The sequence below is a fragment of the Tachypleus tridentatus genome, chromosome 6 (assembly GCF_004210375.1).
Source record: "Tachypleus tridentatus isolate NWPU-2018 chromosome 6, ASM421037v1, whole genome shotgun sequence".
Classification (NCBI taxonomy): domain Eukaryota; kingdom Metazoa; phylum Arthropoda; class Merostomata; order Xiphosura; family Limulidae; genus Tachypleus; species Tachypleus tridentatus.
The window spans coordinates 9,133,698-9,205,786 of record NC_134830.1 but is presented as its reverse complement, the minus strand read 5'-3'; the positions used below and the strand labels follow the sequence as shown (position 1 = coordinate 9,205,786).

General features: G+C 33.2%; 4 protein-coding genes and 2 non-coding genes across 17 annotated transcripts in view; 2 read left to right on the top strand and 4 right to left on the bottom strand.

Annotated features, from left to right (window-relative positions):
* LOC143251910 (pancreatic alpha-amylase-like) overlaps positions 1–9,736 on the top strand; it is a 14,792-nt gene extending 5,056 nt beyond the window's left edge. Inside the window, exons 3-7 of the mRNA XM_076503265.1 lie at positions 1–130; positions 1,070–1,388; positions 3,650–4,028; positions 7,494–7,812; positions 9,614–9,736. The exon at positions 1–130 is cut by the window's left edge and continues 60 nt beyond it. Coding sequence (XP_076359380.1) covers positions 1–130; positions 1,070–1,388; positions 3,650–4,028; positions 7,494–7,812; positions 9,614–9,625 — 1,159 coding nt within the window. The 3' untranslated portion in view covers positions 9,626–9,736. The remainder of the gene's footprint in view (positions 131–1,069; positions 1,389–3,649; positions 4,029–7,493; positions 7,813–9,613) is intronic.
* A 7,899-nt stretch (positions 9,737–17,635) lies between these two features.
* LOC143251908 (uncharacterized) lies at positions 17,636–36,453 on the bottom strand. The gene is made up of 6 exons (XM_076503259.1): positions 36,003–36,453; positions 32,712–32,777; positions 31,168–31,253; positions 26,237–26,354; positions 22,813–22,871; positions 17,636–19,397 (listed from the first exon to the last, which is right to left on the bottom strand). Exons 1-6 carry the CDS (start codon positions 36,222–36,224, stop codon positions 19,292–19,294), a joined length of 657 nt encoding a protein of 218 aa, XP_076359374.1. The 5' UTR covers positions 36,225–36,453; the 3' UTR covers positions 17,636–19,291.
* A 6,429-nt stretch (positions 36,454–42,882) lies between these two features.
* LOC143251909 (serine/threonine-protein kinase PAK 2-like) lies at positions 42,883–53,850 on the top strand. 7 transcript variants are annotated; one of them, XM_076503260.1, is made up of 6 exons: positions 42,883–42,975; positions 43,063–43,249; positions 44,152–44,244; positions 46,637–46,833; positions 47,773–47,880; positions 53,601–53,850. In XM_076503260.1, the coding sequence occupies exons 4-6, from the start codon at positions 46,660–46,662 to the stop codon at positions 53,799–53,801; spliced, it is 483 nt and encodes a 160-aa protein (XP_076359375.1). In that variant the 5' UTR covers positions 42,883–42,975; positions 43,063–43,249; positions 44,152–44,244; positions 46,637–46,659; the 3' UTR covers positions 53,802–53,850. The 7 variants fall into 7 exon arrangements, 5 of the variants coding, with proteins under 5 accessions (XP_076359375.1, XP_076359376.1, XP_076359377.1 ...); XM_076503263.1 differs by lacking the exons at positions 42,883–42,975; positions 53,601–53,850 and adding an exon at positions 49,892–50,853 and having other exon boundaries at positions 42,998–43,249; XR_013028706.1 differs by lacking the exon at positions 42,883–42,975 and having other exon boundaries at positions 42,999–43,249; positions 47,777–47,880.
* Positions 53,851–58,742: 4,892 nt separating this feature from the next.
* LOC143251907 (glyceraldehyde-3-phosphate dehydrogenase-like) lies at positions 58,743–64,485 on the bottom strand. Of its 6 annotated transcripts, none has more exons than XM_076503257.1 (5): positions 63,235–64,485; positions 61,929–62,000; positions 60,844–60,940; positions 60,162–60,263; positions 58,743–59,418 (listed from the first exon to the last, which is right to left on the bottom strand). In XM_076503257.1, exons 2-4 carry the CDS (start codon positions 61,949–61,951, stop codon positions 60,162–60,164), a joined length of 222 nt encoding a protein of 73 aa, XP_076359372.1. In that variant the 5' UTR covers positions 61,952–62,000; positions 63,235–64,485; the 3' UTR covers positions 58,743–59,418. The 6 variants fall into 6 exon arrangements, 3 of the variants coding, with proteins under 3 accessions (XP_076359372.1, XP_076359371.1, XP_076359373.1); XM_076503256.1 differs by lacking the exon at positions 63,235–64,485 and adding an exon at positions 62,659–62,872; XM_076503258.1 differs by lacking the exon at positions 63,235–64,485 and adding an exon at positions 62,659–62,872 and having other exon boundaries at positions 60,200–60,263.
* Positions 64,486–66,520: 2,035 nt separating this feature from the next.
* On the bottom strand, positions 66,521–66,637 carry LOC143254697 (U5 spliceosomal RNA). Its single transcript, XR_013030343.1, has one exon. It is a non-coding gene; the product is annotated as a U5 spliceosomal RNA (small nuclear RNA).
* Positions 66,638–70,790: 4,153 nt separating this feature from the next.
* Positions 70,791–70,908, bottom strand: LOC143254690 (U5 spliceosomal RNA). The gene has a single exon (XR_013030337.1). It is a non-coding gene; the product is annotated as a U5 spliceosomal RNA (small nuclear RNA).
* Positions 70,909–72,089: the final 1,181 nt, after the last annotated feature.

The following is a 72,089-nucleotide window of genomic DNA, read 5'->3' as shown; positions in this document are numbered from 1 at the left end:
TGCCGGAAGCTACTTCGATCCTGGAGCACAGAAATATGATGGTGTACCATACAGCTACTTGGATTTTAACTCCAGGGAGAAATGTGGAACCAGAAGTGGAAACATCGAATCCTACTATGATGCGAATCAGGTGAAGACACAAAAAATGAAAAGTTTTATGGTTTAAAGCAATTTGATATATTTGGTAGCCACAAAGAGAATAAACTCGCCTTGTTCTCATTAGTACATTTTAGAGCTTTTAAAGCTAAAAGCTCAGGGTCCGATCCACGTAGTGGGATAGCCCAAATAACTTTTTCTGCAGGTTTGTGCTTGGTAATAGACACGTAAAAAAACCTTTACTTAAAAAATACCATGAGTTCCTGTGGCACAACAGTAAATCTACGGATTTATAACACTAAAAACGGGTTTCACTAGCTTTGGTGGACATAGCACAGATAGCTCATTGTGCAACTTCGTGCTTAACTTCAAAAACAACGACCAACAGCAATCCTTTACTTGTGTGCCCTTATTCACATGTTTAACATTTAGCTATTCTGTGATTATTTACCGGATCTTCAGTGCTGAAACACGTAACTAAGATTGGTGTATCCTTCCACAGCAAAGTAAATGTTTCTTTCATTAAATATTTTGGAATGTACGTGCGTTTAAAGTCTATAGGAAAGGTATTTTCAGTTACAAAATGCAAATAGTAACTGTTACCACCGTTTAATTACACTTACTGCCACTTGTAAGTTCTGTTGTCAAGGGAAACGGCACCACCAATCAGGTGTTTACACGTCACTCCCCATGATGAAAACGAAGAATTAAAAGTTTGAAATTTGTTGTTGCTGCCTTAATATTGTATCATATAATTGACGAGTGTTTGACTATGTGCTGTAAAGACAACTTTGTTGTTAACAATATATTGAAAATGTGAATATTTTAAACATGTTAATTTTTACATTAAAAATTCATTTCCGATAAGAATTTGCTATTGTTTAATGAATATGTCTATTAAAAAGAAAGTTAATGTGTTAGTATTAATATGGATTATGAGAAACGAAATAAACTTCCTGTGTTTTACACTCAGGTTAGAAACTGTAAGCTAGAGGGTCTGAATGATCTTGACCTCAGCAAGGGGTATGTTAGAGGTAAGATCATTGACTACATGAACAATCTCATCGACATAGGAGTAGCGGGGTTCCGAGTGGACGCTTCCAAACACATGTGGCCCGGAGACCTGCAGGCCATATTCAACAGCCTCAGGAACTTAAACACTAAATGGTTCAGAAGTAATACTAGACCGTTCATTGTGATGGAAGTTATCGATATGGGGGGAGAAGCTGTCAGTGCAAAAGAATACACACACCTGGGCCGAGTGACAGAGTTTCGCTACGGATTTAAATTGGGTAAGGAGGTTGTTTTTTTTTTTTTTCAGGGTGGTCCACACCTAGAAAGGTGCCATTTGATTTAGTAAATTCAAATTATGTGTTGTGTTGGTTTAAGAACTGATGAATGGGGCCATCTGCTGCGTTCACCGGGGAATATCGAACCCCGGATTTTAAAGTTGTAAGTCCATAAACTTAGTGTTGTCCCACCAAAGAACAATACGTCAAAGATCTCAGCCAAACGAGCCGTTTTTGCATATATATTTCTCTACAAGTGGGTTTTCTCGACATCACTGAAAACAAACTGTGCTCCGCATTTTAAAGTCGTGGTGACTGAATTTAAATTTGTAAGTGTCCAACTGAGTTTACACAATTAAGATGTCGAATTGCATGATACAAGTAATATTGTTTAATAATAATGATACAAGTAATATTGTTTAATAAAGCTCATTTATTTTCTTAATTATTATTTTTATTGCAACATTTCAGGTTTCCATTTTTTTGTACTACAAAACGTATGTTCCTTAGTGAACTTAACCAATAGTTTTAAACTGGGGTTTCGAAAGAGGTGAAATTCCATTTTATGACCCATTTTGAGATTCAAATCAGAAGATCAAAAGCTCTAATGGTTTGAATCCCCAAGGGGCGGAACACCATTTCAAACCTTTCCGCCTAAATATAGCTCCTATAATTTAATGTAAAACATTTATATTTGTGGTGTTTTATTCTCAGTAAGTTACAGTCAAGCAATCGGGTAGTAAACCAGAGGATAATGTAATTAAAATATTCATACAAAACATTTTATTTACAAGGTTCGAACGTTTCGGAATACATTAGTTCCATCTTCAGCGGAAGATGATAATTATGTTTATTAAGATAATTATTAACTGAAACTTTAATATCATAATCATTAGTTTATTTAATGTTCAGTTCCAACCAATTAATTATTAACTGAAACTTTAATATCATAATCATTATTTTATTTAATGTTCAGTTCCAACCAATTAAAAAAAAAACAACTTTTTATATAATAAAAAATTATACCCTCAAATTCAGCTCGGAATAATATACATTAAACTTTTTCCAATACCATGATCAACAACATAAACTTCTACGTTTACGGGTCGTGTATAAATATCTGTGTAATCATAGTAAGGTCATGAACACTGGCAAAACGAAACGTCACTTCAAAACTAGTCTATGAACATTTAGGAGTATCTAACAGGACCAGTCATTCACTACTTAAATACAGCCACTCATCCATTCTTTTACAACCACAAGTCACAATCATTACCAAAGGTTCTTCAGACCTTGTCCTGTGCATTAACTAAAGCTGACTCGTATCTAAAGACTCTTCTGTTCTCAACGACTCACAAAGTTCTTCAAATCTAAAACTGTTCTAAATTTTCACACTTAAACTCAACTGTTGTATAATAAAATAACACGTTTTGTTTTTTATCAGTTGTCTAAATCTTCGATATTGGACGTTTTTAATACAGATAATTAATTTTCCCGCAGAGCGCCACATAATAATCTAGTTTCATACTGCAATATAAATCTAACTGAATTAATCCACGTTATCAGTGCCGTTGTTATCACTTGAAATAAAAATGTATCTCAGAACGGCTGGTATGGGTATTGACACTTACTGATAAGCAGAGAATAACGTTTCGACCTTCATAGGTCATCATCAGATTAACCTAGGAAGGTCGAAACGTTGTCCTCTACTTATTGGCCCGACATGACCAGGTGGTTAATGCACTCGGCTCGTTTATCCGAGGGTTGCGGGTTCGAATCCCTGTCACACCAAACATGCTCGCCCTTTCAGCCGTGGGGGCGTTATAATGTTGCGGTCAACCCCACTATTCGTTGGTAAAAGAGTAGCCCAAGAGTTGGCGGTGGGTGGTGATGACTAGTTACCTTTCCTTTAGTTTTACACTGCTAAATTGGGGACGGCTAGCGCAGATAGCCCTCGAGTAGCTTTGCGCAAAATTAAAAAAACAAACAAGAAATTTCTGCTTATCAGTAAAAGTGTTAATGTGTGTGTGTGTTTTCTTTTAGCAAAGCCACATAGGGCTATCTGCTGTAAAAGTGTTAATACCCATACCAGCCGTTTTGAGATACAAAACAATTACAATAATAATTTCTCTAAAGACGTTGCTAATAAGAATCAACATTTGGTTAAATGACTGGTGAAACTTCTAAAAGGATCTTATTAGAAGTTAGAATTGTGATTCGTTTTTCATTATCTGACAAAATATTATTCCTTACAAATCACAAAGGAAATGTCATCAGGAAAAACGGTGGAGAAAAGATGCAATATTTGAAAAATTTCGGCCAATCATGGGGATTCGCGGAAGGAAATAACGCCCTTGTTTTTATTGACAACCATGACAACCAAAGGGGTCATGGTGCTGGCGGTTTTGGAGTCATTCTAACGCACTTTGAATCACGAATGTACAAGATGGCAACGGCTTTCATGTTGGCATGGCCATACGGTTTCCCTCGTTTGATGAGTAGTTACACTTGGCCAAGACAAATAGAAAATGGAAAGGACAAGAATGATTGGATTGGTCCTCCTTCTGACAGCAATTTCAACACCAAACCAGTCATCCGAAATGCCGATCTTACGTGTGGCAATGGTTGGGTCTGCGAACACAGGTATGTTATATAAACGATAGTTATTTATATATTGCTATTACCAACGTTATCACTTCGTGAAATATTTCTTTACTAGTTAAATTACCCGTGAAAATTCATGAGAAGAAAAAAAAACACCTCGATTCGATCGCAATATAAATAAAATTCCAAAAGCTTCTACTAGGAGGCTGCACTTTGAAAATTTTAAAAATCCAATCACTTGTACTTCTTTTGAATGGTCCCTTACACGCTCTTGTCACCGATTTTGATAATACGTAGATTATTGAGTTGTTATTTTTTCAAATCTCAATTTATATTGTTGTTTTGTTAGACTCTTTGCATACTAAAACCAACATTCAAGTAAATTAGTTTGGTGGCGTTTCAATTCCTCCCCTTCCTTAATAAACAACTCTTGTTTGAGGCACTCTCGTGGCCATTTTGTAAGGGTCAAGGCCGTGAATGCAAAATTTTAAGTCGTTTTGGTGAAATGTTGTGAGGAGTACAAAGATTAAATATAGATCCATAAGTTTGATTCTCTAGAACGTCAGCGGTAAGTTTAAGGACTTTAAAAAGTAAAACTCTAAGGTTCGATTCCTCATAGTAGACAGAACGCAAATAGACATTGTGCTAAACCAACACACACACATATCTTACTTTTACCATACAGCTTACTATAATCGAAGACAAAAATAAGATTTCCACACATCCAGAGTATACCAATAATATGTAAAATACATCACTTAATCACAATGGTATGTCTGCAGAATTACAACACTAGAAACCATGATGGGCACGGCATAGATAGCCCATTGTGTAGCTTTGTGCTAAACTATAAACGACCAAACTTAGACACAGATTACAATAAAGTAATTCGTCTGATATGGGTCGAAGTAACGTAAGAAAGTAATATTAAAGCCTGAAACTTATAAGCTCTTTGAAACTGGTTGTCTCATTCCAATTGAAGTTAATAACTGAAAACAATTGCTAAAGATGCATTACTTAAAAGTATTAATGATTTAAGTATTAAAAATTTCACGATATCAGAGTAACTTTTTTTTAAAGGCAGTAAATATCAAACAGCTATATTGAGTTTTAACAGCATCCTCATTACATAAGAACAAATACTAAATAAAATGCAATGACGTTCGTTAATAACAATTTCTGTTAATCAAGTCAAAGTTTGGCTCTTTTTAGTGTTCCTTTCTCCTCCCCCAGATCAGATTGATGATCTAATTAGTCAATATTCTGATAATTATGAATCTGGAGCGCATGTGCCGTATTAATAATATGCAAATTACTGATTTGTTTATATACTGTTCACTACGAATAGGGACCTTATATTGCCTACATAGGCTCCTCTTCACAAAATAAAAACCATGACGAGAAAACTGTAGAGTCGGCAAAACAGCATAAGAACCTAAAAATGCAAGGCGAACTATTTGCTTGTTTATTGTAAATCGCAAATCTGTGGCATTCCAACCGCAGGTTTTGAAACTCAGTTTTTAGTTTCATTAACCAACAGGCTTGTCGAGTATTTTACACAGGAAATGAGATCATTTATCCATGGTTTCTGTTAGTTCTTTGAAACGAATACCGTAGCAGGTAATAACATAAACTTGCTCAACATAGGCAATTATGAGCGGCCAAAGTACTTTGAATCAGAAGGAGCATATTCTACGAAGGGTTAGGGGATGTGTTTAGTTGTCAGCATTCTTATAAGATCAATTTAATTACCATTTATTATTATTATTTTTTAATGCGAAAGTGTTCTTCAAAGAATACGCCACTCCCGATCCAAAGTACTTCTGTCGCTCGTGACAGACTATGCTGAGTAAGTTTATGCTATTGCCTGCAACGATATCCATTTTAAAGAACTAACAAAATCCATGGATAAATTATCTCAATTTCTGTGTAAAATACTTGAGAAACCTCAACATTATTTAGTGGTATTAACTGTATTATTAGTCACACTTTACTTTAAAGATTTTCATGTGTGACTCGTACGTTAGGAGGGAATATATGACTAACAAAGCCTTAAAGACTAAATAATTATTTGGTACATAAATTATTTTAAAAATAAGTTTAAGAAAGCAGGTGACGTTCAATAATTTTAGGGTTAAGTGAACAGACGATAGTGTAGCTTATTTTCTTACCGTAAAAAACTAAGAATAAATAATAAGAACTGATACCAAAATTAATTTTTTTTTGTCAGGGAAATAATTTAATCATGCAAGAATGTTTAAATAAAGAAATTAGTGTCATACTTTTCTTTTATAAATAACTTTGACGTTGTAAAAGTATCGGGAGTTATTTTTAAACGATTTGTTTTTTGACAGAAATAACACGTCTTATCAGTGATGAAAGTTATCGGTTTTCAGGTCTTATAGTGCAGTAAATACTTAGTTTTCTATGCGAGTAGGTTAATTATTTGTTACATTGTTTTGGAATCTTATCCAGGATGTCTTTATTTTGATTTTATTTAAAAGGCTATTTTTTCTTCATTTTTTATTTACATCATTTGAGTTACTCATAATATTCCACACTCAAACTATCTATATAATTTTTAAGCCTGACGTCTTCTGGTGGCTCACAGACAAGTTAGATCTAATTACATTAAAATCGCGTGTAACGTTAGGGTTAACAACAAATTAATGTTGACCTTGTTTAGATAATATAACAAGTTAAGATTTCTCTTGAACTAAACTATTAAATCTTAGAATGTATATATATATTACAACAGGGATATCTTGTAAATCATTGAGATAAGGATTAGTAAAATAGCAACTGTATCCGCTGTATAGAATGAGGTAACTGAGGCTTTATATTAAACCATGAAATTGTTTGGAGGTGAAGATGCAGTGTCGTTAAGCTCAGAGCGTGCTTGAATATCCTTCTTCAAATATGTCACAGGTTAGTTTGTTTATTTGTGATATTCGCACAAAGCGACACTTGAGCCAGTTACGCTAGGCGTCTCAAACGTTAACCTAACATAAAGCAGGTAGTCAACAGCACACACCGCCAACGCTTACGCTACTCTACTTGAATAGTGGCTTTAACCGCCATTTTTAAACATATCCAATGGCAAAGACTGCATGGCACGCTCTTGTTTCAACAGAATTCGAACCTTCTGGACCTACAGTCTAGCACGCTAACCAATTGTCCACACCCACTTCACTTATAAGAGGAAGCGATGCTATTTCAGTTTATGTTCGGTCAGAGAAAACACAAATTTTATTTGATAAAAATAATATCACGAATCTGTAAAGTTTTCTGTAGTTTTAAATGCAATTACTACTTAATAACGAACCAGTACTATGGGTAGAAAAGTCGTATTTGCTATAATCAGAACTTGTTACTCTAAAAGTTGCTGTTATTGTACTTTTCAAACAAACAAAAATGTTGTTTTATGTACAATTAGATTGATATTTCTTACATCGCACGTTGGTGACCAGTATTGTTAAAGCGTATTTTAAATGTTGCCCTCAGATGGCGCCAAATGTACAACATGGTGAGGTTCAGAAATGTAGCTGGCTTGAGTAAGATGACAAACTGGTGGGATAATGGCGGAAATCAGATTGCATTTAGCCGAGAAAACAAGGGGTTCCTCGCTATCAACAATGAGGATTATACTCTAGACAAACAACTTCAAACTGGACTTCCTTCTGGTACTTACTGTGACGTCATAAGTGGTAACAAAGAAGGAGGTCAGTGTTCTGGACGCACCGTTACAGTAGATAATTATGGGAACGCCAAAATTTATATAGATAATAAATGGGAAGATCCCATGATTGCCATTCATATAGAGGTAAGTCAGAGTTCTCCTTTTCAAAGTCAACATACTTATTAACTTTTAATAAAAGTAAGCTACCTATACTGATTGAAACTAAAGGGTCATCTATAAATACAATAAATTAATTCTACATAAAGAAATGCACAAGAAAAACTAAAACTAAATTAAATTACAAAAATGCTTTGAATCATTAGTTGAATACCCTTACCCTCGATATATAATGCCAATAACGTTTCAAGAAATTCGGAAACCCTTACAGACTTAAACATAAGTTTAAAAGGCTTAATAAGAATTAATAATAACAAATAAAATTTTTGAAGGTATTTTAATAATTATAACTAAAAATATCCTTTAAAATCATATTAAAGCAAAATTATTTATGTTATTATTTGCCAAACAAAAATTACTCCTGGTCTCTCCTAAGATCCGTAAAGCTTATCACTACATGAAACCTAAATATAATTTGCCCTTAGACACTTATACTTGTGAATATAATACAGTCAATATATAATATATATATTTTATTTTGTTCTGTAGGAATTAAACTAAAACACGAAGAGCTATTATTAGGAACTTGTAACAAAAATAAATCATTTCTATATATTGAGGGAAAAAAGTAAAATAATGGTAAATAAGACATAATTTAATGAAGATGGCTCCATTTAAACTATTTAAAAATAATTAACGCTATGAATGAATACCACAAATAACAAAATACTTATTGACTAGATTAGAATTGAATAATTAGTTGGATACACCCATTGTTTTAAACCGTAATCCTAATAATATTTGGCAAAATTTAACCAGCTTAACTTTATGTTTATGCTGAATACATTCTTTAAATCAGCAATATTCCATAACCTTTGTAAGTGTAATAAGAAATTAAACATTATGATTACTAAAAATTAAACAGTCTTATAAGTTGTTGTTTTTTAAAAAACAAGGTACTGTTTTTAGATTATTGGGTTCTTTATCCATATAGCTACGGCATTTTTTACTTAGGAATTTTTTATAAGTCTGAGTGAAGAGAAAGGAGTATTTTTAAAAGTTATTATATACAAAATACATAAAAGTACTTAGATTGCATGTCACTTAGATTGAATACATAAAACATGAATATAATTGTAAATATTCGTGTATATACAATAGGAACAACTTTTTTTAATTTGTGTCCATTTCTTACACTTTTTGAGATGGAAACGCCTTTCAATTTATATATTAAAAAATTATATACCAAAAAAAGGGCTTAATTACTGAGAAATAAATGTAAGGATTAGAAAATTAACATGTTTGAACATAAACTCATATATTAAGAACTGAGTTTCAGCAATGTAAATATACCGAAAATTTGTGTACATTGAATAACTTAAAATGATTGTTTATTTCTTCCTCTCCTACAATATATCAGGGGAGGGAGAATGGGGTTAAAGGGCTACCCCAATATACTAAAACGTTTACAAGGTTCACTATCTTCTGATTCCTCTTTTTAAACAAACAGTTTACTTCCATTTAAACCACTTAAATTATTTCTACAAAAGAAAAAGTATATTTTTCTTTGAAAGAATACTTCCCTCCGTATCTCTAAAACATATATCACTAGTATTGAACCAATTATATAATTAGACAGATATTTGATTATTAAAATTCCTAGTAATAAGTAAAAACCATATTTTAGGATTTGTTTAGTTCCTTAGTAAAAACACTGAGTGTAGAAACTTCACTTACGTTTTAATAGCTATAATTTTTCACCATCGAATTAATGCTTGATTTATATATATTGTTTAATTTGAGGTTTATGTTTTACTTTGTTTTTCAGGCCAAGTTGTAAGAGATTCAATCACGAGAACTGAAACAAAGGAAACTAATTATTAAAAATTATGGTTGTACTAAAGAAAGAAATGTAAATATAAATAAAAATATGATAAAATCAATACTTAAAGAAAAACTACTTTTATTCCAAACGATGAACGTTTCAAACATTTTCACAGTTAATAATAAATTTATGAGCTAATCGGTATTATAAAAATCATAACAAGGCATTCAAACACCACATAATTATGTAAATATGTAGAAACATCCACGAAATTTCTATTATTTTCTGCAAAGTTTCATATTCTGACGTTACTTTCGCATAACCTAGTGGCCAATTTATTATAAAGTTAAATATGAAAAGTTTAATTGTAAGTATCGATTCCTTATATCCTTCTTCTATGTGGTGTGCTAAAAGTTTGTCATTTTCGATGTTTTTTTAGATATCCTTCTAAAATAAATTTAAAAAATTTCTTGAAATCTGATACACTTTATGTACACAAACTGTATCGGTAACAGATGTATTTTTTCAGCTTTGTACTTAATTCTAAACAAACAGTAATTGTGCATTCTTTTATTTTATTTTCATCTTAAAATACTTTTATTACAACATGAAGGTCAAGATTTGTATCCAACAGAACGTTGACCCCTTCAGAGGTCATGTCCAAGTATGATTATAATGCATCAAACGTTTCACGACGTTTCCTACAGTACTCAAATATTAGTGTACGTATTACATTGATTTAAATTTTAAGCGTTAGAACTATTATATAAATTCACAAAATAGTCAATTAAAAAAAGTTCAATAAATGCTACATTTTAAAATAATTAGAGAAATTAATACATTCATTATATACATTTTAGATGTACATGTATAAATAAGTCTATAACCATGAAGAAATCTCAACCATTCTCGAATAAATAAGATATAGCAGAAAATTGGTTTTATGTAGCATTTTCGGAAAAAATATGAAATTTGTGGTGGTGAAATAAATCAGTATTTTTTCTGGCTCTGGCAAACACAGCGAGGCAGTGCTGAATATAAAAATTGGGGTACGGGCGTTCTTTATACACTGCTGAGCAAAATCTCAAGGGCACTGAACATAAAGGAAATTATGCATTTTGCGTTGCTAGACTCAACCACTTATTTGAGTAGAGCTTCGAAAGATGAAAATAAGAAAAGGGAAAATAAACACTTTTTTAGCATTTAATAGAGAAAATGTGAACATTATGAAATTAGCCTAAATACTAGCTGGTCAAAAGTTTAAGACCATACTGAAACGAAGCGTTATTCGGTAAACACGTAACGAAAGTTATTCATTTGTGTTCAAGCATTAGCGTTGTCAACATCTTCAGCTGACGTCTCCTGTGTTACATTGGGTAAAAACATGGCAAAGGCTAGAAAGTTGACAGTTTGAATGTGCAGAATTATCGAGCTGCAAAAGCAAAGTCTCTCTGAACGAGCCATCGCTGGTGAGATTGGGCGTAGTAAAACTGCTGTTGCAAATTTCTTAAAAGACCTTGAGAGATACAAAACGAGAATTTCAACTGGTCGGCCCAAGAAAATTTCACTGGCGTTGAGCAGGAGGTTTCGACGGCTTGTCTGACAAGACACCAGCCGATCGTCGAACCAGATTAAGGCCCTTACGGACGCAGAATGCAGCTCAAGAACAATAAGACGGCATCTACGAAAGAAAGGCTTTAAAAACCGTAAACGTCTTCAAAGGCCACGTCTCCTTCCACATCACGAAACAGCTCGGTTAAACGTTGCTGAGAAGCACAAAACATCGGACGTAGAAAAGTAGAAGAAGGTTTTGTTCTCTGATGAGAAAAAATTTAACCTGGATGGTCCAGATGGCTTCCAACGTTAGTGGCACGATAAGGATATCCTACTGGAGACATTTTGTACACGACACAGTGGAGGAGGTTCCATCATATCTGGGGTGCTTTCTCTTTCCATGGAACAATGGAACTTCAGGTTATACAGGAATGTCATACACCAGCTGCCTACATTGGCATGTTGGAGAGAGCATCTTTATTGACTGAAGGCCCTCGCTTGTATGGAAATGACTGGATCTTTCAGTAGGACAACCATGCAATCTGCAATGCTCGCAGGACAAAGGACTGTTTCATGGCAAATAATGCGATTCTTTTGGACCATCCAACATGTTCGCCGGAACTGAACCTCATTGAAAATGTTTAGGGGTTGATGGCAAGGGAAGTCTATAGAAATGGACATCAATTCCAAACAGCGCATGATCTTCGTGAAGCCATCTTCAGCACTTGGAATAACATTCCAGCCAGCCTTCTGCAAACGCTTATATCGACCATACCAAAGCGAATGTTTGCAGTTATTTGCAATGATGGCCGTGCAACTCACTACTGAGACCTCTTGTTGGGCATTTCCTATCCTGTTTAGGACTTCTTTTTGGTATGGTTTTGACCTGTTAGTATTTAGGCTAATTTTATAGTCTTCACATTTTCCCTTTTTAATGCTAAACGTTTATTTTTACTTTCCCTTTTCATATTTTCATCTTTCGAAGCTCTACTCAAATAAGCGGTTGAGTTTAACAACGCAAAACGAATATTTCTTCTTTATGTTCATTGGCCTTAAGATTTTGATCAGCAGTGTATATGTGCTATAAATAAGCCATAGCTATGCTGTAACTATCCAATATCAAGGAAAATTAACTGTGCTGTGAACACGTCTCCATGTTAACTTAGTATTAGTAGCCCCAAAACAAACTAAATTTATATTATACCTTCCCATAAATATATTTAAAAATGTAAATAATTTGTAAAACAATCCGTGTATCATTGTTGCTGTTGTAAATAATTGAATTTGAACAAAACTCGCACCACAACAGAATTTTAGAAGTAAAACAGAATAAACAAAATTTTCAGTATTTTGGCTTGTTTCCCATAGTAATCAAAATATACTGTATTAAAATATTCAGCTTTTAATCAGATTGGTTCATTTGGTCATGTGACCTGGGAGGATCGGGTACACCTGGATCTCTACCTTTCTCCTCGATACCGATTTGGTTCTTGAGTGTTGGATGAAGCCTACACTAATTCTTCAGTAGAATGTTATCCGATAGCTAGGAAAAATAGTTCTTAAGTCATGCAGTTGCTACGTGTGCGTAACAATAGTACACACTAGTTAATAAAGATATTGTTGTTGGTTAAGTTCCGCGGTCTTTTCTGACTTGTACTAGGATTACAATAAGCCCTGAATTAGAGAAGTAGTTCATATTTGTTGGGATATTTCTTACTTTTTGATCTACAATAGTTTTTGTAAGAGTAATATTTAAAGTATTATTAAATTTGACACACTAAGCATACTAAATTCAGACAGTATAAATCGTGACCACATCTCCACTGTGAAATGGGCTGTTCTGAATAAGTGACGCAACTGCTTTGTCATTTCAGCTAAGTTTTTTGATTCGATTTCTACTACTCTCTACTTTCGTTCCGCTTCACCTGTTACACAAGTTTTATTAAAGAATGAATGCAACTGAAAATCCTCGCAGATGTTTTAATCATAATTAGTAAAATCTATTGGTGTTTTCTGCGTTTTAAAGGGAAAAAAAAAAGACGAAAAAGTCAGTCACCTTAAAATAATCTGCAAAACTGTTAAAGTGAGACATTTAAAATATACAAGATCTTCGAAAAGAAAGCCCATTACGAACTGAAAGTCCACTTTTACAGTGCCCCCAAGTGGTATGTCTGTGGACATGTACCACTAGAAACTAAACTTCGATACACGTGATGGGCAGATACAAACAAAATAACCCCTTGGGCAACTTTGGACTTAATAATAAACAACTTTTACCGGATCTGTCGGGACTCCATCAGGGACAGAGCTGGGTATGCAATTCACCTCTCAAAACTTAGTCAAATTGCACATCTACTTAATTAAAAAAAAATGTTTGAGGGCAGTCGATAATATAGAAGTTTTTAATTAAAGTTGTGTAGCTTCCGAGTATAATCTGGCAAACATAACAAATTGGGAATATAATGATTTTCTTTCAAACGACCATGTTTCACTCTGAAAACAGCAGTTCAGTATTTTGAAAAATATAGGTTTCATGTTTGTAAGAAACTAAGGTTAAAAACTGTTCCTCAAACATATTATATACAATGTTACTCACAGAAAATAACATGAATATTTAAAGTTATCATTTAAATATCCGTATGTTTTGTCCTTTAATCTTTTTGTATTTGTAAAAACAATTTGATTTATAAGAATGTTGGAGGGTCGCGGGTTCGCATCCCCGTCGCGCCAAACATGCTCGCCCTTTCAGCCGTGGGGGCGTTATAATGTTCGGTCAACCCACTATTCGTTGGTAAAAGAGTAGCCCAAGAGTTGGCGGTGGGTGGTCATGACTAGCTACCTTCCCTCTAGTCTTACACTGCTAAATTAGGGACGGCTAGCACAAAATAGCCCTCGAGTAGCTTTGTGCGAAATTCAAAAAAGCAAACAAACAATAAGAATGTAGGCAGATATTTCCTCTGAAAGAGGAACCTACTGTAAACACTATTTTCTGTTGATTTTTAAAAATAAGCAATTTTAAAATTCCAAGATCCAAAGTTTTAGTGATTAAAATGTATTTTGTAAAAATCTTTAGTAGTTTCAATTGAATTTAATTAGCTGCTATTTTATCAATTCACTGTAAGATGGCGCTTTATGTTTTGGGTATCATCCTACGAATTTGGATAAAACACTGGTCCCTTCTCTCATCCCCTGAAGAAAATCATGTTATTATGCTTAGGTCTCTAACTGATTATTTTGTAACAAACTTGACATTCATGAATAGCAAACCAACTTTCACTGAAGATCAACACGAGGGCACAAAAATAGACAACGTGCTCGATATGGTAAACCAATGGAAAAATGAGGAAATAAAAAATAAAGATAAAAAGGATTAAGGGCAGAAAAATGAACGACCCTGAAATTGAACAACAGAAACACTATTTATAGAAGAATTAAAAATAAGTGAGTGTAAGCAAGCTTGATAAAGCTACTGGAGATGTTTTGAATTTCGCGTAAAACTACTCGAGGGCTATCTGCGCTAGCCGTCCCTAACTTAGCAGTGTAAGGCAGCTAGTCATTATCACCCACCGCCAACTCCAGGACTACTCCTCTACCAACGAACAGTGGAATTGACTGTCATGGCTGAAAGGGCGAGCATGTTGGGCGCAACTGGGATTCGAACCCGCGACCGTCAGATTACGAGTCGAATGTCCTAACCCATCAGATTTATATTTTGGGTAAAACTTGACAAATGAAATTCCATTTATTGTAAAAAATTCAACTAATATTTTATTATAGAAAAAGTATTAAATCAAGACTTCAGTTATTAACAACATACCACAAGTACTCAACACGTGCAATGAGACAGAATAACTGACAATATACCACAAGTAGTCAACACGTGCAATGAGACAGAATAACTGACAACATACCACAAGTACTCAACACGTGCAATGAGACAGAATAATAAATGACAACATACTACAAGTACTCAACACGTGCAATGAGACAGAATAATAAATGACAACATACCACAAGTACTCAACACGTGCAATGAGACAGAATAACTGACAATATACCACAAGTACTCAACACGTGCAATGAGACAGAATAACTGACAATATACCACAAGTACTCAACACGTGCAATGAGACAGAATAACTGACAATATACCACAAGTACTCAACACGTGCAATGAGACAGAATAACTGACAACATACCACAAGTACTCAACACGTGCAATGAGACAGAATAACTGACAACATACCACAAGTACTCAACACGTGCAATGAGACAGAATAATAACTGACAATATACCACAAGTACTCAACACGTGCAATGAGACAGAATAATAACTGACAATATACCACAAGTACTCAACACGTGCAATGAGACAGAATAATAACTGACAATATACCACAAGTTACTCAACACGTGCAATGAGACAGAATAATAACTGACAATATACCACAAGTACTCAACACGTGCAATGAGACAGAATAATAACTGACAATATACCACAAGTACTCAACACGTGCAATGAGACAGAATAACTGACAATATACCACAAGTACTCAACACGTGCAATGAGACAGAATAATAACTGACAATATACCACAAGTACTCAACACGTGCAATGAGACAGAATAACTGACAATATACCACAAGTAGTCAACACGTGCAATGAGACAGAATAACTGACAACATACCACAAGTACTCAACACGTGCAATGAGACAGAATAATAAATGACAACATACTACAAGTACTCAACACGTGCAATGAGACAGAATAATAAATGACAACATACCACAAGTACTCAACACGTGCAATGAGACAGAATAACTGACAATATACCACAAGTACTCAACACGTGCAATGAGACAGAATAACTGACAATATACCACAAGTACTCAACACGTGCAATGAGACAGAATAACTGACAATATACCACAAGTACTCAACACGTGCAATGAGACAGAATAACTGACAACATACCACAAGTACTCAACACGTGCAATGAGACAGAATAACTGACAACATACCACAAGTACTCAACACGTGCAATGAGACAGAATAATAACTGACAATATACCACAAGTACTCAACACGTGCAATGAGACAGAATAATAACTGACAATATACCACAAGTACTCAACACGTGCAATGAGACAGAATAATAACTGACAATATACCACAAGTACTCAACACGTGCAATGAGACAGAATAATAACTGACAATATACCACAAGTACTCAACACGTGCAATGAGACAGAATAATAACTGACAATATACCACAAGTACTCAACACGTGCAATGAGACAGAATAATAACTGACAATATACCACAAGTACTCAACACGTGCAATGAGACAGAATAACTGACAATATACCACAAGTACTCAACACGTGCAATGAGACAGAATAATAACTGACAATATACCACAAGTACTCAACACGTGCAATGAGACAGAATAATAACTGACAATATACCACAAGTACTCAACACGTGCAATGAGACAGAATAATAACTGACAATATACCACAAGTACTCAACACGTGCAATGAGACAGAATAATAACTGACAATATACCACAAGTACTCAACACGTGCAAGAGACAGAATAATAACTGACAATATACCACAAGTACTCAACACGTGCAATGAGACAGAATAATAACTGACAATATACCACAAGTACTCAACACGTGCAATGAGACAGAATTATAACTGACAATATACCACAAGTACTCAACACGTACAATGAGACAGAATAATAACTGACAATATACCACAAGTACTCAACACGTACAATGAGACAGAAGAATAACTGAATATACCACAAGTACTCAACACGTGCAATGAGACAGAATAACTGACAATATACCACAAGTACTCAACACATGCAATGAGACAGAAGAATAACTGACAATATACCACAAGTACTCAACACGTGCAATGAGACAGAATAATAACTGACAATATACCACAAGTACTCAACACGTGCAATGAGACAGAATAATAACTGACAATATACCACAAGTACTCAACACGTGCAATGAGACAGAATAATAACTGACAATATACCACAAGTACTCAACATGTGCAATGAGACAGAAGAATAACTGACAATATACCACAAGTACTCAACACGTGCAATGAGACAGAAGAATAACTGACAATATATCACAAGTACTCAACACGTGCAATGAGACAGAATAATAACTGACAATATACCACAAGTACTCAACACGTGCAATGAGACAGAAGAATAACTGAAAACCTCAAAAAGTACTATAGTCGTGAAGTATCAAAAATGGATGATAATAAAGGATTTCCCGACTGCTGTTATGAAAAACAATCATAATTTCAATGCTATAAATTACACTTTTTGATTTTAGGGCAAACACAAAACATACAAGTAATGAAAGCTGAAAATGCCACGATTCTTATTTGATAAAAAAAAATAAAAAATATAAGCCTCAAACAGAAGATAATCATGATACGTTTTAATTCAGGAAACTGTCACAAATTTTACTTTCCAGAAGCATTAATATTCCAGACAACTGATCTTATCTATAAATGTTCATACTTTTGTTATGTACCCTCATGTAAAATATGTTTATACCTTATGATACACTCCTTTTAACCAATTTATTTTTTATTTCATAGGCTGTGAATCTTAAATATTAACATTTACGAAACATTGTTGATTATGTAGATATTACACTGTAAGGAAAATCAGTTATTTAATTGCTCATAAAAAGCTTTTAACCCATAAATAAAGCAACAACATTGTATATTTACATATCATACATACAGTACTTATATATAGTTAAGTGGAATACAAAGGCAGTGAAATAAAATGCGAGTAATAATTAATATTGAGATACTTTAGATCCAAACAAAGTGAAAAAAAACAACCTTCAACTGAAGTGACATACAACATAAGATTGAGGTAATGTTTCAGGAAAACATTTTTTTTTTAATATAATATTTGAAATGCATGATAAATTGATCACAATGGTATTTAATATATCAAGGAAGTGAGATATCACTGATATTGATTCAAACACATCTGTTGTTGAACCAATCATAATGTTAACAGAAACAAAGCAGTACCATTCTTGATGCATTAGAGGTGTCATGAGACAAAACAATAGCACAAAATAAAACCACACATAAACACATTTTCTAAAAACAGAATAATTAACCTAATGAAGACTCAGATTCTACATAAACCTTTAACTTCGTTGAAATATTGGATATCTTGGCTAAAAAACTAATAAACTAGAGTCAAGTGTGACGTATGTTTAACTTATATCAAAACAGCTAAAAACAGAGAGAGAGAAAACCTTTACAGATATCACTAACTTATGTTTACTATGGCCTTCACTCACTTAAAGTGTTGTTTTTTTTATGAACAGCTGTCAAAACCTTCAACAATATCAATGAGCTGAAGACAGAAGATTGAAACATTGAATGTATCAGGTAACTGATGCAAGAAGCTTATAAAACTATCTGTTTTGTAATTATCACAAGCATTTTTTATAAGAAAAACTGGGAGAAATTCACAATTATATTGGCTGAAAAGTTTACTACTGTTTTAATTAACCTCGAACTATAAGCACTATTTTTCAAGATATAAAACAGAGAAAATATGCAACAAGTCAGGTAAGAATTATATTCTGCTAGGCCAATTAAATCAAAATAATTTTCTATAGGAGTTTAGTAGCAAACATCATAGTTAGTTGGGAACAGCTGGGTGAACAAATCACAATATAAACAAAATACTATATATGCTAAAACCCTGTAATTCAAGAAATATATCTCAACTGTATAAATATGGGCTATCAAAAAATGACAAAAATGTGTACATCAAGTGAAAAATATCTGTTTTAAAACTAATCTTTTAGTTTGTTTTTAATGAAAAATGTCAGAAAACAAAAGGTATTTAAAATCTATTCATTATGCCACTAATGACCGAGTTAAAAGAAAGAACAGTAGATGTACAACATAAAATTCTATTGTACGTTTTTGAAGATAACTTGAAAATCAAAAATAGAAAAACAACATTGAAATGGTTAAACAATATGCAATATGTGTGGCTAAAGTCTTTCTGGCAATTTCTTTATTATTTAAAAAAAAAATTACACTGGTAAGGTTTTGTTGACCGTTTTAGTGACTGCAGTCGTAAAAATTTTTGAAAATAATCGAAGTCCCGTTTGTCCTCCAGGAATGTATCTAATTACATACCTAAAAAAAAAAAAATTGTTTAAGTGACAAAAATAGATGTACATCATTCAAACATGTCACAGTCTAATCTCTTATTACAAAAATGTAATTAAGATTGACAAAAAATCCATTTTTACTCTATTACATTATATCATCCTGACTAAAAGTCACACACATTTATTACGATAATACTTTAGAGAAGTGATAAACCAACAATATGCACTAATTTTGGGAAATAAGTTAATAAAACATTATGCAGGGTGTTCAGAAAGTCACTGTGCAGTTTTGTAGTCATATTTTATTCAGTCTATTTGAAGCCAGCAACTGATAGCGGTGTTTAGAAACAAAATAAGAAGGATCCAGGCCTGTATTGATGCCAGTGGGGGTCACTTTCAACATTGTTTATAATTGTCATTCATATTTACCTTCTGTATTCTATATTGAAACATGTCTGTTAATAAATATATCAGTGCACAGTGACTTTCCGAACACCCTGTAGAAAGGTGAAAAAAAGTTTAGGCTATGGAAGATGTATTTTAAATAATGAAATGTGAGACAACTTGCAGGTATTTACTTTATACACTAACAACTGATGGTGCCTAACACAGTGTAATATCAAGTAATTTGTATATTTTCTTGTTACTTTATTACTATGTTCCTATGCAAGGTCTCCATTAAGAAACATTGGACATATTAACTGCTACTATATATATATTTTTACTTTTCTTCTGTGATTGTAATGTATTAGAGGTTTTTTTAACCAATAATCATGGGCTTGCAAGCAGTTTGTACACATGTAATATGCCTATAAAACAGAATGAGCTAATTTCCTACCTGAAGTTTAGCAGTACCTTGGTTCTCCTTGTGTCTTATCCTATTGCTATTTAAAGCTCATTTAGATAATTAAATTAGAGTTGTCCAGAAAGAAACACAAATTTATTTCTCACACACTGGATAAAAGTCAACAGACTGTTTATTAATAACAGGTCAAAGCTGGACATTCTTATGTTAAAATGTTAAGTAACCGAGAAGTCTGGACAAAGCCAGGTTTAAAACAATTATTTGCTTACCCTAGCCTAACCTAATCCTTTAAAGTTGAGTTCTTATGTATGTAGGAAACTCTTTTTGTTTATTTCTATTACAAATGAAAAGTTACATCACATTTTATTTTATTCCTGATTTCCCTCTAAACTAATGATATAGATTTAAAAAAATCCCACCCTGTTCATTTCTTTACGTTTTCAGAATTTAAGATGTAGTGGCTGTGTACTTATTTCTTGGCTTAATGGAGAATGACATGGAAAACATGGAAGGTGAGAACACCATTTAATTTACTTACTCATTGGTTGGTATAAAACAACTAGTGTTTTAAGTTTCACCATTACACTGTTTATACACTAGACTGCAGTTTTCTAGCAACTGATGCAGTTAGGTTAAACAAATAACAGTTTTGTTCATACGTGTATTTCCATTGTAACACGATGTCCTGCTTTCACGTAACATTCATTGAACTAAACTTCAATCATGATTTAAAGTAGACAAAAAATGCTAAATGTATCAAATATATTTTAATAAATTATTGTTTATAATTTTTCATTGTAAAACATTACACATGAATAATTCATGAAAATGGACGTTTTTTTAAAAAATACAAATACAATTCTAATGTCAATTAATGTCCTTATTTAAAAACATCTCCTGAACTTTAGATGTTTTACAAAAGCAGCCCATAATCATGTTATGTAACAGTTCTCTTGGAACACATATTCCTTTTGGTTCTTGTCCATCCTATTCAACATTCCCACCAGTCTTTAATACAACTGAGTGGTGGATGGAAAGTGTCTTGCATAGTTACTACTTCTCTTCATTGCTGTTAAAAACATCTTTGGAGGTATTCTTCAAGTGATATAATGTACTAGTTGTTCTCTTCCAATATTCAATACCACACTTAAACATAAAATAAAGACACAGTTCTCTACACAAATTTCAATTCCACCAATCATTCCTGCCATTGACAATGAGCACATAACACCACACGAATGATACCAACATGAAGAGATTCTGAAATAAAGTACTGAAGGCAAAAAGGTCAAATGAAAAAAAGAAGAAAAAAAATCCCAGATTCAAAATGGTTTCAGTTCAACTGAATTTTGATTTTAATCAGTCATGCTACCACTAAACAAATGGATTTTAGGACCTGGCTTTGGTAGTCATTTTTTATCCTCTTGCACATGGTCCTGACATATGTCACTTTTATATTTTCAATTCTCTTACAGATTGGTTATAACATCGCACTTGCTTAACTGATATGATGGATAAAAAAAGTGCTACTTGCTCAAGAATGTTGAGAAACAATGTTTGTTTGAGAAACAATGTTTGTTTAGTAGTTGAAATCTAGTACAACTGGCCTGTAAGAAACCATACCCCATTTCTTTCTAAACATCCCTCATACACAACACAGAAACAAAGACATGTATACATTTGATAAAAATACAAAATAAAAACAGATATAGATAAAAGTAGAAAACAATACCAGTATGTGTATCTCCATGTTTATCTCAACACATTATTTAATAAATTAAGTATAAATAAGATTAAACATTAAAAAAGCTGCCAAGGAGCAGTCACAGTGCCCCAAATTCGCACATCCTAAGATAAATGTGGCTTTGAAACATAATTGCTTGTGACCCACTGGTGTGTCACACAGCCCAGAAGTAAATATCGGTCGTGACCCAGTGCCAGAGCACATGGCAGCTCACGTTATCACTACTTTCATGTGCTTATAGATCATATAAAAGCCAAGAATTATACAGACTGGTGTTGTTATGATTTAGCTCTTTGCACATGGAAATATAACATGCTAACTCAAATTAAAATAAAATTTCATGAAGATAACTCCATAACTGATGTTACATTTGATTCAATGTTTCACAGTACTATAAATATAAGTTTTACTTGAAATGTAAGTTTAGCTGTAGTACATGCATACAATGAAATAAATGGTAGCTAAATGCAACACTCAGCCGAAAACTAACCTTAACGTCATAAAGTTGTATTCTTGAATGAGTCACGAAGAATGCAATCATAAAAATATTTAGTTTGCTATAACTTTTTAGTGAAACATTTTGTTGTTTAAAACACTTTTAGATTCCAAGTCTTAAAAATATAATGACTTTAAGCCTTGAAAACATTAATAGTTTTTTTAGCATAGACACGTATAAAACACTAGTGTCTTGTTAATTGTATCCACAGGTGAAACTTGAAAATGAAGAGTTGTGCTGTTACGGTTTAGTTCTTAACATATTCTTAATATATCGTGTAAACTATAACTAAAATAAATCATATTGAAGACATACATACATATATTTTAAATAAGAGATGAGTTATTTATTTAGGTCACACACATAGCATGAGAACTGAGAATAAACCAACATACCAGATCAGCGTTAAAACTTGACATATTGCACAAACTGCAGTTGGAATAGTGCTTTTTACCTATAGCAAAAAACAAATCAATCCACCTTATTTTCATATACATTTAAAACAGATAAACAACATTAATCAATAACACTGTTCATTAGATTTCTAAACATATGATGTAAAATCTAGGCTTTACCAACAATGAATGGTACAAAAACTCTAATTTAATGAAAGTAACCCCACCTACAAAACTGTCATTTTTTTCCTTCTTCAAAGATTACAATATTATTTAAGATGTTCCACACAGCTCAATGAACTGAGTAATGTAGTTACTAACTACCAAAAATTATCAACTTTACTGAATGTGGTCACATGTCTTTAGTTCGAGAGTTACCCGTCTGTAAAGTTTGTGTTTTTATGAACATGAATATTTTGTACAAACTGGAATATGCAACTTCAGGTAAATCAGGTCCAACCAATATCTGCTGTGGTCTGCTTAGTGTACAAGTCACTAGGGTAAGGATTTTGGGAAGTAATCACAGACAGACAACCAGCTATGATTTTGTTGTGCTACCAGTAAAGGATTACAATAATAATGTTGGTTATGCTCTGAACATTGAAGGTGGAACCAACTTGTATATCTAAATAAATATAAAAATCATTCAATATATGCATGCTTAGAAGCATAGTGTACTTTACAAAATACTTGTATTCAAACTTTTTTTTTTATCTGTGAACCATCTGAATCTTTTATCATGCAATTTATCTCAACAGAAAAGCTTAATATATCTGTACTGACACTGCCTAGGCCCATTGTACCAGACTCATAACCATTTGTACTTGTTACAGTTTACATACTAGTAACTTCTAATATATTAAGTGTAACTTCACAATGTTTGGACGACTTTTAGTAAACATCACAAGGCTTTCACACACGCAAAATCAGATTTTTTTAATGAAGTATTTTTTTTATCAATATTTGTTCGTGAAATTGTCAATTATTTTATAACTAGTATGAGAGCAAAGCGATTTTCATTCTGAGATTAAAAATACTTTTCTTTGTCTCAAGAATCTCACTTGAATAATCTCTAGAAACTCTTAAACATGAGGTGTTAAAGTACATACCCTGAGAGTTAACTGTTAAACATATCCCATAAATTTTCTGTGTTTATTTTCCTTTCAACATCTAAAGTTAAACCCACTGTAACTAAAGCTGACATTATGGACTATCTCATTATACATTTTAGCCTATCGCTGAACATGACCCCCATAATTCAACACCCTCAAGAGCAAGAAGACACGTGCAAAGCAGTAAAGTGTCATCCATACACGCCCTTGCTCCAAGAACACAATACTGGACTAAGCGGCTTATGTTTCCTACAACACAAAAGAAACTTCCAAAAGGTAATAAAATTGCAATTAGAAGGTGTGAAAACATTATATGGTTCAAAGTTGCCCTATCCAATAAATATTGTACGTTCTAAGCTTCACTGATCCATTTACATCACAGGTGTTTCAGCACTACTGTTCATCTATTTGATGTCTGTCGAATTTTGCAGCATATGTGTATGGTGTTATTTGGGCACATACTTATAAAGTTTACTTCCCTCTTATTTTAAAATTGTCAAGTTTTGAATGTGATATAATGTGGTTTTAAATTTACCTCAGTTCAGACAATTAGAATAACACAAATGCAGTAGGCCTAACTATATGTTGGACTACAAGAGTATACTATTTCAGCTACCATACATTACACTTGTGTGCAAATGTGCATATACATATTACTATTTACTCAGAAATGTTTAAATTTTAGTTTTATTTCTTAAAACAGACAGTAAATGAGAAATACATTGAAAAACATTGATTTTGTGTATGTACCTGTGTTATAAAATTCTGCAGTTGGACATATGTACTATCCTATACCTTGTTTAGACTTGAGGATGGGATGTGTAGAGATATTGATTTTTGTAGGCTTCAAACATTAACTTTTGAAACAAAACACATCAGATAACTGTATTAATATCCTCAAAATCCCTGTGATTTAGTATGGTCTCTAAGTAAAGTATATGTTGAAAAACATCTCATTCCTATTCAGAGCAACGATTTATTGATCAGACATCTACAATTTGGGCAGAATCTTTCTTTCTCGTTCAAGTCAACTATAAACAACTGTCAGAATTACATTAAAGGCAAATTATCTTTCTGTTGGTTATAAACGTGAGCGACTTAGTAGTAGGTGGTAATAGTTAAGAACTTTCAAATGATTGATTTGAAGGGCGGAGCCATTCTAGTAGATTTGATAAATATATTGACATCTCAGCAAATATTACAGGTGGGAGGTTCTTATTTTATATTTATCTTGTACATATCTAAAATTCGAGTTTCTAGTTCATTATAAACTTGTAAATGTTGTGTGGTTGGCTTAATAAAATAGAAACAGCAATAAGATAACTGGACGTGTTACATGACACAAAACTGATATTTAACATTTTTTATTTACATTTCCCTTTAAATTAGGAAATTAAAACATATATAATTTTAAAATTTAAATTATAAATTATGTTTTGATATCAAGCTCATTGATGTAAGCAGTAAAAATGTTATTTAATAAAAATTTTGAAAATAACACTCCAAATGTCATGACATGTGCACTTTAACCTGCTGGGACAAAAGTGATATATAACATCTTTCCACTATTAAGTAACCTTTCCAAGGACCACTTGGAGATTGATCAAGGACTACTGTTTGAAAGACAGTTCTAGACAAAAGTATTGCACCTATATGTACACTCATATTAAGTTTCAAAGTACCACTGGCAAAATGATATACCTTTGCTGAAGTCCAGAACATCATAAAACATGTTTGATACTATCTCAAGGAGTTGTTTAAAATGGTTAAACTACATGTTTCCAGCCATCATCAGCAGGCCTTAAAAACAATAAAGGCCACTAAATATCCACTGTAGTTTCATTGGGAATATGCTTTGCACAATAAAAGCAGTTATATAACCAAAAGCAGTGCTATACCATTATAAACAGTGATTACATATAGATAGTTTTAAACAGAGGGGCTGATGCTTGTGTGTGTGTGTGATACACACATACAGACAGATACATTCTACTCATGCATGTTTCTGCAGTAAAACGTGACCAATGGCTACTTTTCTTTCATGTACAGTAAACCTTGTATAATGTAACTTCCTCATATTTTTGCAGTTTCCTTTGTAATAGCATTTCAATCTTTTCCTTGCCATTATAATACAATTTCCCATTTTGAAAACATTAACATACACCTAAGTGCACTGTGTCCACAGTTATTTATAGATTTGCAAAGTTAGACTAACAGAAAATCTATGTCAGTTAGCCCAAAACAAATTTCTACACTTTGATTAATCTTAAAGTAACTATAAAACATAAGTAATAATAATAAATATGGCTTACCCACATAGCAAAATACAGAGTTGCAAACATACTGCTAAAATAAATAACTGTGAAAGGAAGCATTTCTTTTGAACACAGGTGCTTTGCATGACTTACTGGACCCCACAGCAGAGAAAAACTGGAAAAAACATTTTATATATAAATGTATGTATGTATATAAACAGATTATGTCCCTCTATTCATATAAAAGTTACTTGCTTAATTGAGAGTGAAGATATTAAAATTATAGAAAATTTGTAACCTCTAATAATGACAAGTTAATGTGTTAAAACACAGTGATTTGATTTGGTTTTCACCATTCATTTACAATGTTTGTCATCTTAGAAACATCTTACGTTGGATCACAGATCCTTGTACACCATAGTTCAAAACTCCTCAAACAAACAGTAAGCTTCTTCTGATAATTTCAAACAATAACAGGCACATTTGGAAATAATTTTAAAACATTGTAGACACATTTGAGAAAGTTTTTTTTTTACTTACATTAATGCAAGGCACTATGTACACTCAACACTATAACCTGCTTTTATGAAAGATCTTTTTTTAACTTACAGTAATACAAGACACTATGTACACTCAAAACCATAACCTGCTTTTATGAAAGATCTTTTTAACTTACAGTAATACAAGACACTGTGTACCCTCAACACTATAACCTGCTTTTATGAAAGATCTTTTTTTAACTTACAGTAATACAAGACACTATGTACACTCAACACTATAACCTGCTTTTATGAAAGATCTTTTTTTAACTTACAGTAATACAAGACACTATGTACACTCAACACTATAACTTGCTTTTATGAAAGATCTTTTTTTAACTTACAGTAATACAAGACACTATGTACACTCAACACTATAACTTGCTTTTATGAAAGCTCTTTTTTTAACTTACAGTAATACAAGACACTATGTACACTCAACACTATTACCTGCTTTTATGAAAGATATTTTTTTTTAACTTACAGTAATACAAGACACTATGTACACTCAACTATATAACATATTACAGAAACATATTATGCACCTCTCACTTTACGTACTTAATGAGACTTTCAACAATCTATCATTTCATACTGAAACAGCACATAATGTGCTTATTAACCTGTACATTATGATTAATTATACTTTTGTACCAACCAGCACAACCAAACCTTTTAATAATTACTCTATTTAACACTAAATTTCACAACTTAATTTATGTGTGGGTTTGTAATAAATAGCTTCTTCAAGCACGTTTCTGAAGTGAATGTTTTCTATATGTTGAGAGAGATAAGAAGATAAAAGGAACTTGTCTTAAGGAGCTTCACATAAGCTGAGAAATGAACATTTCTAACCAGAAGATATTGTTTGTAACAACAAAGTTACTGATTACATAAAGTATTCTTCCTCATTATTAAATATGTTAAGGTCATTGTAATGACATCAGTAATGAATTAACACTGTGTATTGTTCAATCACCCTATTTCGATACATGTAAATATCAGTAATGAATTAACACTGTGTATTGTTCAATCACCCTATTTCAATACATGTAAATATCAGTAATGAATTAACACTGTGTATTGTTCAATCACCATATTTCAATACATGTACAGTCATGTGAAAAAGTTAGGACACCTTATGAAAGCCTGTGTATTTTTGTAACATTTTTGGATATATAGATATTTAATCTCAATTTCAACAATACTGAGAGATTATAGGAATATAGCTAAACAATTAAAACTGAAGAAAAGACTTTTCAAGATCTTCTGTAAATGTAATTTTACAAAAATGCATATTCTAACTGAGGTAAAAGTTAGGACACCCTACCCCTAATAGCTAGTGTTACCCCCTTTGGGTGAAATAACTGCAGCGAGATGCTTCTTGTAGACATCTACCAGTCTCCGACATCAGTCTGAAGAAAATTTGCCCCACTGCTCAATGCAGAATTCTTTCAGCTGTGTGCTGTTTGAGGGGTTTCTTGCATGTACAGCCTGTTTCAAGTCACCCCACAGCATCTCAATGGGATTAAGATCTGGGCTTTGACTCGACCATTCCAGGACTCTCCATTTCTTAGTTTTCAGCCAGTCCTTGGTGGATTGACTGGTTTGTTTTGGGTCATTATCATGTTGCAGGGTCCAGTTCTTCTTCAGCTTAATATTCTTACAAATGAACTCACATGTTCCTCAAGCACCCTCTGATACACAGTAGAATGCATGGTGCATTCTATGATTGTGAGCTGTCCAGGTCCTGCTGCAGCAAAGCAGCCCCAGACCACGACACTTCTACCTCCATGCTTCACACTTGGTATGAGGTTCTTTTCTTGTATTTCCAAATACAAATGCTGTATTTGGTTTTTGCCAAACATGTCCTCTATTCTGGTGTCCAAATAATTCAAATTTGGACTCATCTGTCCAAAGAACATTATTCCAGAAGTCCTGGTCTTTGTCTACATTCTCTCTGGCAAACTTCAGTTTGGCTTTGATGTTTCTTTTAGAGAGCAAAGGTTTTCTCCTTGCACACCTCCCATGCAAGTTAAACTTGTGCAGTCTCTTTATGATTGTAGAGGCATGCACTTTCACATCAACAGTAGCCAGAGCCTGCTGTAGGTCCCGTGATGACATGTTAGGGTGTTTGGAGACCTCTTGTAGCATCTTGCGGTTTGCTCTCGGGGTGAAGTTGCTTGGAAGACCAGACCTGGAGATGTTCTCAGTTGTTTTGAAAGCCCTCCACTTGTTGACTATTTTCCGGACAGTGGAATGGCTGATTTCAAAATTCTTTGGGATCTTTTTAAATCCCTTATCAGACTCATCAGCTGCTACAATTTTCTTTCTGAAGGCCTCAGACAGCTCTTTTGCTCTCACCATGGTGCTCCCTCTCACTTCAACAGTCAGGAGCACACCAAATTATATGTCTGAGGTTTATATAGGGAAAGCCTCATTCAAAATGCTGAGTAACAATCTTCTAATCATATGCACCTGGTGTGATACACCTGTGTGTAAGTTTAGCCATTTTAAGTGGGAATAGATGTGGGGGTGTCCTAATTTTTTTCCTCAGTTAGAACATGCATATTTGTAAAATTGCATTTAGAGAAGATCTTGAAAAGTCTTTTCTTCAGTTTTAATTGTTTAGTTATATTCCTATAATCTCTCAGTATTATTAAAAATGATATTAAATATCTATATATCCAAAAATGTTACAAAAATACACAGGCTTTCATAGGGCATCCTAACTTTTTCACATGACTGTAAATGATATCTCTAATGAATTAACACTGTATATTGTTCAATCACAATATTTAAGACTTTTAAATACATGTAAATGATATCTGTAATGAATTAACACCGTATATTGTTCAATCACCATATTTAAGACTTTTCAATACATATGAATGACATCTGTAATGAATCAACACTGTATATTGTTTAATCACCATATTTAAAGACTTTTCAATACATGTGAATGACATTTGTAATGAATCAACACTGTATACTGTTTAATCACAATATTTAAGACTTTTCAATACATGTAAATGACATCTGTAATGAATCAACACTGTATATTGTTCAATCACAATATTTAAGACTTTTCAATACATGTAAATGACATCTGTAATGAATCAACACTGTATACTGTTTAATCACAATATTTAAGACTTTTCAATACATGTAAATGACATCTGTAATGAATCAACACTGTATACTGTTTAATCACAATATTTAAGACTTTTCAATACATGTAAATGACATCTGTAATGAATCAACACTGTATACTGTTCAATCACAATATTTAAGACTTTCCAATACGTGTCAATGACATCTGTAATGAATCAACACTGTATACTGTTCAATCACAATATTTAAGACTTTTCAATACATGTCAATGACATCTGTAATGAATCAACACAGTATACTGTTCAATCACCATATTTAAGACTTTTCAATACATGTAAATGACATCTGTAATGAATCAACACAGTATACTGTTCAATCACAATATTTAAGACTTTTCAATACATGTCAATGACATCTGTAATGAATCAACACAGTATACTGTTCAATCACAATATTTAAGACTTTTCAATACATGTAAATCACATCTGTAATGAATCAACACTGTATATTGTTCAATCACAATATTTAAGACTTTTCAATACAAGTAAATGATATCTGTAATGAATCAACACTGTATATTGTTCAATCACAATATTTAAGACTTTTCAATACATGTAAATGACATCTGTAATGAATCAACACTGTATATTGTTCAATCACAATATTTAAGACTTTTCAATACATGTAAATGACATCTGTAATGAATCAAACAGTATACTGTTCAATCACAATATTTAAGACTTTTCAATACATGTAAATGACATCTGTAATGAATCAACACTGTATATTGTTCAATCACAATATTTAAGACTTTTCAATACATGTAAATGACATCTGTAATTAATCAACACAGTATACTGTTCAATCACAATATTTAAGACTTTTCAATACATGTAAATATTAAATAGTAAATGCGCTGATTGTTTTGTCATCACAATAGACATATACACAAATGTAATACAGTGAAATACATTTATCTTCACAACTTTAAAGTCAATAAACTTTATCATCAAAGGGATCATGCCTTGAAGATGTTTTTTCACTAGGTTTGTCCATAAATAATATCCTTAATTTTTATTAAACAACTATAATGCGGTAAGCCCTGCATAATTTAAAAAAAAATTTCTAGAAAACACCTTACTTTGCCCAAATAACAAAACTAGAGATCACAACATTTTATCTTATTAATTACATTGATCTGTAGAAATGACCAAAATCTTTATTTATTTACATATTTTAATTTCTAAATTTAGTTAATAGATTCTCATTTGAATTTAATTTTAAAGTTCCAGAAGACCTTTCTGTATGAACATCAAGTAAAAAATCTTCACATACCTACAAATTATGAATAGACTGCCAAGACTGTACAAGAGAGCAAACTTTCGAGCTTTTAACAGAAGAAATGGGGCATGAAACCCAGCCTAAAAAAATGGAACAATCAAAATAAAAATAGTAATAATTCCTATTATTCAATGTTGTTATAAATTGACAATATAAGTAAAATAAAGCCATTTCATGTTTCTTCCCAATACAGATAGTGATTTTGAAAGTACATAACACTGACTCATGACTTGTGAGTGTATTACAAGTTTTCTCTTTATGCAGTTATTTGTGTACCAGATCCTCACATGCCAAAATTGTTATAGCAGCAGTTGTGAAGGTAGCAGTCTTAGATTAATTTATTCACACCATCTTCAGCTGTATATACTATTAAGATAACTCAATGACAATGAACGATTCAGTCTTTCTATTCTGTAAATGTAAAGTTGAGAGTTGTTAGGCCTACCATTACTCATTGATTCAGCCTTTCCATTCTGTGAATGTAAGAGTTGTTAGGCCTAATATTAATGAATAAATCCAGCTACCTATTCTGTAAATGTAAAGGTATTACTGAATGATTCCATCTACCTATTTTGTGAATATAAAGGTTGACAAATGCTAGGTCTACTATATATAAAACTATTATACATATATTTTAAATACCCAATCAATAAAAATAATGTTACTACTCAAAATCAGTGGCCATTACACTAGTCAAACCTACATTATATTACCTCTTCTTGTACACTCCAACAAAATCAACTGCACCTGTCTTTGCTTCCATTCCTATTTAAAATGCTTTGAAAAAAGAATTGTTTTGGTCACTTGGCTTGAGCTTTCTCTTAAATACTGACATTCATGCAAACAAGGTAACCGTAAAGAATATCTAATAAGAATCTTCTACTGTGACACAAACTGTCTTTATGCTTTGAATCTGAAAGGTTGTAACAGCAAAGCTCCAACATAGTTGACATTTTAGTCTTATCCTAAAATATCAACATAGATTTCACACAAGTCCTTTCAATGTTTCTCAATCTTGTGTGCTTGAATTCATAATTTTCACTAAGCCTATTTGGAGTTTGATAAATCAAACCAACTGTTCATTCAGTACTTGTCTTCCTAACAGCACAGTCATGAACAGCTTCATTTATACTTAAGGAATAAGCTTCCTATAAAGTATCAATGTCAAACTTACTATAATTAAACACATGAAAAACAAGAACATGACTTATTCAAGTTCATTGTTTCATGTTAGAAGTTTTCAAATAAATACAAGAAAATAATTTACTCTGTACTTTGTAACACGGTTCTTACCTAATTACAAACCTTCCAGCCTTTTCAGAGACTTATCAGAATTGATCTTAGCCTAACACTTGGTGACAAGCTCAAAGCTTCTGGTTAAATATACAGATTCCTATAAAAATAACATATAACTGAGTACTTTACCATATACATCTTCTATGATGTAAATATTTGGGTTTTATTAAAAAACATCATGCCTGGAAACTGTATTTCTCTTTTAAATGTATGTTATAGAAAACTGAATAGAGCATGCTTACCAAGGTGAAGCAAAAGAAGCCCATTAGGATACATCCTATGAATCCTATAATTCTCTGTCTTCTGGTCTGGAACATGGGAAAAAAGGAGTTGTAAGACTTATAATGTATGACATTCAAAAGTAGTTTCTTCTGGATTTGGATCAAACATACAGACATCTTAATACTAAAAGTGTTTGTTTGCCAGAATGCTCATAATATTTAGGTAAATATCATAGATAAATGTACTTAGAGAAAAACTATCCTTCATCAACCACGTTGTAAAAGTTATTTATTTCGTAAAATAAATCTATATTTATAACATATTTACAGATATCACAGACAGACAGTTAAACTGTATTATGCAAAAAGTCTATGAGAATTAGCTTGACATTTTTCACAGAAGATGAATTTTATGCTTACTTGAAGTTAACACTAATGGTTAGGTTTATAGATTTGTGTAAAGTTACAAATGGGCTATCTGCATGAACAATTCCTAATTTTGAACTGATAAACTAGATTGAAGGTGGCTACAAACCACACCAATGACCAACTCTTCGATTTTCTAGTTGACAAAATGGCTTTGCAAGCTCATACTCAAAATGTTTGAAAGAGGTGGTGGTTCTACTTTGTGAGATCAAAAGACAACTATTATCGTACAATGCATACTGATGCTATGAGGTTCTGGAGAAACTCAACAATTTCAAACCAAAAAATTCTACTTATTCATGAGAAGAATGTAGACTGTGTAGAAAACACTAAATACTATAACAAGCTACACTTTAACTACACAAGCATAGTTTCTTTACATCACAAAGAAATAGACAATTCGTCCCCTATCCTTATGTGTGGGTAATAAAACAATAATTTGTAATGACAGGACACTTACTACAAATCTCTAACTTTACGGTCCAGCACAGTAACAACTGAATATATCCGGCCCAACATACCTGGATATACATCCATGTAGGAATTAAAAAAGAAAACAACTAAATAACTGGAGAAAGAAGGAATTATGCATATTTTCCTCCAGTTTCAATCTCTTGATTAAAAATTATTCCAAGATATATATTTTTTTAATACAGCACTCATACAAAAACTTGGATCATGTTTGAAACTGAAAATAAATGGCTGAAACCACAGGGAGAAATTTCTGTATGATTTATTGGTGTTTTTAAGTAAATGAAATTAAAAATAATATCCACTGAAAGTGACTCACATTCATTAACACCTTTCTGAGCTCGTGGATTCCTGATATAAGAAAAAAATGATAGGTGTAAATCCCTGAATGAAATGCTAAAGATGTTCGTTTAGAGCTTCCTGCTATCAGTTACTTATGTTCTGTTATCATGTACAGCTTTAGTCTCCTAACATGAATTGAAATATATGGAAAATGTAAGGCTGTATATGATACATATAAAAAACTGCTTGATCTGATGGGTTTCTGTATAACAAGCAGCTTAAACACGTCTTTTCTCCAGAACATGAAACTTTTGATGACTTTATTCAAGTATGTGAAACTGTTAAACAAATTTCCAAAAACTGAGACACCATGAATATGATTGTTAGTTTATACAAGGAACATAGCACAATATTTAAGAACAATAAAGGACCTACCGATCCAGCTAGGTTGTCCTATCCTCTTAACTATATATTTTTTGTTAGGTTGAACTATCAAATGACAAGGTATTGTCACATCCATCCTCAATGATTATCATAGCACCAAATTCCATCATGTTGTTTAACTAACATCCCATATCATTATCTAATACTATTTTTTGATGCATGCTCATTTATCCTACCTCTTTCCTATGTGTTTCAGTTGATATAAATATCTTAAAGCCAGCCTTTATTGTTCATACAGTTATTAAGCTTTCTGTTAAAGTTAACTCACTTAAATTTACTGCATTCTAAACATGTGAAAACGACCTTTTTCAAAGACCAGCCACTCTGTAAGAAGAATAAAACTGTTTTAGTTAAAGATGACTTCTACCTTGACAAAAGTTCATATTTGTGTCCCTTAGTTCTATTATTCTCACCATTAAGTATAAAGATGATACATCAACACAATGAATTGCCTTTACCATCTTAAACACCTCAATCAGATCTCCTATAACCCTTCTATTATACAAGAGAAAACAATTTCAAATATTTCAGCCTCTCCTCATAAGACACTCCCTCCATCCCAGACATCATTCTAGTAACCTTCCTCTGAACTCTTTCGAAGAATTTGATGTCCTTCCTTGGGTAAGGAGCCTAATACTGAACAAAATATTCCAAATGTGGCCTAATCAGTGACTTATACAATGAAATTATAACCTCTTTAGACTTGTATCCAATATTCCTGTAGATGCACTCTAAATCCTCTTTGCTCTACCACTAGCAAAATTACATTGCTTAAATGTCAGAGGAAAACCCCAGACATTATACAGTATTTATATGTATGAAAGAAAATAAGAATGAAGTTTTGAAAAATTGAACACAACTATTTCTTTATCAAAACTATTTCTGGGTTAATAATAATAGTAAGGTTACTCACATCTTCTCACACACAATCAGTTGGTACATCATGGTATAATTTCCACATTACTATTAGCACAAAAAGTAAATTCCTACTGTAAATGTGATTATAAATTATGTCTGAAAAATGTTTACAGTAATGTTTTTATGTTGTTGTTTGTTTGTTTTTTTGCTTAATGAATTAAGTATATAAATGTACTTCATAATGTTTATAGACACAATGTGCTAAGTTGAAATTCAATTAATTATTCACTGAAACAGAAAAGCTAGTCATCTAGCTTTTGGAGGAATGAACACAATAAAGAAAAAATCAATTACTAATAGTGGTCAGTATTATAAGAACTCTGAAAATACAGGAGTTTATATATATACTTGTGATACAAACTTTCTAGTTTAGGAACGATAAAGAATTGGGCATTATTAGATATAACTATGCTGTATAAATATAATGCAGTAAATTAGCTATCATTACTAATACTATACACAATACAACTTATGTACGAGACCGGTATTTTTCAAGTCAACTAAAGACAACGTTTCTGTTATTGTCAATCTAAAAGAAAACTTACAAAAGTATTTTAACATTAAAATTTGAATAGTAAATAGATATTTTCATTTTCCCTTAATTTGTCTAAAAATTGGCTCAAACTTTACAACTTGGGGGTTACATCAATACTGTGGTGGGTGTGGCACAGTCTCGGAATGAGAAAACTGAGCATTACGCTTATTTCACTGTATTAATTTATAATTCCAGTAACGTTTATGTCCCTTGCGAAGCCTAACTTTCTATCTCACCAAAATTCGAAATACAGGGTCTTTCTCAATTTGCGACGTCCATCCATTTGTAGATTTTGTTTCCTGAATTAATACACTTTTTCCCTGATTAAATTTTGTTGTAAACCAACTCTTAAATGTATCATACTTATTGCTGGCTACGAAATTTTGACGATTGGTGTCAGAACGCGCTAAATAATTATTCAAATCTTGATTCAAGTCCACCATATTTTCGTAACCCATACGCTACAGACGCTTGAAGGCTTCTTATTTATTTTCACCAGCGTTTTAAACTCATTTTATTTACCTTTTTATACAACGAATATATTAATAAAATAACAATGATAACTGCAAACTATTTCAAAATAATCATTATGACAAAATGTTTAATGAATAGCTAAAGCAACTATAGTTATCACTGCAATCCATAATACAATCCCTCCTCGCGTCTTAGCAATAAATCGAAGGTCATATTACACTGAAAAACAGGTTTCGATACCTGCAGTGGCCAGAATAAAGATACCCTATTGCGTAACCATGTACTTATAACAAGCGAAAAGTTGTAGTGATATGGAAATTATAATAAATTACTGAAATGATATGTCGAAAACAACAGATCAATCCTGGAAGTAAAAAAAATTATACTGTGTGTAGCATATTTATTTCATATCCGTTTGTTTTAGAATATTTCTCGCAAAACTATAAAAAGGTACCACACAGCTGACCAAAATCTTAAGGTCAAAAACATAAAGAAAAAATATGCATTTTGCGTTGTTAGACTCAACCATTTATTTGAGTCGAGCTTCGAAAGATAAAAATATGAACAGGGAAAATAAAATAAAAACTTTTTAGCATTTAATAGGGAAAATGTAAAAACTATGAAATTAGTCTAAATACTGGCTGGTCAAAAGTTTAAAACCATACCAAAATGAAGTTCTAAACAGGGAAGGAAATGCCCAATAAGAGGTTTCAATAGTGAGTTGCACGGCCATCATTGCGAATTACTGCAAACATTCGCTTTGGTATGGTTGATATAAGCGTTTGCAGAAGGCTGGCTGGAATGTTATTCCAAGTGGTGAAGATGGCTTCACGAAGATCATGCACTGTTTGGAATTGATATCCATTTCTATAGACTTCCCTTGCCATCAACCCCTAAACATTTTCAATGGGGTTCAGTTCGGGCGAACACGTTGGATGGTCCAAAAGAATCACATACATTATTTGCCATGAAACAGTCCTTTGTCCTGCGAGCATTGCGGATTGCAGGGTTGTTTTGCTGAAAGATCCAGTCATTTCCATACAAGCGAGGGCCTTCAGTCAATAAAGATGCTCTCTCCAACATGCCAATGTAGGCAGCTGGTGTATGACATTCCCGTATAACCTGAAGTTCCATTGTTCCATGGAAAGAGAAAGCACCCCAGATATGATGGAACCTCCTCCACTGTGTCGTGTACAAAATGTCTCCAGTAGGATATCCTTATCGTGCCAGCAACGTTGGAAGCCATCTGGACCATCCAGGTTAAATTTTTTCTCATTAGAAAACAAAACCTTCTTCCACTTTTCTACGTCCGATGTTTTGTGCTTCTCAGCAAAGTTTAACCGAGTTGTTTCGTGGTGTGGAAGGAGACGTGGCCTTTGAAGACGTTTACGGTTTTTAAAGCCTTTCTTTCGTAGATCCCGTCTTATGGTTCTTGAGCTGCATTCTGTGTCCGTAAGGGCTTTAATCTGGTTCGACGATCGGCTGGTGTCTTGTCGGACAACCCGTCGAAACCTCCTGCTCAACGCCAGTGAAATTTTCTTGGGCCGACCAGTTGAAATTCTCGTTTTGTATCTCTCAGGGTCTTTTAAGAAATTTGCAACAGCAGTTTTACTACGCCCAATCTCACCAGCGATGGCACGTTCAGAGAGACCTTGCTTTTGCAGCTCGACAATTCTGCCCATTCAAACCCTGTCAACTTTTTATCCTTTGCCATGTTTTTACCCAATGTAATACAGGAGACGTCAGCTGAAGATGTTGACAACGCTAATGCTTGAACACAAATGAATAACTTTCGTTACGTGTTTACCGATTAACGCTTCGTTTCAGTATGGTCTTAAACTTTTGACCAGCTAGTATTTAGGCTAATTTCATAATGTTCACATTTTCCCTATTAAGTGCTAATTTTTTTCCATTTTCTTATTTTCATCTTTCGAAGCTCTACTCAAATAAGTGGTTGAGTCTATCAATTCAAAAGCATATTTTTTTCTTTATGCTCATTGGCCTTAAAATTTTGGCCAGTAATGTATTTGCTCATAACTGATCTTAATTTTTGAGTAATGATCAGAGATAATTCAAGTAATTAAGGGTACCCACCGCCAACAATTGGATTACTTTTATAAGTCTGGCATGGCCTCATGGATAGAGCGCTCGATTCGCAATCTGTGGGTCGTAGGCTAAAATCGCAATGCCAAACATGATTGCCATTTCATCGTTAAAGACGTTATAAAGTGATGATTAATTGCACTTTTTCGTTGATAAAAGTAACCTAAAAGTTGGTGGTGGGTGACTTCAACTATTTACTTTCTCTAGTCTATCAATCCTGAACTTAAGACGACTAGCACAGATAACCCTCGAATTGCTTTAAAAGAAATTAAACAAATAAACAACAACAAAAATTACTTTTGTGTGAACGAATAATGGAAATCGATTTATCTTATATCACAACTATCGCTCCAAGGTGAAAGAGTGCATTTTGTGTCAATAAGGCAATATTCATAAATCTTCGGATCCACAGTTCCGGCATATTAATATCGGCCACACCTATCCCATTTTTTTGTAAATTACTAAAGCCAGTTATAAATAAGCCTTTTGGTTTGGTAGCATATTTAATACTTCAAGCATATGAATTAATATTTTGACGAATGTTACACTTATGGAAAATAAAAAAGCGATGATGTATACATCACAGTTCAATACTTATAATTTTACTCAAAAATATCTCAGTACGGTTTGCACCTTGTAATAAATGTCCTTGCTATCTTTTCTCGTTCTGCGACAAAATTATAAACAAATGTAAGAAGAACGATTATACATATTGCATATGTTTGTTTGTTTTTGAATTTCGCGCAAAACTACACGAGGGCTATTTGAGCTAACCGTCCCTAATTTAGCACTGTAAGCCGAGAGGGAAGGCAGCTGTCATCACTACTCACCACCAGTTCTTGGGCTACTCTTTTACCAATGAATAGTGGGATTGTGCAAAACATTATAACGCCCCCATGGCTAAGGGGGCGAGCATGTTTGGTACGACGGGGATTCGAACCCGCGATCCTCAGATTACGAATCGAACGCCTTAACTCACCTGGCCATGCCGGGCACATGTTACGTATGACATTTAATCGTTGGATTACTTGCGCTACTCTGAATAAACTGAGCGTGAATCTGGGGAAAAAAAATAGGCATGCAAACTATTAAAAAATGTCCTCCTAAGTGATCAACGGTAAGTTTAAGGCCGTATAAAACTGGAGTTCAGGGTTTAACCTCCATAACACAGATAGCACTAAAATAATTACAGTAATAATTATTGCAGCTCAACAATAAGGCTGGTCATTATTAATTAATTTTATTTACATTATAGATATTGTTAACTTTATATAGGTATATCATTTCGAGCATACAATTATGATATTAGTCAAGAAAGTTTCATTCGCTTTAGTTACCTAAGGTGGGCCTGGCATGGCCTAGCGCGTTAAGGCGTGCGCTTCGTAATCTGAGGGTCGCGGGTTCGCGCCCGAGTCGCGCCAAAACATGCTTGCCCTCCCAGCCGTGGGGGCGTTATAATGTGACGGTCAATCCCACTTTTCGTTGGTAAAAGAGTAGCCCAAGAGTTGGCGGTGGGTGGTGATGACTAGCTGCTTTCCCTCTAGTCTTACACTGCTAAATTAAGGACGGCTAGCACAGATAGCCCTCGAGTAGTATTGTGCGAAATTCCAAAACAAAAACATTGATTATTTCACTGGTGTCAGAACATTGGGTTCACAGTTGCTCTGTGAATACATCATTGGCTTTGAATTATTATTTCATTGTTACAAAATTAATAACTAAGTGTCTCTACCAGTATAGATAATTTATTAAAAAATAGGAACTGAAAACTGCTCACTTGTTGGATTGGATGAAAAACTGACAGACAAAGAAATCATGATAAAGTTAAGTAGTATTGTTTCTTAGGGAGATCCCAATATGAAATATAGAAAAGTATCAGAAATCGGCCATGGGTAAGTATCTCAGCAGATTTTTATTGTATTTAAATTTATGATAAAATATGATAAATTGAGTGTGGTAAGTGTTCTTATTAGAACTTGAGGTTCTGTATATGAGTATTTTAGAAGTCGAATCCCAAAGTAGAATCGCTTATGATTTTACGAAAGGATTCAGAAGAAATAAATGTAACAGATAAAAACATAGCACTAATTAATTATAAGGTATTGTTTTACTTTAGCTGTATCTCTTAATCAGCTTGTTTTTCTAAGACCATATGTTGATTTTCTTTGAAAAAAACTGCTGTTGTACCTTGATTTGTTTTAAAAACTTTTCAACTGAGTGAATGTATGACATTAAATTGATCATTTTGTAAATTTTACGTCACAAATTCTTTATGTTCCAAATACTATTAAAAAGCAGGCGTCATGATCGAAACTAAATATTAAAACAAGGGTTAATTAAATGTCATATAGTGGCCACTGAAATAAAATGTTTTTATACTTTCTTCATAATACTTCGTACTTTTACAGTATTTCACTTTTTCCTTGTGTAGAAGAAAAAAATACCAGTTTGGTTTTTGGAATTTCGCAGAAAGTTACTCGAGGGCTATCTGTGCTAGCCGTCCCTAATTTAGCAGTGTAAGACTAGAGGGAAGGCAGCTAGTCATCACCACCCACCGCCAACTCTTGGGCTATCGGTATTGAAGGGGTATTTAACAAGATCATTTGAAGGTTTTTCTGAAGGTAGAATTTCTTTATAAATATACTCGTACTGGACTATACCACTTATGGACTACATGTATAAAGAAGAAAGAGATATCTACCCATTCTTGCTATCCTTTGTATTAAATAAATCGGTATGGTCTGTTTTTAAAATAGGGTTTAGTGGTCACCCATTGCACTGTTTCAAGTGTTTTCGTGTCTCCAGACTCTCTATGAGGTTTAATACTCTTTCTGTTTTAGTGGAGTCTGTGGACCGTTAATACTCTCCAGTTCTATATTGCTTGTGTAAGTACTGTAAGGGCAACATCCTTAATGATATAATAAAATCCATTCAGTGTAGATTGTGGTTGTCGTGTTGTGCTGGTGTAGACGACATGAAATCCTCCACATTAAATCATACAAAAACAAGAGGAGTAAGACGTCAAATTGTGGTTCATTCCTTGAATTGGGATCCCTCATTATACCCACATGTAGATAAATATCAGTTGTCGGTGGTCGGATTTTGGATTAGAGTGGAACCAATGAACATAAATCTTGACACACTTGTTACAAATGTTTGTCTGCCTTCCTCGATTATATTCCATCCGTGTCGAGGGTCACGGTGAAGGTACTTGGCATTGTCACAGTTCCTTCCCTTCTGCTCTCTCTAGAAGTATCTTATTCCAAAGATATTAGTACACCTGCGTTGGTTCTGTTCAGTTTCACTGCTGAGGGATTTGATATTATACCTTTCTCAGATGGGTAAATAGTATACGGTATATCACACCAGTTCTTCGGATCTGACTCTCTTGTCTCCAGGTGCATCCTTTGGATGTTTCTTTTTGACCCTAGCGCTGGTCCATCCACCTATCGAATGTACAAAAGAAATTTGTACCTATTTCATACTCATATAAACTGATGCTTCCAATTTTAGACAAAACTCCAAGTGTTAGTCTGGTAGAGTTTGACAGAGGAAGTCTCATGCATAACGATGATGTGTGAAATTCTCAATGGTGGAAAGATTCGCATTATAATGTACTTTAGAGACGCATATAGGGGGCAGCACTGAATAAAACCAGTTATTTGTGTGAAAGGAGGAACGTACCTATTGGTAATACATTTTCAGTATAGAAGAGTACAACTTTCATTATATTTATGTAAAAACGGCTCGCATCCCGGTCACGCCAAACATGCTCGCCCTTTCAGCCGTGGGGGCGTTATAATGTGACGGTCAATCCCACTATTCGTTGGTAAAAGAGTAGCCCAAGAGTTGGCGGTGGGTGGTGATGACTAGCTGCCTTCCCTCTAGTCTCACACTGCTAAATTAGGGACGGCTAGCACAGATAGCCCTCGAGTAGCTTTGTGCGAAATTCAAAACAAACAAACAAACAAAACAAAAAACGGCTCGTTTGGGTTGAGAAAAATTTTTACGTAGAGGAGCGAATATAACTTTCATTATATTATCACAGTATGTGGGATACAGAAGGAAAATATAAATGCTTTTTAACCAATCTATAGAATGATATTCCTGATGTACCGAAAATATGATTTAAATTATAAAATATAGAAACGTTCAATATTAAGACATCTTACCCTTTACTGGTCTATTATGTAAACTAAAAACGTACAGTTGCAAGTGGTCAGTCTGATTCACCTGACACAAATGCAACTGTTTCATTTTACATCAACAAAAGTTTGTATTCAAAAATAACTATTTTAGTCACAGCAAAAATAGTTGCATACTTCATAAAGTGTTGAAAAATTGAAACTAAATAATTGTACAGTATAGAACGACATTATTGTCATGACAACGTTTAAAGTACACATGATCACATACAAGGTTTAATTATCCACATAATCTGTAGTGCAATTAATATTGTTATGCATTAAATCATTTATATTTTATCAGTATATTAGAATCGCGTTCATATAATAACAAACATTAAATTGTCGATAATTTTGTAATTACAGTATGATAAACTAAGCATACAGTTTTTAACCTTATAAAAATATAAGATTAGAAACATCTGATAATCTATTATTATTTTAAAAGGTAGAATAATTTTATTAGTAGCATGGTGTAATATGTTCATGTTCTAGCACATTACAGATCTTATGATATTTTGTTCTACCGTTTCAGTGCTTCAGGAACAATTTATACAGCCATTGATAAAGCGACTGGTGTGAAAGTTGCTGTTAAACAGATAAATTTAAACCAACAAGTAAAAAAAGAACTTCTAATTAGCGAATTATCAGTACTTCAAGAAAAGAAACATCCTAATATAGTGAAGTACGTGGACAGTTATCTTGTTGGTGATGAGCTCTGGGTAAGTGTTGTTAGTGTTACATATTAGTTCTCTTTTATTTTTAATATTACCTCTTATAGAGAGTAGGTTAAGGTTCTGTCTTTATTTAGTTAAATATGTTTATTTCAAGCAATTCTTCACATTTAAGAATATTTTTTTACATATTACTCTTCTAGGTGTGATTTTTTTTTTAAATTCTGATTATAAATAATACTTGAAAGATCTCTTATAAGAGACTGTAGATTGGAGCCATATTTGTTTCAGACACAATAATTTTTAACTGATTCCATATATATGATTTTGAAATAACTTGTACTTCCTTACAGTGTTCCTAGTAGTATACTATCTCTCATGAACACAATATATATCAGTAGCACTCTGTAATTTATTACGTTGATTTATCCATCTTCTATGTATGTTTGGTTCACGTAGTTTATATGTGGTTGTAGAAATTATTGTATTAAATGTAGCATTATTTGCAAAACTGTAAACTTTGTGTGAAATACAATAAATATTAACTTAGAAGTTTCTCACACAAAATACAATCTGAATTGTTTTGTTTATAAATGTTGGATATAAGATAACATCATTAGTAACTAACATATAAAACAATGTACATTTAAAAAAATATAAAAATATTTTGTGGTAAAAAATAAAAATTGTAAATAGATAAAACTACGAAAGAAGTTGAAAAGTAATCACTCTTTATTAACACTCTTGAAATTGAATTTGTAATATTTTCTATGAACCACACATCTTTCTAGATAATAAAAATCTAAATATTAAAGAATGTTTATGAACTGTTGTTACTTTAGTTCCCACCTCATGAACAATTGTTTGTAAAACTTTTCTATTTTTATTTGATATATGATTTTGTCTCATTATTATGTATAATTTTAATAAATAATAAAATGTATGTTTAGGTAATAATGGAATATATGGAAGGTGGCTGTTTGACTGACATTGTCAACAAAACTTGTCTCTGTGAAAATAAAATATCAGTGGTTTGTAAAGAAGTAAGTCATATTGATTATTGTCAGTATAGGTTTTTATTATAGCAGAGATCTGATCATTGTAATTTATTTAAATGTTTTCAATAATTATTGTAGTTCCTTGTCAAAACATAGGATACATTCATAAACATTCATTTCCTGAGAAAGGACAATGACTGTTATGCCATGTTGCTTAATAAGAAACATATATAGGCTATACCTTTACACTAAAATAGATTCAAAACAATCACAATGACATAGACATGTAGCAGAGGTGGACTAGGCCCTGTTTAGGGGCTGTGCTGTTTCATTACTGGTTAGGACCTATACCATCCCACCAGCACAGAGTTATATATGACCTTTGCACTTTATTTGAGGAGGCCAAAGTACAATGGCACATTGGCCAGTCTGCCTCTGTCACAATATAATATATCAACCTAATAATCTGAACACAGTTGTGTACTTTCATTTATACAAAAACACATATAGGTTAAATAATGTGTCTTGATAATAATGCTTTACAACCACTCATTTTATGTCATGTTCCTTAGTAACAAAAGTATAGTGTAATACTGTTGTTAGTCCACGTACTGAAAGTATAAATGAAATATATAAAATACTTTAATTCAGAAATGATTTAGGTTTAAAGTTACCAAAGTTGTTTGTCTCAACCTGTAAATCCCACACTTTACTCTTGACAGCAGATAATAAAACAAGTAATAAATTAACCTGATCAAAGCCAGGTACTTCTGGTAGTTATTAATATAAACAAGCTTTAATATTTTTTTTGTTGTACTTCATGTTTGTATTGTTGTATCAAAATATCATTATATATACAGTATTGAATACAACAAACACACTAAAATTATACTGATATCTTAATGTATTTATATTTAAAACAAATTCATATTTCATGTAGGTTCTCAAAGGTATAGAATTTCTACATATTAATAACATAATTCACAGAGACATTAAAAGTGGTAACATTTTACTTGGAAAGGACTGCAGTATAAAACTAGGTCAGTTTTTAGACATATAATGACTTTGTGAACATGTGTAGTTCTAAGTACTTTAACTTGTTTCTAACACTTTTTATCATAGATTACTTGACTTTCAAACAACACATTAGTTTCATTAAAACAAGAGTTTAAGTTACTATTTGTCAGTTGGAAACAAATATTAATCTGATAGTTTATTTATCAAAAAGCAGTCTTATGTGAAGACCTTATTATAAATTATATGTATATATTAATGGAAAGTAACATTTGTCTCATAGTACTATAAGCCAGTAATATACAAACAGCAAACAAAAAATACAAAATTGTTTTTTAAAACCTGTCTGTCTGAAATTTAATATTTAAAGTTTTCATTATTATAAAACAAATCAACTACAGATGTGTTTACTTTTCTATATATTTCTTAATTTGTCTGTTGTGATTGAAAAATTACAGGTATGTAAGAAAACCATTTTGTTTTAACTTTTATACACCTGTAATTTTGAACCACAATAGACAAGTTAAGAGGAATATAAACAATGAAATACATCTACAGTTAACTTGTTTTATAATAACTTTTAACTTGTACAATATTTCAGTATTTACACCATTTATATTGAAATATTTAATGTTTTATACCACATGTATAAATAGTGTTTCATAGAAACTTTTGTGTCTCACCATCTAACCAAACTGATGAGTTCTAATATTGAATGAAAAGCTTGTTTGGCTCTGATTTGTAGGATACAAAAGATAGATTTGAAATACTGTTTCTCACACACTTTTGATTCTAAGCCACAATGGAGAAACTGAGAACAATGTGAAAACAACACCAACACTTGTTTTTATAACCAGTTTTAAGCCAGTTGGTTTTAAATATTTTGTTAATTTTCCATGTTTAACTCATGATTTTTGTTATTTAATTATATTTTACATTTTTTAACACTACTAATTTCTAAAATAAATATTTTATTTCAAACTATTTGTTCTGGAACTAAGCAGATTTGTATGTTGACAAGTTCCATTTGTATATTTGGATGTTTAATTATTTCTATTTTACAATCAATATTATCAATAGGACCAGAATAAATTGAAATTATAGTTAACCAATTGAATATTTTTTATTAATTTATCTGAAACAAATGACAAAATAATTTTATTTTGTTGTAAATCTAAACAAAAATAATTGTGCCCTCATAAAAAATGATATATTATACCTGGCAGGATAAGGTTAACTAGTTTTAGAAATGTTGAACATTTCGTAGCTGAGTTCAGCCTGATGAAGTGACTACAAACCTGTAACAATTATTAATACACCTTAAGTTGATTTTGTAAGGCTGATTAGAAGCTCTGTACAACTTAATTCTGTTTTCATTTGCTCTCACATGAAAACATTATTTTTGGTTTTCTCCATCACACAGCTGATTTTGGATTATGTGCCAAAATGTCCCCTGAACGAAATAAACGAATATCAGTGGTTGGCACTTGTCAATGGATGGCTCCAGAAGTAATAATAGGGAAAATGTATGGACTGGAGGTTGACATTTGGTCACTGGGCATTACAGCCATTGAAATGATTGATGGTCAACCTCCTTATTATGATGAAAATTCTGACATGGTAAGTGTTAGTAACCAGTGCTTACAGCCAAGGAATAAGAGTAGATTGAATTTAAATTTTCTCCTTATATGGATGTCTCCCATTTTTCTTCTTTTTACATTGTTTGTTTAGGTTTTAGAAGTTATAAAAGAACTAAATTTAGATGGAAAATTAAAGACTTTGGTATAATGACAATATTAAAGTTTGTTTTTGTACATTTAAGAGAGTCTTTCAATGAATGAAATTAGTTTTTCATGAACATTTTCTAGGTCTTAATGACTTGGGTGGATTAATGGTTTGCTTTTGTTCAACACAAATGCTTCTCTAATAAAGTTAATTACCAAGTTACCATTGTTTCACAATACCCAAATTCTTAAAAGCTACACTTTTGTACTATAAAACACAACTGTTTTGTACAGAGTGTCTTTCACCAACTACACGGAATAGATGTAATAAAGACTAAAAGATGGCTTTGCACATTATTCATACATATAGTTGTATTGAATAAAATGAATATAACAACAATAAATATTATGACAAGAATGTTTACAGTAACAAACATGTAATTATTGAATGTACATATTAATGTTTTGTAACTTGTTAACTTTTAATGTTTTTGGCCATAGTATTACTATCATCTTCTTAAGCCACTATAATGAAACAGTAACAATTTAGGTAATTCACCCATGGTGATATACTTTTGGAGCTATTTAAATATTATTAGGGAGGAATTATCCAAAAAGTTGTACATGGTGATGTCATGGTTGTCAAGTAATGACGATTCTGTAATAGTCCATGAAGCAGATAGTATTTTTGTGTTTTATAAGTAAGGTATATTCTATCTCTGTAATGCTAATGTAACTAACAGTATTGGTTATAATTTTTCATTATGTATACTTAAATATTTTTATAACCATAATTTCTTTTCATATATATAACTTAATACTAACAAATGGGAAGCCAGAAATTGAAAATAAAGACAACCTGTCTCCAGTTTTTCAAGATTTTTTGAATAAATGTTTAGAAGTGGACGTAACTAAAAGATACACTGCCTCTGAACTCTTAAAGGTATGGTATAAATTACTCTTAGTTTCATATTTGTTTATTTTGTAATATCCATAAATCCACACAATATCAAGTTTTACTGCTGTTAAACTGACCAACTTTAAGGTGAATATTTTTACTTTGTAAAACTTGTTATTATATTTAAGTCCATCCATTCACCTTCACTTCAGTTGATCTCTAACTGGTAAAAGTGGTTGTACTTCATAACAATATTCCTGTGATATAATTTTTGAGATTATAAAACTCAAAATGTTGTTGGATCTTATATTCAGATACTTTGAATTTTAATGTGTTTATTATTCATTAAAAAACACACCTGATTTTTACAATATTTTGTATGGTTTATCTAAGAGCTTGTTCTCTATTTATATTTAATGACAAAATATTGTGACATTGTTTGTATTTACCCTTGTCCTTATTCATACATAAACATGGTGTACATTGTACACTAGTTATAGAAAACAACTGTTCCATTCTATAAGAATTCTAATAACCATTATATTATATATTTAATAAAGTACACTTTGTTTTCCCCAAGTAAGAGTTACTTGTCTGTTTGTTGTTTCCACAAATTTTTGCATTAGCCATTATAACAGTTTGTAGTTTCATAATCTCAAATATCTAATATTTATAAAATAAGTATATTGTGAGGGATTTCACATCTGTATCAAAAACCAATTGTCAGTTGATGGTGCTAGGAATGAAATGTATCATGTAACTCTTGAGGAGGAAGTTATACCAGAACGTTACCAATAAATCCATCATGTCACATGATGAAATCTTCCAAGTTCAGAAAGAGAAAGAAATAACATACCTGCAGTGTCATGTATTAACAAAAATTGTAATAAGAGTCATGTCAGAAGGTTATGTGAATCTTGATAAAGAAAAACCATTGATACAAATCTATACAAATTATAGTATGATAAATATACAACATCATACCATGGTTTTGAATATTTTCTTAGATGTTTGAGAAAAATAAATCTACAAACAAAAACATATACATTATAAAGGTAGATGTTATCATTATTAGTGTTGTAACTTGTAATGGAAAACAAACATTTTGAACCTGGTGATGAAAAAGTTTAATTTTTCTCATAATTAATGGAGAATAACATTTCATTAATGGTTTGAGAAACAATTACATGTATCTTATAATTTTTGTTTTTGTTGTTTATGTGATTTTGATACCTGCTGTGAGTTGATCAAGTTTTATTATATAGTGTTTTATATTACAAAAAGCTGGTAATTCTTGAAGTTATAGATAGACTCATGTAGGACTGGTAATGTGTAATGAATTTTCTGTTTTTATCTTTTTGTAATTTTCTGTTTCTTATGTTTTTATGGTAAAGTATATATAACATTTTAATCAGTACAAATTGTAAACTGTAAGATATCTTCTTACAGAGGATTGTTAAATGTCAATTGTTATATATTCTTCTAGAAGAATATAATTTAGAGAACACTTGATTTGACCGTGTTTATAAAATCATATTGTTAGAGGGTTTTAGTTTAATACGTGGAATTACTTAATCTTCAGTTGTCAGCATGTCTTTGGAATGACATACTCTTTAAAAATATGAAACTTATATTACAGTACTATACAAAAGTGTTAGAATAAAGTTAAAAATTAGATTTCAGGCTCCATGAAAAGAATAATGGAAGGTGAAACCTCAGGTATATTAATCTCTATATTTAGTAGAACATAAATATCTCCTGTCATCTCATCATAAACACCCCCCCCCATACTATCACACTGCCTCTCCCCTGCTTCATAGTAGGTGCTGTGTGGTGAGATAAGTATCTTTCACCTTTCTTCTGCCTGACATACAACACACATTTTGAATGAAATATTTCAAACTTGGACTCATAAAATGGAAAGAATGACAGAGTATTCCCTTGTCCTAACATTTTTACACAGTACTGTTTACAGAGACTAATTTAACATAATGTGTATGATGTAGAATAATTACTTTTATTAAACAGATGTTTTTTATTATTTTTTTTCACACAGCATCCTTTCATTGAACTGGCAGATGGGTGTAATCTTTACGATCTTTTAGAATGTCAACCAGAGATGCAGTAAAATGTTATTGGAAGTTTGGAATTTCGCACAAAGCTACTCGAGGGCTATCTGTGCTAGCCGTCCCTAATTTAGCAGTGTAAGACTAGAGGGAAGGCAGCTGGTCATCACCACCCACCGCCAACTCTTGAGCTACTCTTTTACCAACGAATGGTGGGATTGACTGTCACATTATAACGCCTCCACGGCTGGGAGGGCGAGCATGTTTGGCGCTACGCAGACTCGAACCCGCTACCCTCGGATTACGAGTCGCACGCCTTACGCGCTAGGCCATGCCAGGCCCTAAAATGTTATTAATACAGTAAAAATGAAATATCCCCAAATATATGTTGAAATGTGTTACATGAAGTTGTTTATGACAGCCAGCATCGCTCTAGAACAAGAAAGTTAACAGACTGTGTTTGTCAGTTTTCCCAAAGAGTAATAATGTATTGGGTATTCAATAAACCCACAAAAGGAAATAAACATTTAATGTTTTGATAAGATGTTATATCATTAACAAGGTGAAACTGCTTTAATAAATATTTGTTATTATAGTCTTAAGCTGTATTATTATTTTGTTTACCACAATGAACATTTTTATTATTATGTTTGCTAACAAAAATATGAACAAAGTGAAGAAAATGGAAGATCACTGATGTGAGACAAACATGCATCCTCATTTATCCTAATTCTTTTATCAAATCTAAGTGTTATAGTGATATACTGGGAGGCTTGACATGGCCAGATGATTAGTGATATACTGAGAGTCTTGACATGGCCAGGTCATTAGAGTGCTGAACTTGCAATCTTTGGGTTGTGGATTTCAATCCTTGTCCCTCTAAGCATGATTGCCATTTCATCTGTGGGGGCATTTTAATGGTATGGTCAGTCCCACTTTGGTAAAAGAGTGGCCTGAAATTTGACAGTGGGAGGTGATGACTAGCAGTATTCCCTTCAGTCTTTCACTGCTAGATCAGGGATGGATAGCACAGATAGCCCTCTTGGAGCTTTGTGTGAAAATAAAAATGAACAGACTTATGTATTGCATCTGTAGCTTATTGTTTCAATGACCAGCAGTAATCAGCCATCATGCTGATGTTCTACTTTCCCTGATACCCCATCTTCATTTCTTTGATGTTTGGATGTAATCATTCCAATACTAATTTTCTCTTAAGGTATTGAGATTTTAAGGGAAGTAGTTTGTATATAACACTGGAAGGCTTCAACACTCGTAATAAAATGGAAATTTCTTCTCTTCAATCTGCTATAAACCCATTGCTCTAAAACATTATGTACCTGCATCTACTCAACTGGTACAGTTTCATCTGAATTTGGTGTCAAAAAATTTTGTTGTACCAGTCGTACCATAAGAAACCATTAATACCATATCTTTTCTGAGGAGGTTCACTGTAACAATATTGTTTAATTTATCCCAATACTATGAGCTATAGCTTATGAACCAAGGAATTGTTCTTTAATTCCTCCATAAGAAGTCCAAAATTTGTTGTTCTTCAAAAGGATGACAAATATACATCTGTTCCTATTACATATTCGGTTCACATAAAGGAAAGGTTAGAAAACCTTGAATGTATTCATAATAAGGTTAAATACAAAGAATATGATTGGCCACTTTGTGGAGACGTAAAAGTCCTTTGTATATTGTTGGGTCAACAATCCAGTTGCACAAAGTTTCCACGTTTGTTATGTGAATGGGACAGCAGAACATAACAGCACTGGATATAGAAGCAATGGTAATGCAGAGTCAGTTTATACTTGGATCGAAAATATTGAACATGAAAGTTTGGTTGACACAATGAAAGTATTATTATCTCCAGTTCACATAAAACTGGGCTTGATGGAGTGGGTTGTAAAGGCCTAAAACAAAGTTGGTGACTGTTTCATGTATCTACCTCTATGAGCAGTTTTCAGCTTTTTCTGAAGTAGAACTAAAAGAAGGGATTTTGTTTGGTCTCACATTAAGAAATTGATTTGAGATGAATAAATTGTTTAGGAAAGAACAAGGACCCAAATAACGATTATATGCTCGATAAATAAAAAGAGACGAATTGTAATATAAGTTTCAAAGTTCATTTCTTACACTTGGATATTAACTATTTTCCTGAAAATCTCTGTGCCTTTAGTGAAGAAAAAGGTGAAAAGTTTCGTCACTAAACATCATAATAAATATTAACTGTGGTAAGTGAAACAATGGTTTGATCTAAGTAAGAATATTTTGAAGCGATTTGAAAAAAACACAAAAAAGTATAGAAAAACACGTGAACGATTCTTAGAACTTCTTTTCCTTTCTACAAAGTGAAACTTTATATATGCAAAAACGGCTCGTTTGGGTTGAGAAAATATTTTACATAGAAGAGCGAACAACGTTTCGACCTTCTTCGGTCATCGTCAGGTTCACAAAGATTCACAAAGTTCACATTTATGAACTTTATGAAAGTTCACAAAGGCTTAACACAAATCAGGCCTTTACTAAGTACGCCTATATTCGATAAAGAAATAAATTAACACTAACTTGGGTACATTTTCACTTTAGTTTAGTTATTGTTAAATTTTACTGTACATAAAAATAGCAAGAAATATACAAATAAAAGTTTTTAAAATATCCAACGTTAGGTTGTAGAGCAACAGATAGCCTACCTGCTTTGTGCCATAAAACACTAAATCAATCAATGTGGAGCAACAGTAAAGGTTTTTAGCACATAGCTGCCCCCCAGTGGCTCAGCGGTATGTCTGCGGACTTACAACGCTAAAAGGCGGGTTTCCATACCCGTGGTGGGCAGAGCACAGATAGCCCATTGTGTAGCTTTGTGCTTAACTTAACAACAACAGCACATTGCTGTACAAAATAATAATAAAGTATACTCACATTGGTTTGTACGCATGCGCATTTAGATGGTAGGTGCAGGTACATTTTCGGAACAAACAAATTCTCATTTTTATTTTAAGAGAGACAAACACTTACATACCAAATACTGACGTTTCAGTCCAAAGAAAAATGTTTATTACCTCTAATTTCGCTCATAACATACTTTTTATTATTTTATTAAAATTGCCTTTATTTTTGGATTATTTAGAATGCCTCATCGATAAGTCTATGAAATTATAAGCTAACAACCGGGACTGAACTATGTACTAAACTATTTTAAAATAAGAGTAAAATGAACGCGATTTGTTAGCTTCGACGTTCAATTTGGAATCCTTAAAAACAAATATCAACGATGCGGCATTTGGTGTAAGAGATTTTGTATCTATTTTAGTCTCAATTAACGAATCGTCAAAAGAAACCGATAATCTTTATTGTATATTAATTCAAGTAATATATGTGACGTGTTTGTATGGCTACGTAATGTGTATTATAACTATACTATAATAATGTTTTATACATTGTTAAACACGTCACGGAAGACTCGAAAAAGAGAACATAACAGTTTTATAATTTAACGAATATTTTAATATCAATAAATTACGTATTTTAACGCCAAAGAAGGCGCAAACGCGAAACATGGTTTAAAATAATATATATTCTTTTATATTTATCTGGAATATAAAGGTCGTTTTTCTTAACTTTTATCAAAACACTAAAATACAAAAGTGCAAAAATTATTTTCTCATAACAACAATTATCTATCTGACATTGTAGACACGTCATGTGGCTAGGAGTAAAACCTTAGAAACCAGTTCCACAGAAAACTATCAAAGAGATTATAAAACAAGTTCTAGAGCAAATGGAGCTGTTGTGTTTTTCCGAATTCCTCGTATAATTTTGGTCTGCTCTCAGCAGATGGAAAAATCGCTACCACTCGAAATGTTTATCAACTTTGTGTTTGTGATATTTCAGTAGTGTTAGCTTCAATTTATTTAACACAGAATAAATCAAATTCCATAATATACTTACCGCAAACCGCTAAGTTTATTATATTTTTCATGTCCGCTGTAATTTTACTAATTGTGGGCATACTTCTCTTTGAAATCGTGCTACTCACATATGATATATACAAAAAAGAAGATATGGGGAAAATAATAATCATTAGAAATTAAAAAGCTTTCTCACCTCAATTAAGAACAAGAAATATCCAGATATTAAGAGACTTCAAGAATTAGTTTTTATACTTTTATAAATAAAAAATGTCCTTGATTATCCTATGTTAAAAGTATTTCAGAATGAAAGACATCTCAAATCAAATGGACTCAAGTGTCCTACACTAATTAAAAAGTAAGTACAAGGAAGAGTTGTACGTACACTGTTAGTGGATACTCAAAAGATGGAAATGTCCTACACTTTTGAGTAAAAAGAAACTGGATGGAAGTGTCCTACACTATGATTGAGAAATAACTAGAAGAAAGATCCCTACACTATGAATGAAAAGTAACTAGAAGAGCACTACACTGGATGAAAAGTAATTGGAAGGAAGAGCAATACACTCAGGGTGAAAAATAAATAGAAGGAAAAGCCCAACACTCTGGATGAAAAATAACTGAAAGGAAGAGTTCTGCACTTAAAGTGAAGTAAATGGAAGGAAGAGTTTTACACCCTAAGCAACAAGCAACTTGAAGAAAATGTCCCACACTCTTAGTAAGAAGTAGCAAGAAAGAAAAACCCTACAATCTTAGTGAAAAGTAACTGGAAGGAAGAGCGCTACATTCTGAATGAAATGTAACTGGAAGAGCCCTACACTCTGAATGAAGACAAACTGGAAGAAAGAGCACTACATTCTGAATGAAAAGTAACTGGAAGAACCCTACACTCTGAATGAAGACAAACTGGAAGAAAGAACCCTACACTCTGGATGAAAAGTAACAAGAAGGAACAGCTCAACACCCCAGATGAAAAGTAATTGGAAGGAAGAGGCCTACACTATAAGTGAGTAGTAACTAGAAGAAAAAGACCATCACTCTGGATGATAACTAACTGGAAGAAACAGCCCTATATTCTGGATAAGAAGTAAAGGCTAGGAAAAGTTCTACACTCTAATGGAAGTAACTAAAAGGACGAGTCCTACACTCTAGATAAAAAGTAAGTGGAAGGAAGAACCTTACACTCCAGATGAAAAGTAATTGGATGGAAAAGCACTACACTCTGGATGAAAAATAATTGTAAGGAAGCACATTATACTCTATATGAAAAGTAAGAGTGAGGAAGAGCCCTACACTCTGGATGAAAAGTAGCTGGAAGGGAGAGCTCTACACTCTGGATGAAAAGTAGCTGGAAGAAAGGTCCTACAGTCTGAATGATGAGTAGCTGGAAGGAAGAGATCTACAGTCTGGATGAAAACTTATTGTACGGAAGAGCCCTACACTCTGGATGAAAAGTAGCTGGAAGGGAGAGCTCTACACTCTGGATGAAAAGTAGCTGGAAGGGAGAGCTCTACACTCTGGATGATGAGTAGCTGGAAGGAAGAGATCTACAGTCTGGATGAAAACTTATTGTACGGAAAGAGCCCTACACTCTGGATGCAAAGTAACTGGATGAAGAGCCCTACACTCTGGATGAAAAGTAGCTGGAAGGAGGAGCCCTACACTCTGGATGAAAAGTAACTAGAAGGAACAGCTCCACGCACTGTATGAAAAGTAACTGGAAGGAAGAGGCCTACACTATGAGTGAGTAGCAACTAGAAAAAAGAAACCATCACTCTGGATGAAAACTAACTGGAATAAACAGCCCTATATTCTGGATAAGAAGTAAAGGCAAGGAAAAGTTCTACACTCTAATGGAAGAAACTAAAAGGAAAAGCCTTACACTCTGGATGAAAAGTAACTGAAAGGAAAAGCCCTATACTCCTGATGAAAAATAATTGGAAGGAAAAGCACTACACTCTGGATGAAAAGTAAATGGAACAAAGAGCCCTACACTCTGTATGAAAAGTAATTGAAAAAAAGAGCCCTACACTCTATGATGAAAAAATAGTGAATGGAGGAGCACTACACTCTGGATCAAAGGTAACTGAAAGGAAGATCCCTGCCCCTTGGGTGAAAAGTAACTAGAAGCAAAAGCACCACACTCTGGATGAAAAGTAATTGAAATGAAGAATCCTACACTCTGGATGAAAAGTAAAAGGAATGAAGATCCCTACACTCTGGATAAAAACTAACTGGAAGGAAGAGCCCTACCCTCTGTATGAAAAGTAGCTGGAAAAAAAGAGCCCTACATTCTGGATAAAAGTAATTGGAAGGAAGAGTTCTACACTCTCAGGGAAGGCACTAAAACGAAGAGACCTACTCTTTAAGTAACAAGTTAGTACAAGGAAGAGTCATACACTCTAAGTAAGAAGTAACAAGAGAGAAGAGCCCTACATACTGGATGAAAACTAACTGGAAGGAACAGCCCTACATCCTGGATAAGAAGTAAAGGGAAGAAAGAGTTCTACACTCTAAGGGAAGTAACTGAAGGAAGAGTTCTACACTCTCAGGGAACAAGAGACCTACTCTTTAAGTAGTTAGTACAGGAAGAGTCATACACTCTAAGTAAGAAGTAACAAGAGAGAGAAGAGCCCTACATCTGGATGAAAACTAACTGGAAGGAACAGCCCTACATCCTGGATAAGAAGTAAAGGGAAGAAAGAGTTCTACACTCTAAGGGAAGTAACTGAAAGGAAGAGTCCTACACTCAGGATACAAAGTAACTAGAAGGGAAAGTCCTACACTCTGAATGAAAATTAACTGAAAGGAAGATCCCTACACTCTGGATGAAAAGTATTTGGAAGGAAAAGCCCTACACTCTGTAATGAAGGAAAGTCCTAACTGAAATGAAAATTACTACACTCTGGATGAAAAGTATTTGGAAGGAAAAGCCCTACACTCAGGATACAAAGTAACTAGAAGGGAAAGTCCTACACTCTGAATGAAAATTAACTGAAAGGAAGATCCCTACACTCTGGATGAAAAGTATTTGGAAGGAAAAGCCCTACACTCAGGATGTAAAAGTAACTGGAAAATTAACTGAAAGGAAGATCCCTACACTCTGGATGAAAAGTAACTGGAAGGAAAAGCCCTACACTCTGGATGAAAAGTAACTGGAAGGGAAAGTCCTACACTCTGGATGAAAAGTAACTGAAAGGAAGATCCCTACACTCTGGATGAAAAGTAACTGGAAGGAAGAGCTCTACACTCTGGATGAAAAGTAGCTGGAAAAAAAGAGCCCTACACTCTGGATGAAAAGTAGCTGGAAAAAAAGAGCCCTACACTCTGGATGAAAAGTAGCTGGAAAAAAGAGCCCTACACTCTGGATGAAAGTAGCTGGAAAAAAGAGCCCTACACTCTGGATGAAAAGTAGCTGGAAAAAAAGAGCCCTACACTCTGGATGAAAAGTAGCTGGAAAAAAAGAGCCCTATACTCTGGATGAAAAGTAGCTGGAAAAAAAGAGCCCTACACTCTGGATGAAAAGTAGCTGGAAAAAAAGAGCCCTACACTCTGGATGAAAAGTAACTGGAAGGAAGAGCTCTACACTCTGGATGAAAAGTAGCTGGAAAAAAAGATCCCTACACTCTGGAAGAAAAGTAACTGGAAGGAAGAGCTTTACACTCTGGATGAAAAGTAACTGGAAGGAAGAGCTCTACACTCTGGATGAAAAGTAGCTGGAAAAAAGGCCCTACACTCTGGATGAAAGTAGCTGGAAAAAGAGCCCTACACTCTGGATGAAAGTAGCTGGAAAAAAGAGCCCTACACTCTGGATGGAAGTAGCTGGAAGGAAGAGCTTCCTACACTCTGGATGAAAAGTAACTGGAAGGAAGAGCCCTACACTCTGGATGAAAAGTAACTGGAAGGAAGAGCCCTACACTCTGGATGAAAAGTAGCTGGAAAAAAAGATCCCTACACTCTGGAAGAAAAGTAACTGGAAGGAAGAGCTTTACACTCTGGATGAAAAGTAACTGGAAGGAAGAGCCCTACACTCTGGATGAAAAGTAGCTGGAAAAAAAGAGCCCTACACTCTGGATGAAAAGTAACTGGAAGGAAGAGCCCTACACTCTGGATGAAAAGTAGCTGGAAAAAAAGAGCCCTACACTCTGGATGAAAAGTAGCTGGAAAAAAAGAGCCCTACACTCTGGATGAAAAGTAGCTGGAAAAAAAGAGCCCTACACTCTGGATGAAAAGTAGCTGGAAAAAAAGAGCCCTACACTCTGGATGAAAAGTAAGCTGGAAGGAAGAGCCCTACACTCTGGATGAAAAGTAACTGGAAAAAAAGATCCCTACACTCTGGAAGAAAAGTAACTGGAAGGAAGAGCTTTACACTCTGGATGAAAAGTAACTGGAAGGAAGAGCCCTACACTCTGGATGAAAAGTAACTGGAAGGAAGAGCCCTACACTCTGGATGAAAAGTAGCTGGAAAAAAAAGAGCCCTACACTCTGGATGAAAAGTAGCTGGAAAAAGAACACTCTGATGAAAGAGTGGCTGGAAAAAGATCCCTACACTCTGGATGAAAAGTAACTGGAAGGAAGAGCTTTACACTCTGGATGAAAAGTAACTGGAAGGAAGAGCTTTACACTCTGGATGAAAAGTAGCTGGAAAAAAGAGCCCTACACTCTGGATGAAAAGTAACTGGAAGGAAGAGCCCTACACTCTGGATGAAAAGTAACTGGAAGGAAGAGCCCTACACTCTGGATGAAAAGTAACTGGAAGGAAGAGCCCTACACTCTGGATGAAAAGTAGCTGGAAAAAAGAGATCCTACACTCTGGATGAAAAGTAACTGGAAGGAAAGAGCCCTACACTCTGGATGAAAAGTAGCTGGAAAAAAGAGCCCTACATTCTGGATAAAAGTAACTGGAAGGAATAGCTCTACACTAGTTAAACCCTTACTGATGCAAACCTGCTATCTTAACTTTCTAGAAATATGTATTTCACACTCTCTTTGGTTTACAAGTAAATATAGTAATGAAAAATTGCAACTGGTTGGGGTGTTATTCCTAGTTGTATAATATAATATTTTGCCTACTTTCAAACGTAGCTCAGGAAATGTCCATAAGTTGTAGGATATCTAAAATAAACTTGATACTACATATCTTTATTTATATATCTATAAAATTATTAGTGATTTTAATATAAAAATTCTTAAGTGTTGAAGAAAGGTTTATTACCCCATTATCTCACCAATTTTTAAATTACCCAACAAATATCTTGTTCACAAATGTCCACAATGTAACATTATGAATAAAAAAAAACTATACCTGCTACAGGCACATACAATAAGGCCTTCAACAATGCCAAAGTTGTCATGAATGATTTTGGCAATGGGTGCTAGACAGTTGGTTGTGCATTACTGATGATCTCCATTGATAGGTCATATTTTTCATGGTTTACACCAATAACAAACATAGGAGCATCGGCTGAAGGTGCAGTGATAATAATTCGTTTTGCTCCACTCTCAAGTGTGGGTTTGCCTTTTATATTGTTGTGAACACACCAGTTGATTCAACAATGTTATTAGCCCCAACTTTACCTCATGGGATGGCATTAGTTTTCATCCTGAAGCATGAGAAAGCAAAGTAGATGTACAACATTTCTTCTTACAAGTATGATTACAGAGGTTTTATAACATAACAAATGCAAAATTAAGCAACACAATAATAAATCTTACTGCATGTTAATCTTTACACCACCTAGTGTTAAACATCAAAACTAAAATGTTTTCTCAGGAAGAAAATTATTACTCAAGTTCACAAATTACATATAAACAATTTCCATTAGTTTTGTTGTGATATACAAGAAATGTACAGGGTTTGTGATTATACTTATAGTTCTTGTTAGATTTATATCCTGAAAAATTAGATGTGGTTTAGTTTCATAAAATTTCTTTTAACTTTCAGTATTAAACATATTATAAACTCACAAAGTATAATTAAACTTTAAATTTATAAATTCCATAAACTCAACAGAAACTAAGCCTCTCCAACAGTCTTATACAGTGTAAAAAAAGTTTTTATAAGTATACTAGAACATCCAAATACAAAATAAAGTTTATTTCCTTGCATGTATAAGTTTAAAAGCTACTTTATCTATAACTGCAAGAAAAAAAGTTTTATTCAGTGTCACATACTTGATTTAAAAATTTAGTTTAACATTTGAGTTCACAATGATTCAGACCTTAGTGTTTTTTACTGTACTTTGTTTAAAGTAGTCCAAAACAATAGTCATAAAAAAACATAAAATTTGTTTCACTAGAATATCAATTAACTCATCTGCCACTTCAAGTCCATATTACTCCTTACTTAAACATGGATTTTATGTCCATCAATAATCAGCATACCTCCCTCTACTTTGATCTCTCCATTGAAACGACCATGTGTTAAGTCATACTTGAACAAGTAAACCTGTAAAATAATTTATTCTCATGTTAGCTTAAAGTAACTGTTAAATTACTTCAAGTTTCATTCCACTGCTTGTCTCTAATCTAACCAGAGTTCAAAGAAATGAGAATAACTTACTTGAAAGCTTTCTTCAATATTCACTCACTTTTGTTTTTGTTTTAAAATGTTTTGGTGAGATTTATTTTATTTCTTCAGCAAACATAAAATCGTGTGGATATCAATAAAGTACAGTATGTATGATAAAGTTCAAAAACAAACATTTTAAATATAAATTCAGTAGATTTACATAAATGTTTTTTTTCATGATTTCTTAGCATTTTACTGGAGTGTAATTTTTAAAATAACTACTTGTTTTAACCATAATGAAACATTCAAATAACAATGCAATGGTTACTAAAATACTTGAAACAAATATAGCATTTTTCATTAATTAATGTTTTAAATACACGTAATACAGTTTTTACTTCCACAAAGCCTCAAATGTTCACCAAATGAATTAACAGACTTTTACTACTCTCGTTTTCCAGTTATCATAATGTGTCTGTCCACTTTACAAGATGGACATTTTGCTAAGATATCTTACCATGTAGTTGACATCTATGAAAGGATCATTTATAGCTACAACTTTAACCCCCTTGTCCAAACAAGAATAAAGAATCAGACGACCAATACGTCCAAATCTATATAAGGTAATGGAGGAAACGAAATAGTGTAAGGTTCACAGGTAAACAGTTGAGATAATTTATTGTATGTAACAGTTTGTGATGAACAACTATTTCTTCACTTTAAAAAAATGTATACACATATTGTGGTTATATGTTTACCTGGAATTAAAAAATAGCTCTAAAGGTTCAAAGGTTTGTCAGGTAGCATTAAGGCAGTGTCAGTTTTCTTTTTGTCTCTTGTTAAACTGTTTGAATCAGACATTGTATGTAACACTCATGAAAAATTCAATCTTACATTTAAAATGTAGTGTTTCAAAAAGTATATTTAAAAAATCAACAAAGCATTATAGTTATATTTAGCATCTATTGTGAGTTGGGGTAGACCATTATGGTGAAACACATGGGATAGGCTTAGCAGTTCAATTTTGTGTGGAAAACATGAAGTAGTTAATGTACAAGATGCAAGAGAAATACTATGATAAATTAAGTATGAAACACACAAACATATATATATATATATATATATATATATATCAGTTTTAATGTTGAAAAAGGTACAGTAGTATAACTAACTTACCCTCTTCCTACATATTTATCATTAATGTTGTTAGTGAAAACAAGTGGTAACACTTTCTCTTGTAACTTTTTCTTACAGCTAAAGTTCCACATTTAGTTTTCAAACAAACTATTACCTGTTCTTTTTTACAGTTTGTTTTTCATTCTTATGTTTAATTAAATCACCAATCTTATGTTGAAAAGATCATGACTATTATGGTTCCACAGGATACCTGTAATATTATATCCTGAATCAACAAAGATTTTACATTTCTTACAGAAACACAGGAAGTTGAATGATTTGATGAGTCTAAGAAGGATTTTTATATGTACTTAACTGTTACTAATTTATAATTTAAAAGATTCCACAAAGCAGCAGAAAAAAATAGTAGTGTGCGTGTTTAAAGGTAAAATATTTGCTTCTCTGTGCAAATAAACATTATCTTACCCATTGATTCCAACTTTAGCCATTGTATTTTAACTGGTAAGTTCTAAAGATTTGCTCTAGAAAGTTTAGTCCCTGAAAAAAAAAAAGCAAATATTTAATAATTCATGACAGTAAGACACACAATAAACAGTAAAACTGGAAACAATCTGATACACTAATATTCAAATTTGATACTCAAAATACTATGATAAAAAACAACATTAAAATGATTTTATTTAAGTTTATATACTATAGGTTTAATCATTGAACATGACATTATAACAACACTACAGAAAAAACTATAATACAGTGTATACAATTTTTGATACAATCTTACTGGAAATAATCATGTCAATAATATTCATTCACACCGATAGAACAAAACCCTGTAGGTTCATGAAGCACCGATCACCCAACCTTACCAAACCCCAGTAGTTAGTCTACATGCAGCACTGACTGCTCACCCAACCTTTTACCATTGAAAAACCAGTTGAGCAATAACAGTCTCATGAGTCAGCCAGTTACTACAGACTGTAACTATCTATCATGTAACAGTACATGCTCTTTACTACATAGAAACAGAATATTATATCAGATAAAAAACACACACCTTATGTACATGTTTTAGTTTAGTGTACAGCCTACTAGCATTATGCACTAAAATCCTTTTCCTCAGACTTTGTCATCTTATTCTATCAATAAAACATCACTAGGATACTAAATTTAATTTCATCTTTTATAACACCTTCACCTGTTTTTCCCAGAGGTTTTGTACTGAAGAATCCTTTCCTTTATAATACATTCCTGCAACATACACAGACATTAGGTTGGAAGCTTAATAAGGATTTCCACACATACCCATCAACATCACTAGAATGTGTATATTAAAATCACCCAAAAAATCCACGCAATTGACAATTCTTATTCCATATTTTAATGGTACTCAAACTAAAAGTAAGGATTATGCCCTGACATATAATTTATACTAAAAATGTTTAACACTACGTTTAGCTTGAAGTGTTGATATGATGGTTATTCTGAGTGACTGGAAAATATTATTTTCAGTTTGTTTTTTTTCATATTATTGTTCTTCGAACTTTTTAAACTACCATGGCTTTGAAAATCTATAAAAAAAGGATAAAAACTACAAACAAATTTACATTAAGCAAATCATTTTTCTAATTTTTTTCACGTTTTTAAATATGTAACGGATTTACCATTAGATGTTTATCCATGTTTGTTTCGTTAGTTTCTTTTTTAAAACGACATATATTCGACATATATAAACGACATAATAAATCAGTAATTCGCAACAAATAGTACTAACCGACTAAAGGAAATATGCCTCTGATGAAGAAAAAAAAACACACAGTTGAATAACATAATCAAAACGTCAAATACTATTAATTATACCACTTGTCAGTAATAATACACATATAACCAACATACTTATTAACATTCAAAATACAAGCTACTTTATACAAAAAGCAAATAAATGCACAATATCATGCGTGGCAGTAAAGTATTGGGAAACATTCTGGCAATAGTGAACCGTATTATTCATGCAATGGGCTACATTGTACTATATTACTTGCAATTAATATATAACTGAAGCAACCTATTGCTGTATCGCTGTTCCATTAACTAAACTTATGGTTATCTACTGTGGTTTCAAGTTTACAAATAATTAAAGTATAAAAATTAAGTTTTCCAGTTTAGGTGTAACGTTGTAACAAACTAATTAATAATTACTTCTACTAAAATGAAATATAATTAACACATTTACCTAACACATAACAAAACACCCGCAAAAATATGTTTATATAGAAAATTAGCTTACAAGGGTTTCTGGGAGATAATCTAAAAGAAGGGTGTAAAAAAAGGTGGTTTTTTCTCGTCGCTGAGTGAAGATGTGTTTTGCATGGGCTCCGCGGCTGCATTTCTGAAGTTTTTGTAGTTTGGTTTCATTTTCCTTGAGTCTTGTTGCAAATTATATTCTTTTAGTCATTATTTTAAGTTAGATAAACTAAATTATTTGCTGTTTAATTAAATATTAAGATACGTTTTTGCGCGGACCATTATGTCTTCCCCACTAGGGGTGGAAAGTGACATAATGAGGGGTGATGATTTGTGCGATATGAAATCGTGTATGAAGCGTTCTGTTTTTTGGGTCTTGATAATATCGACTACAGGGATGTATTTCGGTAAATATGTGCAGAATATGGTCATACATCAAACTTTTCCAGATCTGGAGGATTAGAAGTTATCTTTGTTTTGCAAAGTGATGCTGATTCGGCTATAGATGATGGTGTTGTTATTAACTGTCAGGTTTGTGATGTACTTGGTGTCACTAACAAAGTTGTAACGGTTTCATTCTTCCAAGTACAAGAATACATAGCGGATAACCAAATTAAGGACAAATTAATCGAACTAGGTTGCGCTCTAAAAGGTCCGATTCTAAGGAAACGTATGAATGGTATCTATACAGGAATTGGGCATGTATGCTTTCAGTTACAAATAGGTATATCATCTCTACGGTATGCTATACGCCTTATAGATCCAGTTGGAAAGCCTGCATTCTATCAGATAAAAAAAGTGATCAGGTAAAAGTGTGTAATAGATGTATGACCGATGATCGTTTGTACAGGGTGGCCCGTAAGTCCCGATCCATCCATATGTTAGAATGTTATATTCAATAACACAAATGATAAGTTAAAGGCAGCTGTTACCGCGGGATTTGGAACAATAACACCTGCTGTGTTGAGGAAAATGTCAGCAGGGGCTACACACGGAAGGCCCCAGGTTCGATCCCTGGCAGGCACATTTGTATTTAAAAAAAAAGGGGTGTAAAACATGGTTTTAACTTTGACGTCAAACTCACAGTACATAAAGTTAGGATTAAATATGCCTTCAGTAATTTCTCTGATTGAGAAGTGTTGCCAAGTCCAGACGGAAATGGAGTTTTTCTTAAAACTCGCTATAATTTTATACTGGCAGGTTGTGTTTGTTAGGTTTGTTTTATTCTAGGTCTTTTGTTTGATTGTTGTTTTTATTGATTTGTGTAGCAGTAGTTGACTTTAACACAAAATAAATTAGAATATAGAAGTAATTTCTGTAAATGAATGGGTTATAGAATACCTATCTCAAAACAGCTGGTATGGGTATTAACACTTTTATTGAAAAGCAGAGAACAACGTTTCGACCTTCCCAGCTTATCTTCAGGTTAACAAAGAGTTTGCAATGGACCGTTGCGGGATACACGTCTTAGGGTCGAGAACGGATACGATGTTATTAATTAGGGAAGGTATAAAGGTGTTCCTTTACATTGGTTTGTTTATTACAGGACAGATAAAACTTTCGGCGCCTGTCCTGTGAAAGTCGGTTTTCGCGGGGCACTCGCGTTTCCCCACACATCCAAATCTCAGACATTGGATCTTTAGATCCCAGCCAAAGGCAACACTATTGCCCAGTCCTGAATCGAGTCGTTTCACGTTGGTGTCTGCTTGTCGGGCTCTGGCCTGGCTCACTTCTTCAGTGCCGTCTTTGTTTCGCTTTCCCCTTTCTCACCTGTTAATTTTATAATGCCCCATCGCACTGCACCTTAAAGAAGTAAAAATTACACAAGGCGAAATTTCAAGCACAGTTAAATAATTTTTCACGTGAGGGGCCGAAGATGAACCACAACGTTCCTGATCACTTCTGTTGGGGAGAGAATTCTTGAGACTTCTCCCTCTCTCTCCAAACTGAAACCCTGCCAAGTTCGTTTGCGTTTTGGTTTGTTTGTTTTTGAATTTCGAACAAAGCTACACGATGGCTATCTGCGCCAGCTGTCCCTAATTTAACAGTGTAAGACTAGAGGGAAGGCAATTAGTCATCACCACCCACCGCCAACTCTTTTACCAACGAATACTGGTATTGACCGTAACTTTATAACAACCTCACGGCTGAAAGGGCAAGCATGTTTGGTATGACGGGGATTAGAACCCACGCTCCTCGGATTGCGAATCGAGTGCTTTAACCATCTGGTCATGCCGGGTCTTATGCTGGTTTAATTTTGATTCTAGTTGATGTATAAGTAGGGCTTATTTGATTTTACGTTTGTTTCCCTACTTAGTATCTGGGAGTTTTCTATGGTTATGTTGCGTTTATTTGATTTACACTGGTTCGAAAACGTGTGAAGGTGTTTTTGTTGTTGTACTTTGAATCTAGTGTCCATTTTTCTGCTTGTTTCTCGAATATAGAAGTCGTGGCAGTTGTCGCATTACAAGATGAAAACAGACCCAGTACTCGTTTCCTCTTATTCAAGTATTTCTGTCTCACTAATGCTGGGCCCTTTTATTTTTGCGTTATCGTCTTTAATATTTTGGAAAATTACATGAGAAAATGATATTTATAAAACACGATTACAATATTTATATTAATTCCAGATTTGTTGAAGTTTGCATAATCGTAGTATGAAAACAGTTATAACGCGAAATATATGTTCAGTATTAAAAACGTTTTTCCAAAACACAATATTTCATCGAGAACTAAAACATCATAGCAACAACTCGCACTAAAATTCATGCACCACTAAAGTCGCTTTCTCAACTCTATTTTTATTCATAGATTGTTGTCTCACCAACGTGAGACTTCAAAAATTTGCCTATAGGCTCATTGTAATGTTCCCTCCACGGTAATCTTTAGTAAAAGGCGAAAGATTAATACGAAATGAAGGGAAACCTGAGCATTAAAGCAATTTCTATCAAACGCCTCTACTTATACAAACACTTTCGAAACGATTTCGTCGGTGTTACAGGAATTAGACGTCGTTATATGGAATTCACCTTCATACATCTTAAAATATGATACAACTTTTGTATCATACAATTTTATTACATTGTTTTTGTTTTTAAACAGAATGTCAACTGTGTTGTAAAAAACGTACGAAACTTCTCGAAATGATAACAATCCCGACCGTGGACAAGTTCATCCTTACCGTCTGAAAAGGGGAGGGACGATGCATTTTTAGATGAGAACATTAAAACTGTGGTTCAGAGTGAGACTAATATCTTCTGATATCTTGTTACACGCATCTGATGTTTCAGGTATTTGTGCTGAATTAAAGGACCAAAATAACCTTTAAAGACAAGCGTAAAACACTAGATATAATAGGGGGTAAACCACATTTTACTTTTAAATCTGATCACTAAACTACTTGTTTAACTATCATAATAACTGAATAATTTCTCAAACATCTGGAAATTTACTTTCGAACTTTATGATAATCAGAAACATCAATAACCAAACACTGTATGAAACGTATTTATTTGCTTTCGTGTGCCCGTGAAACGGCGTTACTTTGAACAACATCCAAATTTCTCAAAGTCTAATTACATTTAACACTACCTGAAATTGAAGTTTCTCCGGAAAGGCGTGATCGTTGTTTGACATCGTTTGGTGTGAAAACATTTGGGCCGAACAAACAACAAAGTCTGCCGTACACTCAAATTTTATAAAAGCAATACAGAAACATAAGTCTCTTTGAACGCTGTTTTCGGTAAATCATTAATTTTAGTAGTTTGGTGGTACTACTTTTGCTCGTGGTGCGTTATTCTCCGTAGTTCACGTGACATGAAAGTACTTCAACCTATGTTTACGTTTTAGTGATTCAAAAGTCCACTTTAACTTTGTAATGTCTTGAGTGTTACCTAACTTAAATATCGATCAATGAGTTCTCAACATATTTGCTTAAAAATATTGGTAGTTTTAATATTAAATTATTTTAAGTTAATTGACTGTTTTGCTTAAATTTCTAACTTCTATACGAAATACGTTTTTTTTTCTTGTTTTCTTTTTAAATCCATTGTTTAGCATCAAGTGTTACTATTCGAGTAATTGTTACTTTTAAAATACATTTACCGGGTCAATCTAATGCTGAATCAGACACGCCCATTTGTACAGTTAGTTGCCTGTGCTTATAGTTTACTGCATTTAAGCCTGAAGAAGGTTGTGGTACTTGAACAAACGGTATCCATAATGGGGCTTGAAGCTTTTCTATAAAATGTTGATCCTGATTAGGCGTTTTAAATACCGCTTTGATAGGCACGACAAAGTGATTGGCTTTATAGCATAAGATACTGTTACTAAACTTTACATTTGAACACAATAATAAATCAATATGCAATGGTTAAAGCGAGGTGATATGCATACTAAAGAAATAAACAGCGGGATAAAATACTGAGGACAATAAAAGAACAGTTATATGGCGACAAAGCTGTTTAACTGTAACTATTGACTTCACACACACAATTACGGCAGGTGTTTAGGTATAAGATTAATATTTCTTGCAAAACATTAATCCCCTGCAGTGCTCGAAGACTAAACAGTCCTCCTTCAACCCCACACATTCAGAAAATAACTAAGTGAATGGATAATAAGGATAGACAGATTGATGGGTGTGATTTGATTCGTGTAAATGCTAGTCTGGTAGGCGTGGCAGGCAACAAAGCGAAGGCAAAGCAAGAAAAGGGACGAGGAGAGACGACGAGATGCAGGTCGGATAAATCATGAACAATACACAAACGGGCCAATTCAGGGATCAAAGTGCCCGAGCAGGGATGTACAGATCATCCGACTTACGTTTGGCTTTATGAACCATTTCCGATCAAACATCACTCTAACCTTACTCGCCTCAAGCACACGCATAACGAGAACATGCTATACAACACTGGTGACCAGTGTGCACGAGTTCAATGAATAAATATTTCAAAGTTAAGTTTGTATAATTAAATTCCATATTCATATTTACAAGGAGGTTGTTCATTTTTTGGATTATTTATTACTTATCTGTATACATACGAGTCGCATCATGTATTAAAATTTGGTAAAATTAAAGTATGATTATGTCTTTCGAAGAAAATGGTGGGAAAAGCTTTGCTTCTAACATGTTACGCAACTATTACTCGTCTGTTTCGTGTAGAGAAAGAAATGGCTGTAAGCGCTAATTACAAAGAAATCCATGGTACTCGCGTTGTTCTAGGTAGAAATAAAAGGCTTGATAAAATGACTGAACGGGTTTCGACGTTGAATTAAGAAAAATTAAAACATTTAAAGTGATTTAAACTTTTATCTTTAAAACCATAAGACATACTACTGAAGATGTTAAAATTGTAACCAAGATAAACTTTTGAAATTAACAGTAATATTAAAAAGTAAAATACTGTGAAACTGAAAGGTCAAGAACGTAACGTTTTCCAAAATTGTTATCGTAACTTTGAAACAAGATGGACATAAATAGCAAGCATTAATTTATTAAATGCATACGCTGTTATTGAAGGGTTAAAAGGGTGAACATTTTAAATTTGATATATGTACAAGAAGTTTAATGGTAAGTGCTCAATTGTTTCACTCATCCATCACAAAATTAACAATTATGTTTGAGAACATTCACATAAGTAATGTTTATGCAAATTAAAAGTAGTTTTGCTAAATGACAGATCCGATCATGATATTAGCCTAAAACGCGATTAAAATGTAAGTACAAGAAAAAAGTACTGAATAAAAACATTATTGACTGATAAGTTGTATTAAATAAATATTTGTTTTCACCCAACAATTGGTTTGTTTATTACAGGACAGATAAAACTTTCGGCGCCTGTCCTGTGAAAGTCGGTTTTCGCGGGGCACTCGCGTTTCCCACACATCCAAATCTCAGACATTGGATCTTTAGATCCCAGCCAAAGTCAACACTATTGCCCAGTCCTGAATCGAGTCGTTTCACGTTGGTGTCTGCTTGTCGGGCTCTGGCCTGGCTCACTTCTTCAGTGCCGTCTTTGTTTCGCTTTCCCCTTTCTCACCTGTTAATTTTATAATGCCCCATCGCACTGCACCTTAAAGAAGTAAAAATTACACAAGGCGAAATTTCAAGCACAGTTAAATAATTTTTCACGTGAGGGGCCGAAGATGAACCACAACGTTCCTGATCACTTCTGTTGGGGAGAGAATTCTTGAGACTTCTCCCTCTCTCTCCAAACTGAAACCCTGCCAAGTTCGTTTGCGTTTTGGTTTGTTTGTTTTTGAATTTCGAACAAAGCTACACGATGGCTATCTGCGCCAGCTGTCCCTAATTTAACAGTGTAAGACTAGAGGGAAGGCAATTAGTCATCACCACCCACCGCCAACTCTTTACCAACGAATACTGGTATTGACCGTAACTTTATAACAACCTCACGGCTGAAAGGGCAAGCATGTTTGGTATGACGGGGATTAGAACCCACGCTCCTCGGATTGCGAATCGAGTGCTTTAACCATCTGGTCATGCCGGGTCTTATGCTGGTTTAATTTTGATTCTAGTTGATGTATAAGTAGGGCTTATTTGATTTTACGTTTGTTTCCCTACTTAGTAGCTGGGAGTTTTCTATGGTTATGTTGCGTTTATTTGATTTACACTGGTTCGAAAACGTGTGAAGGTGTTTTTGTTGTTGTACTTTGAATCTAGTGTCCATTTTTCTGCTTGTTTCTCGAATATAGAAGTCGTGGCAGTTGTCGCATTACAAGATGAAAACAGACCCAGTACTCGTTTCCTCTTATTCAAGTATTTCTGTCTCACTAATGCTGGGCCCTTTTATTTTTGCGTTATCGTCTTTAATATTTTGGAAAATTACATGAGAAAATGATATTTATAAAACACGATTACAATATTTATATTAATTCCAGATTTGTTGAAGTTTGCATAATCGTAGTATGAAAACAGTTATAATGCGAAATATATGTTCAGTATTAAAAACGTTTTTCCAAAACACAATATTTCATCGAGAACTAAAACATCATAGCAACAACTCGCGCTAAAATTCATGCACCACTAAAGTCGCTTTCTCAACTCTATTTTTATTCATAGATTGTTGTCTCACCGACGTGAGACTTCAAAAATTTGCCTATAGGCTCATTGTAATGTTCCCCTCCACGGTAATCTTTAGTAAAAGGCGAAAGATTAATACGAAATGAAGGGAAACCTGAGCATTAAAGCAATTTCTCTCAAACGCCTCTACTTATACAAACACTTTCGAAACGATTTCGTCGGTGTTACAGGAATTAGACGTCGTTATATGGAATTCACCTTCATACATCTTAAAATATGATACAACTTTTGTATCATACAATTTAATTACATTGTTTTTGTTTTAAAGAGAATGTCAACTGTGTTGTAAAAAACGTACGAAACTTCTCGAAGTGATAACAATCCCGATAGTGGACAAGTTCATCCTTACCGTCTGAAAAGGGGGGGACGATGCATTTTAGATGAGAACATTAAAACTGTGGTTCAGAGTGAGACTAATATCTTCTGATATCTTGTTACACGCATCTGATGTTTCAGGTATTTGTGCTGAATTAAAGGACCAAAATAACCTTTAAAGACAAGCGTAAAACACTAGATATAATAGGGGGTAAACCACATTTTACTTTTAAATCTGATCACTAAACTACTTGTTTAACTATCATAATAACTGAATAATTTCTCAAACATCTGGAAATTTACTTTCGAACTTTATGATAATCAGAAACATCAATAACCAAACACTGTATGAAACGTATTTATTTGCTTTCGTGTGCCCGTGAAACGGCGTTACTTTGAACAACATCCAAATTTCTCAAAGTCTAATTACATTTAACACTACCTGAAATTGAAGTTTCTCCGGAAAGGCGTGATCGTTGTTTGACATCGTTTGGTGTGAAAACATTTGGGCCGAACAAACAACAAAGTCTGCCGTACACTCAAATTTTATAAAAAGCAATACAGAAACATAAGTCTCTTTGAACGCTGTTTTCGGTAAATCATTAATTTTAGTAGTTTGGTGGTACTACTTTTGCTCGTGGTGCGTTATTCTCCGTAGTTCACGTGACATGAAAGTACTTCAACCTATGTTTACGTTTTAGTGATTCAAAAAGTCCACTTTAACTTTGTAATGTCTTGAGTGTTACCTAACTTAAATATCGATCAATGAGTTCTCAACATATTTGCTTAAAAAATATTGGTAGTTTTAATATTAAATTATTTTAAGTTAATTGACTGTTTTTGCTTAAATTTCTAACTCCTATACGAAATACGTTTTTTTTTCTTGTTTTCTTTTTAAATCCATTGTTTAGCATCAAGTGTTACTATTCGAGTAATTGTTACTTTTTAAAATACATTTACCGGGTCAA

Bases quoted from the DNA above. Each gene is read 5' to 3' on its own strand.
- LOC143251908 (XM_076503259.1), bottom strand. From the start codon at position 36,224: ATGGGTTACGAAAATATGGTGGACTTGAATCAAGATTTGAATAATTAT. The intron at 32,778-36,002 runs GTGAGATAGAAA...CCCATGTTCCAG, and splicing joins ACCCTGTATTTCGAATTTTG to ACCAGAAGACAGAGAATTAT. The intron at 31,254-32,711 runs GTAAGCATGCTC...CCATTTTTTTAG, and splicing joins GCTTCTTTTGCTTCACCTTG to GCTGGGTTTCATGCCCCATT.
- LOC143251907 (XM_076503257.1), bottom strand. From the start codon at position 61,951: ATGGCTAAAGTTGGAATCAATGG. The intron at 60,941-61,928 runs GTAAGATAATGT...TACCTTATATAG, and splicing joins GCTAAAGTTGGAATCAATGG to ATTTGGACGTATTGGTCGTC. The intron at 60,264-60,843 runs GTAAGATATCTT...ATTATTTTACAG, and splicing joins TCATAGATGTCAACTACATG to GTTTACTTGTTCAAGTATGA.
- LOC143251909 (XM_076503260.1), top strand. From the start codon at position 46,660: ATGTCCCCTGAACGAAATAAACGAATATCAGTGGTTGGCACTTGTCAA. The intron at 46,834-47,772 runs GTAAGTGTTAGT...ACAAATGGGAAG, and splicing joins ATGATGAAAATTCTGACATG to CCAGAAATTGAAAATAAAGA. The intron at 47,881-53,600 runs GTATGGTATAAA...CTGACATTGTAG, and splicing joins CTGCCTCTGAACTCTTAAAG to ACACGTCATGTGGCTAGGAG.